The sequence below is a fragment of the Tiliqua scincoides genome, chromosome 9 (assembly GCF_035046505.1).
Source record: "Tiliqua scincoides isolate rTilSci1 chromosome 9, rTilSci1.hap2, whole genome shotgun sequence".
In the NCBI taxonomy this organism is placed as follows: Eukaryota; Metazoa; Chordata; class Lepidosauria; order Squamata; family Scincidae; genus Tiliqua; species Tiliqua scincoides.
Window position 1 is genome coordinate 10,200,374 of NC_089829.1, and position 71,227 is coordinate 10,271,600.

A 71,227-nucleotide genomic window follows, 5' to 3' on the forward strand; every position below is an offset into this window, starting at 1 on the left:
AGAAATAGAATAGAAAAATAGAATTGATTTTCATTGGGAAAAATGGGGCAGAGGAAATGGCAGGGGTGGCAGTGTCAGACACTGGCCAAGGACCCAACCGGCCAGGCCAACCCCTGACCCCTCAGTGCCAGTGGAAGTACCAATGGAAGGCCTGGGGCCCCTAGCAACCTAGAATAGGGTTAATCCCTGATTCACCTGGGCCTTGACCCTAAGTGCCCTTCCTGTAGCTGCTCTTAAGTTAAAAAAAAAAAAATCTTGGAGATTTGACTGCAGCTCTCCCACTATCGCCTTGAGTGTGGGGCCCTTTAGTCGGCCCTGGTGGTATGTGGCTTTCTGCGATTGCCACTTTCATTCCTTCATCTCAGTGGGGAACATTTGCTCCACCATAAACTCCCTTAGCGAGGAACACTAAATCCCTGATTTATGATCATGCAGGAAGAGCAGAGCTTGGATAAATCACTTTTTGCTCTCCCTCCCGATCTCCCAGAGAGGACATTGAGCCATAAACAACCCTGAAGATGAACTGAAGAGACGATGACGACCGAGAAACAGCTGACAAATGGCTTCCGGTGTGTCATTGTGGCTGTCCATGTTTCCCTTTTTGTTTCTTTGTTTTGACTTTTCGAAAGCCAGCCTGTCTGAAGGGCTTCAGGAAGGTAACAACATTTAGAAACAAGAAACCCAAACATTTAATGAATGACGTTAATAAGACTATATCAGCAATTCCTAATTTTAACTCCTACACAATCCACCTTGTCCTCCACGATGGATTGCAACACTCCTGATGGCACTGGGGAGGCCTCTTGGTCAAGCTGGACCTGCAACCCACCCTACTGGCCACTGTGGGCCTCAGAATGGCTTGCAGAAGCCTCTAAAAGCCACTTGTGGTTTTTGGAGGCAAACCACAGAAAAACCATCTTTGAAAAACAGAAGTGGTTTTCAGAGGCTTCTGAGGTCTTCAGAGGCCGGTAGAGTGGGTTGTTGGCCCAGTATGACTGGGAAGAAGCCTCTGGGGTCATCCAATGCTTCTGGAATGGCTTCAACTTAGAGCCATTTGGATGCAAGGGTGGTTGAGAAGGCGCAGCCCATGACCCACCGAACATGGGCTCATGACCCATCAGTGGGTCATGGCCCATGCTTAGGGAAAGGCTGTAATAAATATTAATAATAGAATTGAAGATAAAGAACATGAGAAGATCCCAAGATATCGAGACCTAAGAGTAGAACTTGGGCATCTCTGGGAGAAGGTCAATATTGGACCAATTGTCATTGGAGCCCTTGGAGGAGTACCTAAAAATCTGAAGAAACATCCTGATATTCTTGGCTTGGAGCAAATTAGACCAGCTCAGCTCCAGAAAACATCCCTCTCCCCATCTCCCCATCAGTTATTGCTGCTGAAGCCTGTTTCAGTTCTACGCTGGCCTGTCAAGGAATCACCTTGTTTGGATTTGCTTGGATGCTTGCAGGATGCAGGCTGCTTTCAAGTGCTTGAGCACTGGCCATTGTTTCCCATAGCAACCTTGCTTCCAGTTGTGCTTCTGCTGACATCATTCCAGCTGTTCCAGTTTGCCAGGATCTGTGGAGGGTTACAGCTACCTTGGCTGCACATCTTTGACACAAATCTTGGCCGATGCATAGAGCCTACAGCTGTCCCCTTCCAGACGACATTGCACTAATAACAGCACAATCCTAAACACATTTACTCAAAAGTAAGCCTGACTATATTCGTGGGGCTTACTCCCAGGTAAGTGTATGTAGGATTCCAGGCTGAGACAGTTTGCATCTCCAAAGAATTAATCTGGAATAATTTTTTACTCTAGCAGAGGTCAGCTAAATATTTCTGAAAAGTCCATGAACTGATGAATAGTTTAAAAAGTCTTGATGACTTATAGAGTTGACTTCAATGGGTGTTTAAGATGTTGAGAAGGACGCCTCCGAGGCAAGTCTTGGGTTTGATTCCTAGTTGTCCTGGAACATCTTTTTCAGCTCCAGCAAACTACAAGATGCCTGGGCTCATCAACAGGACCAGCAATGCTGCCCTCCCCCTCACGGCTTCGGAGGTCACCTCCTGTGTCAGTGGGTATGCCTTTGGAATGACAGCCTCTCTCACCTATGGCAACTCTGAGAACCAGCCTTTTGAAGGTAAGGGGCAGAGGGATCTTGCACTAACCCAGATAGATAGATAGATAGATAGATAGATAGATAGATAGATAGATAGATAGATAGATAGATAGATAGAAACAAACAAACAAACAAACAAACAAACAAACAAACCTTTATTGGCATACAAGCAGTCATATTAAAGAGAGACAGTGAATTAAAATTATCATAATAATGCAGACACTATGACCCTCTAGCATTGCAATCCTAAAAAGGACACTGAATCAGCATAGCAGCATAAGGCAGAACTAGTACACTAGTGTGATGGGTGGATAACTTACATATATGGTGACCATTCAGGAAGTATTTTGGTTATTACAAGGTTGCTACATCCATGTGAACATATACATCCAATTAGCCACCATTTACAACAGGGTTATGTAACAGATAAACATCACAGTAAAAGAGATCTGTAAATCTCAAGCACTAACCCCTGTACCTGATTAATTAGTGTTCACATGAGATGGGACGTCTCTTGGCCACAGAGGCTTCCTCCCATCCTAGGGCAAACAATACATTTAAGTACAGTTTTCATTCAATAGGCATTGTGATGCCAGTACATTGACGGTCTGCCAATGGTTTGACTATGGGCAAATGTCCTTGTGGCAGCCTCTGTTGCATAGTGGGGCAGGAGGGAGGATCCCTTGCTTCTCAGGAGTCAGTACACCCTCCTCTCACTTGCTTCAAAAAGTCTCTTCTCTCCCAATTAAGTTCCAAATTAAGGATCTAGATGTCTTACAGACCTCAGTCTTTTAAAAATTGGGTGCTGACAGGTCACTGCAGCAGACTGGTGGTGTTCTGCTTTACAATGCCCATGGTAGCACTGGAGGCCACCAGCCCCATTGCTGGTGGCCTCCAGGTTGAGAATCTCTCTAGTCTACTGTCTCAACCAGGCCTCCAAGATGGTGCCACTGGGTTTCTGCTAGTGAGGTCCTTCAGAGATCTAGGTCCAAGAACTGCTCAACCCTCCTGGCCTTTGACACCAGTCATGCATTTGGGTGCCAGCCTGATGTCCCTTGGCTATCCTGAAAAGATGCTTCCTTTCCACAGGCCTCTTTGTCTACCCGCTGGACGAATACACGACTGTGGTTGGCTTTGAAGCGCTGATCGCCAAGAGGGTCGTGACTGTCCAGATCAAAGACAAGGCCAGGATAGATGACTGCTACGTTGACTGCTGCAGCCTCCCTGATGGAAGAGCTTCAGAAGAAGGTGGTGAGAGAGAGTGAGAGAGAGAGCTTTGTGAGAACCACCCAAGATGAGAGTAAGGTGGACTGCCAAGTCTTGAGGTGGTAGACTGACCCAGGTGCCCCCCCATCTGGTGGAGCCCCAGATAGACATTCCCTCTCAGACAGAGGGATGATGACCCTGCTACTGAACGCTTTCCTGTTTGAAGAAGTAGAATAGCAGAGTCTTATTTGTTCGCAGCCTATAATAGAAAATGAAAATGAGATTGCATTTGGCTTGTCATGGCCAATATCCACTGACAGCCCTCCCATCCTTGTCCCTGTTCCCTCCCTCTTTTGCCTAACCCCTCCCTCTTTTGTCTGGCCCCTTCCTCTTTAAAGCTACCCCACTGTATGACTATCAGTTCCATCAATTAATTGGATGGTGTAAGACAACGTTGTCTCAGCCCATTGTCTCAGCCCTCTCTTGAAGTTCTGCATGTTTCCCCGTCTTCACAGTTTTGTTGGCCTTTAGTCTTGGAGTCAGAAATTGTGCCTACCATGTTTCAAGTTCATCAGATTGCTTGTAGTTCCAAATGCACTCTGTGCTTTGCAAACAAACCCTCCTGTTTTATGTAGGGTTTTCCATGTTTGTCCATGGTCTCCAAGGTTACCTTGCGGATGCATTCAGATACCTATGATTTTGGAGGTTGGGCCTGATGACGAGGGCACTGGGGCTTGGTTGGAGGCCTGGTGATGTCACAGGTTGGAGGCCTGGTGATGTCACAAGACCACTGACTCTTTAAAAAGGGGAGGGCAGGATCTAGTACTGGAACAGGGTGCAGGGATAAAAGAGTGGAACTTGGAGGTCAAGGGTCAAAGACAGCCTCAGATTGGCCTCCTGAGAAGAAAGCCAAAAGCCAGCAACATGGTCATTTGGGGCAAACTGGGAGCCCTAGAGAGCCCTAGGAAGCCAGGGTTGCTCATATGTAGATCCTGGTTCATGCCGGGAATCAGTCCTGCAGAACCTGCCTGTCTCTCATGGCTCTTTGTTACAGATAAGAAGACCCTTCCAGGAGGGCATGTTTTGTGTTGGTGTCTGACCAGAGTGGACCTCTTTTTAAACAGGCCGGATTATCCTGGATGAAGATTTGGAGCGAATCGTCTTTGTGGCCAACGTGGGCTTGGTGCCTCCACAGGAAAGTGTCTCCATTTGCATCAGCACCTCATCGGAGCTGCAGACCCTCTCCAGCGGTGCCGTGAGGGTCCTCCTTCCTGCTGTCTGCGTCCCCAAGGTCCCCCAGAAATGTGCAGATGCTGCTGCCAGCCTTTCCGGACATCATCTTCGATTGTAAGATACCAGTATGAGGTTGCTCCACTGGGTTTTTGGGTGCAGGAGCAGGGGAGCCTATAGGACAGAATCCTTGCTTCATGGGATTGGAAAGAACCTTAAGCATCAAGTCCAACTCCCTACTCAAGGCAAGATTAATTACACCCCACATAATGGTGAACTTGCAACACATAATAGCAAGGCACAGCATAGCACAAAACCTTGGGGCAGTCAAAAAAACCACTCTGCTCCTGTTTCCAGGATTCGAACAGGAGAGGAAGTGTGAAGAAGAGTCTCTGATTATGGTCCTCTCCTCCACACTTCCTTCTCCACTGTCTTCCATCTTCCTTTTTGAATTCAGGAACCAGGAGGAAGAGTGGCAGCAGTAACTGGGACATGAGTGGGTAAGGGGAGTGGACTTTCACCATGTAGCTTCAGACTTTGGGTGGTCTTGAGCCAGCCCTGATCCCTATATCTGTTGGGATATAGTTGGGATATAGGTTGGGACCCACGAGGTGGGTTGTGAGCCAATTTCAGGTGGGTTGCGTAGCACCCAGCTTAGCCATCATTGAAAATACAGAGCTGAAAATACAGGGTACAGAGCTGCCAGGCAGGGCAGGGGAAGCTCCTGGTGGGAGAGAGGCATGGTGCTTTGCCCTGAGTAGGCAGAAAGATGGGACACTGGCAAGGGGGGGAGGGCTGCGTAGCTGGAGAAGGACCCAAGTCTGCATTCTGTTTTCACTTCTGAGCTGGAATGTTTGAATTCCGAGCTATGCAAATTAACAGCACAAGCACGCAATGTCATGGGACCTTGAGCTAATCATGGGTTGGGTTTGAAGCCTAAATTGATCATGTCACTTCTGGCCATGACATCACTTCCAGGTTAATGACATCGCTTCTGGTGGGTCCCAACGTAATGTTCTTCTAAAATGTGGGTCCCAGTGCTAAGAAGTTTGAGAACCACTGCCTAGCTGGTAGGTTTGGTAGTTGCACGTTGGAAACTGGAAAGACCTCTTGACACCCTGTCTTCTTCTTAGCAGAGACAGACATTATTGTGGTGCTGCTACTCCAGACCAGGCCAGTAAATTCTGTATGGCCCGACTTTTGGAAACCGAGGCAACCAATCCCACAGAATATGAGTTCAGCTTCTACCTGGAAATCAGGGGGCCATGCTTGCTTGCAGGTAAACTGGTACTGGGTGAAGAAGAGATGACCAAAGTGATTACGGGGTTGGGGCACCTCCCATATGAGGAAAGACTGCAATGTTTTGGACTTTTTTTTATCTAGAAAGAAGGCACCTGAAAGGGGACAAGATTGTGTCATATAAAGATGCGGGGAATGGAGAGAGTGAATAGAGGGATGTTCTTTGCCCTCTCTTACAACCCCAGAACCAGGGGACATCCACTCAGATTGAATGGTGGTAGAGTCAGAACAGACAAAAGGAAGTATTTCTTCACCAAGTTCATAACTAATCTGTGGAACTCCTTGCTCCAGAATGTCGTGATGGCACCTGCCTTTAAAAGGGAATTAGACTTATGGAAGAAAAGTCCACTGCAGGTTACAAACCATGATGACTATATGCAACCTCTGGATTTTAGAGTTCACCTATCTCCCAGGTGCAAGGGAGTGGCAACAAGATATAAGGATCTTCTTGTCCTGTGTGCTCCCAGAGGCATCCTGTGGGCCACTGTGAGATACAGGAAGCTGGACTAGATGGCCTCTTGGCCTGATCCAGCAGGGCTCTTCTTATGTTCCTGTGCCAAAGAGTAGGAGACGGGGTGATGGCAAAGTTGCATCTCTCTTTGGATTTGTAAATGTCGCCTCAGCACCTTGTGAGTTGCTTTGCCTCCCACTTTTTCACAAGTCCTGCCTTATTTTCCCACTGGCTTCCCCAAACAGGAGTTGAGAGCCCAACACACGAGATCCGTGCAGACGCCGACCCTTCAGCCAGATCCGCCAAGAGCATCGCCATCACTCTAGCCAACAAGCATACTTTTGACCGACCTGTGGAGATCTTAATCCATCAAAGCGGTAGGTGGGCTGTGATCTCTCCCTCTTCAGGCAGTGAAAGGTGTGGGCTGCCTGGACTCAAAAAAAGGAAGCGAATGTATGAATAAGAGTGCTGGGCTAGACTGGTGGAGACAGGGCTGTAGCTAGATGGGACCTCTCTCCAACATTCCAGGTTGCTTGACTGCATTCTCAGGGTTATTAAAAAATTTTTTTTTAAAAACCCACAAATTTCTAGCCCCTATGATTACAGATATACAAGACAAAATACGGAGGCAATATTCTACTCTACTTTTTTGTGTTCTGGCTAACATGTGCATGGAAGGCTTGATTGACATGCTTATGGACATGAATTACATGACGAGCGCAAAATCACACTGACGCATGATTGTTGCCTCCCCCCCACATGTGCATGCTACTTGTGGCTTAAAAAGCACTGTGGATAACAGCCCTAATCTTTGAGGTGCAGTGATGACATCAGGAGTTGGGCACTGCCTGAAAACCCAGAGGGCCCCCCTTGTCAAGACTGCCCTCTGAACCCTCAGTGACAGCATAAAGTGTGCCATCAGGGGACAGATACACAGAAGGCAGCATGGGGATATCAATTCAGGCCTTTGTCCCAGGAGCCCTGGCATTGCACCACTGAGGGGCAGTGAGGAGGAGGACACATGCACATTGCATGCATTTCTCATGCGCCTGCAGGCAAATGCGTGCACTTGAGCCTGCTTGTGGCATCGGTCAGGAGACTTCCCACCCTGCAGCAGCTGAATCTATTTTGAACTGTTGATTCTGGTATCTCTTTAATCCAATGAACAAGCACTTCTTTGGCTTTCAGATTGTGTGCTGTGTGCTTGTGTGCTGTGGAGGAGATGGGCTCAGAGCCTCTGGAAGAAAAATGGAAGGGGAAAAAAAAAAGCAATGGTTTTTGAGACACCTGGGCAAGGCCTATTTCTAAACCCAGTTTAATTGTTCTGTTTCAAATGGATCCACCTGCACCCGTAATTCAATGTGTTTCTCAGAAATTAAAGCTTGCCATTTGCTTTCCTTTCCTTTCCTGTCTTCATATCTACATAGCTAGCTGCTCGATTGCTCTACCTAGCTTAGTATTAAGAGTAATGATTAGCAACCTCCCTTCAGGGGTTTGAGCAGGGATCTTTCCCAGCCCTACCTTGACAGGCTGCCAAAGATGATCAACCCAATCCTATTGTTGCCGGGTGCTGGTGCAACGAGTGCTACACCACTGCTGGGTGTCACAAATGTGCCATAAAGCACGTTTGTGGCACCACACAAGTAAGCCGCGCTAGCGGTAAGGCTTGTGCCATCCTGCTAGCACTGAATCTGGACCTATGGCCACTGGAGCAAGTAAGAGCTGCTCTGTGTGGCTCAGGGGCAGGGGGAGGGCAGAAAGGAGGTGGGAAGGGAGTGTTTTGGGTTGGGGGAGGGTGGGGAGAGGGTGGTCCAAGTCCAGAAGGGGGCAGGGTCAATGGAGGAGGTCTCCACTGTATCCTAACTCCCGTCCCAGACATGAAAGCCCAGTATGGAGCTACTCAGATTTGTGCCAGCAATTTAGCTGGTGCAGATCTGAGTAGCTCTGGGCAGGCTGGGGTTCAACATGGGGTAAGGGATCTAATGTGCCCAAATGTTCCCTTACTCCAAGGAGACCTCCGACCTTCCCAGTTTTGGTGCTGGATATAGCTTGGGCCACGTGATCTCACTGGGCCAGTGCTGAATAGGATTGGGCTGTAAACCTGTGGCCTTCTTAAGCAGAATACATGCCCTACCATTGAGCTGCAGCTTCTGCTCCACAGAGGGTGTGTCCCTGCAAAAGAGGAATGGTCCAGCTGTCCCTATGAAAGTGCCTCCTTCACCTGAAACTATTGGTCTGTGTGTGCTCAGCATTGTCTGGTTACTCTGTGCTGTGCTTCACCACTGAGCATGCTCCACGATCTGCCACTACCAGATCTCTGTTTCTTCTCTGCCCACCCCTCCAGAACCTCACATGCCTCACATCTTAATGGAAGAGGGAGACCTGTCCTCAGTCGAGTATGAGCAACACCTGAAGGGGCGCAACGATTTCATTAAGGGAACAAAGAAAGACCCCAGCTCTGAAAAAAAGGTGAGGAGGTGGCAGCCTTGAGGATCAGTGAAGGCAGCTCTGAAACAGGCCCTGGGCCATGGCTAGAGAGGATGAGTAGCCTTTCTTCACCCCGTTCCTTTCTTTGCAGTCCGCTCCTCCTGGATTACAGTACTACGTAATGAGGACAATGTCTCCAGTTCATTCCAGAATTGAGGCATGCGGGTACAGCCCAAGATGTTTCCTGGCACTTAAGTTGGCATGCCAAACCCCTTTTACCCAGTTGGTGCCAGCCTTGCCCTATCTCTCTCTCTGGATTGGAAAATGAGTGGGGTGGAGCAGAAGAGGAAACATGGAGAAGAGTCTCCAACACTCTAGCCCAGTCATTTTCAACCACTGTGCCATGGCACACTGGTGTGCCGCGAGTGGTCCACAGGTGTGCCAGTTGAATTCAGGGGAAGGTCATTTATTAGTAGAGCCCTCCACTGGTAGCATGGTGTGCCTTGTCAATTGTAAAAAACCTGATGGTGTGCCTTGACCATTTTAGTGGCCTTGTCAGTGTGCCATGAGATGAAAAAGGTTGAAAATCACCGCTCTAGCCCATCACTCTCTTCTCTTCCACACTTCCTCTTGTTCTCTGTCTCCATCTTCCTTTTCCAATCCAGGGAGGAGGAAGGTTAAGGGGACATTTGTCCGCAAGTCCTGGAGTAAGCTCCAGCAGCTACAGTGGGCCAACTCAAACCTGTGCCAGTGGTATCATTCTGCCAGCACAGGCCATCCTTGGAATTGGGCTGCAAGTGAAGGGCATCGGCTGGTAAATTTGACTTGGCTCATGGAGAAGTTCCCCACCTGTCATAAGAATATAAGAAAAGCCCTGTTCAGATTTGGATCAGCCCATCTAGTCCAGCCTCCTGTATCTCACAGTGGCCCACCAGATGTCTCAGGGAGCCCACAAGCCAACAGGAGACCTGCATCCTGGTGCCCTCCCTTGCATCTGGTATTCTGAGGTAGCCTACTTCTAAAATCAGGAGGTTGCACATACCCATCATGGCTTGTAACCTGTGTAATTGTCCTTCTCATCTCTGATGAGAATAATCTGGGGGTTATCAATTTATTATTTGTACATAGGCAGAGAAACAGTGACATGCAGAAGGCCACCGGGGTGAATGAATGAAGCTACCAGTTCCCCAATATTGCCAAGGCAATTCCCAGCCCTGTGACCTGAGATTCCTTTTAATTAGGATTTAGAATTAGGGTTGTCTATGTGAAAAGCATGAGCTCAGGACCTTCCCACCTTCTAAGTAAAGGGAAAGAATGAGATCTGAGTGTGCCTTTTCCTCTCCAGAGCTGAACTAAGGGTGAAAAGGCTTCTGTATGGTTGTAGCAAAACCTGGTACAAATAGTGTCAGTGGGCTAGTGCCAGTTACATCATCACCCCCCTTCCAGCCTTGCCTGATGCATTTTTGCAAGTGCTTTAAAAACGTGTCCTTTTTCTGAAGGTGGGGAAAGAATGTATAAACACATTCTAAAATGTATAAATATGTACATGTGGCATTTCAAATTTAAAACAACAACAACGTGTTGAGCATGAGGAAGGGGTAAGACTGCTGGCTGACCCAACATTGCGCTTGACAGCCTGCACATAAGTCTGAGCTCATGTAGTCGACGTAGAACCTTCCGTGACTTCCCTTTCCATGATACATCTGTTTTCACCCTGAAAGTCTTGGCAAATTCATGACTAAATATTTGTTCTGAGCTTTTCTTTCTGCTCCCCCCTCCTTTTTTTTTTTTCCTGGGAAATGGCAGATTTCCAAAGCATTTGTGTTAATCCCTTCCCATTGTGTCTGAAGACAACTTGACAACCGCTTGCTTGCTTGTTACCACTGCAAAAGGGCTGGAACTGCGTCAAGATGACACTTTTGGTGCGACAGCTAATTGCATCTCAAAGATCAGCAGGTATAATGCTGCTTTGCTCTCAGTCAGCATGCTGATAATTAATGGAGGGCTGCTCTCAGGTGGCCTGAGTGGCGTAATCGCTGCTGTAGCTTGGCTGGGGATTTAATAATAATAATAATAATAATAATAATAATAATAATAATAATAATAATAATAATAATAATAATAAACAGCTTTATTTCTATCCCACCCTTCTCCCTAAAAGGGACCCAGGGTGGCTTACAACATGTTAAAAACAGATTAAAAACATAATTTAACCAACAGATAAAAAACATATTAAAAACACATTAACAGATACCATAAAAACAGTAGTCAGATAAAAAGAGCATAAAGCAGCAGATCATAGAGGAATCAGGCCTGTAAAAAATACTAAAAGATGTTAAAAAGGCCATGAACTCAGAAGGCTTGTTTAAACAGAAGGGTCTTCAGGCCTCGCTGAAAAGTCTCAAGGGAGGGAGCCATTCTCAAGTAAAGGGGAAGGGAGTTCCATAACGTTGGTGCCACTACTGAGAAGGCCCTATTTCTTGCCGCCGCCCCACGTACCTCCTTAGGCGGCAGCACTTGTAAAAAGGCCTTCTCTGATGATCTAAGAGGACGAGCCGGATTGTGCGGAAGTAGGCGGTCTCTAAGATACCCTGGCCCAGAGCAGTAAAGGGCTTTAAAGGTCAAAACCAGCACCTTGAATTGGGCCCGGAAACGAACGGGCAGCCAATGTAGCCCCCGGAGAAGCGAGCTGACAGAGTCAAACTGCCTAGCTCCAGTGACCACACGGGCCGCCGCATTCTGCACTAATTGCAGTTTCCGGACTGTCTTCAGGGGCAGCCCCACATAAAGCACGTTACAATAATCTAACCTCGATGTCACCTTAGCATGGATCACCGTGGCCAGGTCTGCACAATCCAAGTACGGCCGCAGCTGGCGCATTAGCCGAAACTGAGCGAAGGCCCCCCTAGCCACAACTGCCACCTGGGAATCCAGGAGCAGCTGCGAGTCCAGGTTTTTTTTATTGCACTTATGTCTTGCTTTTCTTCCTTGATGGCATTTGAGGTGGCCTGTTTGAGGTTCCCAGGTGGTTTCCCAGTCAGGCACTGGCTGGAAATCTGTCGTTCCCCAGGGTCATGAAATTGCCTGCTTAGTTTCAGCAAAGTGGTTGCATCAGATGTCTACAGCTCATGCCTCTGGAACTTCCTTGGAGGTCATATCAGAAGCCCTGGAAATCATCATCATCATCATCATCCATCATCATCATCATCAATAATATTTAACTGCTTTTCAACAAAAAGTAGTTCGCAAGGTGGTTTACGTAGCTTAACAAATTAATAAATGTTTCCCTATCCCTGAAGGACTCACCAACTAAAAAGGAGGCAGAAGAGATACCAGCAAAAGTCAGTGGAAAGGATGGAGTGAAAAGGGAGAGTTGCTCTGTCCCTGCTTAGTATAAGAGGACACCACTTTAAAAGGTGCCTCTTAGCAGGGGTGGCGGAGCTTCTCTGGAGACTAAGACAATGCTGGTTGTGTGCACTTCATGGAATACACTCGGCTTTGAGGATTCAGAGATCTGTGCTAAATCCCCACAGCTGGCTCAGAACTTCCCAGTGCCTGAGATGGCCACCATATGCTTCCCCGTCTTATCTGATGGTAAGCCAGTCACCACCCTCACTGCTTCTCCTCCTCCTTTGAATTCAAAATGGAAGACGGAACAGAGAATAAGAAGACTTGCAGAGGAGAAGAGAGGTGGACTAGAGTGCCAGAAACTTACCTGTCCTCAAAGATGCTCTAACCCACCACTTTCCTTTCCTCTGTGCTTCCTCTACTGCTCTGTTCCCTCTTTCTTTTCGCATTTAGGGAGCTGGAGGAGGAGAAACAGTAGCAGGTAGAGTGGTGGGGTAAGGTGATGGCATTTGACACATCCACCCATTCCATGCTGGGTGGAAGGGGAGCGTATTTAGACTCATACGAGTCTATCAAATCTCTACGGAAGAGATATCTCGTATGTATCTCTACGGAAGATTCTAGACTCGTCCTGGAAATGGACAAATGAATTCCTTTCCACTGACAAATGCCGTTTCTGCAAGAACTTTGGCTGCTGAGTCGCTCTCTCGCTTAAGCTGAGTAAGCCAAGGAGTGCTGGTAAGCAGTGGTAATTAATTTCCTGTCTTCGACATGTTATGCAAACGCTCATTAGCTAGCGCGATTACGTGGGACAAGCATCCCTGGGAATCAGTGGGCTGCAAATGAGCATTTATTTGTTGATGCCGTAATTGGATAATGGGGAAGGGGGGGGACACAACACACACCACACCACATGCTTCCTCCACTTCAGTAGCACAGGGCCTTTCCAGATGATTCAAGAGACTTGCATTTCCTTTGGAGCGTAGCAGGTGCATGAGCGATCTCCAACCCAGCAACAGCTGGGCCAGCCAGGTGATGCCTGGGGACAAGAGCGCAGTCTCCACCTGTCCTGATTACCTAGGGCAGCCACTCTTTTCTAGAGCCTGTCCTTGGCCAAAGAGGATCCCAATTGTGCCATTGGGTGAAATATTTAAGACGCTTTTTCAAACTGTTCTCGGGCACAGAGGAGATCTCCCAGATCTCCCAGTGCTTCAGCAGCATGCCAAATCTCACCCTGCCTTAGCAACCAGCACATCTGCCACTCTTCCTCCTGCTCCCTGGTTTTGAAAAGGCAGAGGGCAACAGCGAGAGGAAGTGAGGAGGAGTGGAGAGTAACAGGCTAGAGCAGTGGTTCTCAAACTTTTAGCACTGGGACCCACTTTTTTAGAATGAGAATCTTCCATGACCACTGGAAGTGATGTCATGACTGGAAATGACATCATCAAGCAGGTAAATTTGTAACAATCCTAGAGTGCAGTCCTACCCACACTTACCCAGGAGTAAGTCCCATTTGCTATCATTGTTAAAAACACATACATAGTAGCCTGTTAAAAGTACAGATCTGTAACATGTCCCCAAATGCAGTCACATACCATGGTAGCATCAAGTCTAATGAATTAAAAATAAAATATTGAAATGAATGGGGTCCCACCTGAAATTGGCTCATAACCCATCTAGTGGGTCCTGACCCACAGTTTGAGAAACTCTGGGCTAGATTGTCTCTGACACTCTCTCCCCTAAACATTCTCTCCCACCCCATTCCCCTCTTCCTTTCCAATCCAGGGAGAGCAAGAGGAGGAGGAGCTGTTGCAGGCACACTGCTGGTTCAAGGGAGCTGCATTTGACTTTTCAGCCTTCCCAGGCACCGCAGGGTCTTGAACCAACCCTGCAACCAGCCTTCTTTCCTTTCCTTCCCCCGTAACGAGCTATCCAAATGGTAAACGTTGCCAAATACGTTTGAGTCTCAGTGAGCCTGTAACGAGTACAACCAAATCTATGGCCAGATGAAACATCCTCCTAAGCAAGCTTCTGTAGGGTGTAGACAAATGGGATGCAAATAAATGTGACGTGTGTGTGTTTGAATGAAAAGGAATAACCACCTTGCTGTTTTTCTCATTGGTTGTTGCAGATAGAAATTATCCGGAAGCGTCTCCACAAGGACCTCCCTCACCACCCTGTGGTCATGGTGAACTTCTGCCCTGACCTGAGGACTGCCAATCAGGCCAACCTTCGGAAAACCCAAGGAGAATTCATCTTCCTTGTGGACCGCAGTGGGAGCATGAGTGGCGTGAACATCAGCCGTGTCAAGGTATAATCATCTGACTGTGAACTGCATCTCTTGCTTTGGGTGGAGAGAATGCTCTGTTCTTCCCATTCTCTGGATTAGAAAAGGAAGAGGGGGACAGAGCAAAGGAGGAATTGAGGAGGAGAGTGGTGGGCTAGATTGTCTCTGATGAAGGTAAGTCTCTGGCACTCTAGGCCACCACTCTCCTCTCCTCTGCTTCCTCTTCTGCTCCATCCTCCTCTTCCTTTTCTAATCTAAGAAGGAGCAGCAGAGGTGAATGGATGGATGGAGATGAGCATGGCTAGGCAGTTTGGTGCCTCAAGGCCCAATCCTATCCCATTTTCCAGTGCCGGTGCAGCCATGCCAATGGGGCGTGTGCTGCATCCTTTGGTGGGAAAGCAGTCACCGAGACCTCCTCAAGGTATGGGATCATTTGTTCCCTTACCTCGGGGCTGCACCGGTGCTGGAAAGCTGGATAGGATTGGGCCCTCAAGCAACTGCCATAGCCAGCCTCATGGATGGGCCAACCCTGGGAGTGCACTTCGTTTCTTTTATTGTATTGTTTCTTTAATTATGGTATTTGTTGTTGTATTTTATGTTTGTTGTAAGCCACCTCGGCTGCTCTGTTATGGGGAGCAAAGCAGGATAAACATTCTTTAAATAAATACTGTCTGGGACCACAATGCGCAACTGGATTGAAAGGGTAGTGATTCCAGCACCACCGCTGCCTTCCCTCACCTGACTCCTCTTAGCAAATGTGAGTGTCTCTGTTGGATGCTGGTAGGAGAAGGCAGGAGGGGTCTGCTGTTGCCTTCTTCTCCCCTCCCCTTGGCAAAATGGCTTCCTTCTGAGTCCCCTGTGATGATGCAGGGAGGAAGACCCATTGGCAACAGCAGTCCCTCCTTCTTCCACCCTTGGAGAAGGAGGAGAAGCTGCTGCCATCGCCTCCCCATCGCACTTCCCCCATTTGCCCAGGGGGTGGGTGGGAGAAGCTGCCAGCCACCCCTGTTGTGATGTCTCGCTCCCTTCTTCCCTCCCCATGGGTGAAGCACCAAGGGAACTCACTGTAGGGCTCCTGCAGACTTAGCCCAGCCCAATCCCGCTGATTGCCATCTTGTGCCTCTGAGACCCAAATAAAGGCAGAGTGGGGTGCGGAGGGAGTGCATAATTATTATGACACTTTGGAAAGAGCTGCCTATATTAGCTGAAGCAAACTGAATCAGAGCACTTAATGCATAAATTTGCAAGTGCCTATGGGAGGGTTTACAGCACAGAAGGGAACACTTAAGCTTTTGGCAACCCCAGCACAGGTTATTGGAATAATCCAGGACCGCGTGAAAATGTTGGCCAAGAGGTTTTGAACGTTGTCTAAGAATAGAATGTTGTGGGAACATCTCTCTGTTTTCCAGAATATAAAGAAACAGGTTCAATAAGGCAGGAGGATTTTGGAGTAGATATAGCATCTTTTGTACTTGCCTGTGGACTGGCCAGCTTGCCCAGGTGGCCAACCAAGGTAGTTTTCTCAGGTGGTGGATAGATATCCATGGAAAATAGATTGGTAGACCCCTAAAGCAGCTCCCAGCAGACATTCTAGGCCTCCATCACCATTCTCTTCTCTGGTACGTGTCTCCAGGCGGTATGACCCTGAATACCGGTTTCGGAAGAGTAATGTCAGGGATGGGATGTTGTGTTCGTGCCCCAATTCAAGCCACTGCTGGACTTGCAGGAAGGCTCCAGGCACCAAGACCAAGGGTCTTCAAACACTTTATATTCAGCCCACCCACACATTTTGACTAGCAACTGAGGGCCCAATCCTATCCAATTTTCCAGCACCGGTGCAGCTCCAATGCAGCCCCAATGTAAGGGAACAAATGTTCCCATATCTTAAGGAGGCCTCTGTGATTGTTGCCCCACCACAAGATACAGTGCATGTCCCATTGGCACAACTGCAACGGCACTGGAAAATTGGATAGGATTGAACCCTGAGTCCAGTAGCATTGTAATTAAGCATGAACCCCCCTTTCTTCTTCTCCCCCCCCCCACCCCCTGCCACTTCCTTAATTGTGCTGAATGAAGTGACTCCTGGACAGGGTTGCTCTTATTGAAGGCTCAGCTGAAGGGGGGTGAAAGGGGAGAAAGAGAGGAAGCAAATATTTGCAGATATTTGCAAATATTTTTCTCTAAGAACCTTCTTAGAGTTATGTGCAAAATGTATGTGCTATTTTCTAAAATGGACCCCTTCTGCCCACTGCCCCCCCCCAAAGCAAGACTCAGGTGCCACAGCCCTGGCAATTGAAATTTTCGGGACCCCCGTGCTCTAACCCAAGGGAATCATCTCCCACTCAGCATCACTACCAGGGGTTACTAATAAAGAGAACTGCACGAAAACGGTTTCCAATGAGAACATGTTCCAATCTTTCTCACCAGTCCTGTTTGCCAATGTGCAGAGTCAGTGCACGTAATCTTTTGAAGCCTCTGCTGTCCTCTCAAGGTTTCTCATGCACTCATGGCTAGAACCACGTGTGCCTTGGGCGAGAATCTGGAGAGCGCCAATAGGACCTCCAAGGTCAATATGTTGTTTGGATTTTTCACACATTCCTGTTCTATCTCCAAATATATCCCGCTGCTCTTGGGGAGAGAAAAGAGGTTTTTATTAGGCCTTATACGTCAGCCGACACCCTCCCCTGGAGTGAATTGATCAGACTGATCTGCTTTGACACAAAAGGGGGGGAAAGGAAGTAATAAGACAGCAAAAGGGGTTTTATTTGAAACTGTGCTGGGTTTCAATAATGAGAATGCCTTTGCGCTGTTGAACCTCCAGGCTGTGAATGAAGATAAATGACAAATCCAGTAGAATGATCTTCTGGAATCAGAAGGGAACAGACAGAGTTCCTCGACTGAACTTTAGTTTTTTCTTTTTCTTTAATTTGTTCTTGAGCTTTTCAGAGCACCATCTCTGCTGCTTCTCCTGCCCCCTGGACATGAATATGGCTACTAGCCCAAAATATGCTTTTCAACATATACCTCTTTTACTACAATTGTATTATCTCAGAACAACCACTTTTAACCTAGTTAACTGTTGCACTGTGGCACATGCAGCAAACAGCATGCCCCTGCTGTGCGCACTCTTCGATGAGCCATCCCCTTCTGTGGAATCACAGAATGTGAGATTTGGATGGGACCTTAGAGGCCAGCTAGTCCAACCCCCAGCTCAGTGCAGGCCACAGCTACAGCAATTCATCTTATATATTTATTCCAGATTTATTCCAGTCTCATTTTTCCATGTTTATGCATTTGTTATAAAATGTTTGCAACTCAATCCAGGGGTTCAGGATGAAATGAGAGAGATGGTTCCATGAAGTATCATGTTTGAAAGTAGGAAGGAACGGCAGCACCTGGTAGGAGGGAGTGAAAAAAAGACTCTCATGAAGACATCAGAGTTGATTTCTGTTGCTGGATAGTCTCAGTGGAGAGTGGCTATGTGGATATCATGGCGAGCTTCTGAATGTCACCATTTACCTTGTAACATTTACCTTGTAACATCTGAGCATTTATGTTCAAAGCTGATACCTGCTCCACCTCTGAGATAGTTTACAGGTACATTCCCCACCAATTTTCATGTTTGTATGGAACATTCCTGGTATACACTAGTACCTGTGGTCTTCTTTCATTTGGGGGGGCCTTTTGGAAAATGAAGGCAAATAAGCAGAACAGATTGCGGCTCTGCCTCTGAATTTGTCCACTATCTGTTGAGAAACATCTCCCTGGTGTTGATGTTTTGCATCATAAAAGGGATGATTCTTATATCCTCGCTCCAGAAGGAGATGAAATTGAAGTGACGGAGTAATCTAGCTGACAGCTCTGGATGATAGATTAGCATAGGAAGATAGTACTTAAAGAGAGATAATTGCTTTCTGTCCTTCGAAAGCCACCCAGACAGAATTCAGTGATGGCAGATTTGCTAATTAATTCTTGCTTAATAGCCTCATGCTGAATTCTCTCTTTGAATTTTATTGTTGAAGTCTAGTGATTAAGGGTGCTGTAGTCCTTGCTCCTTGTAGTCTTGGATGGGGTTATTTTGCATCCTTATGTCAAATTATTTTGCGGTGTTAGATCTTGGCTAAATGGGGCAATTTGTACCCAGGCCCAGGGTCAAAAGGGGGGCCCAGGAGCCAAAGGAGGAGGCCCAGAAATTTCCTGGGATCTGACATTTTCCTATCTACTCAGACTTGTTGCTCATACGGGATGCTGGGGACACTACTGATGCCTCATGGGTGGGTAAACCTGGGCTCCACAGACTTTTCCAGCTGTCTCTACCTCCCCTCCCCATACTTTGACCCTTCCTGCCCCTATTCTGCTCGCCCGTCATCACCCTCTCCTGCTCTGTTTCAACCCTCCCCCTTTGCAAAGGGGTCCAAAAGAAACTTTGTGCCCCCTGATAAAATTCCTCTCAGAGGCCCTGAGGATAGGTGCAAGGTACTGGAGCACATGGATGTGGATCAGAAGGGCCTGGGACAGAGATGTAGATCAAAAGGCCAGAAATTGAAGGCCTGATTAAGGATGATCAGTGGCAAGGTGTATATGTGTGGCTCCTCAGTATGATGAATTGAGTCAAACTGGTGAGCCAGATTTTTTAGAGTTCTCATATAGAATCCACAGGGCACCTATTGACTTCCCAGTTCACCTGCTTCCTCTTGGACTGGGTAACTGCAGTTTCCCCTCCTGCCACCGTCAGGGGTGGTGCTGTAGAGCAGAATGCCAGAGGGTAAACTGTGGGACTGTGGATAGTAACTGGGCATCTGCTAAGAAAGTGTGGCAACTTGTTTTCCAAGTTATTGTGCAATTAGGCCTGTTGTGCATAGAATGCACAGCAATGGCTTGGGCCTGTATTTTACTGCTTAGGACTGGGTTGTGGATTATGGAGTGACACACAGATCTGCACCCCTGAATGGGGAATGATGTACAGTTATGTCAGGTCTGCATCCCTGAATGGGGAGCAAGGTGCAGTTAAGAACATAAGAAGAGATCCACTGAATAGGACCAAAGACCCATCTGGTCCAGCTTCCTATATCTCACAGTGGCCCACCAGATGACCCAGGGAGCACAAGACAACAAGGCACCTGCATCCTGTTGCATCTGGCATTCAGAGAGAGCCTACCTCCAAAACCAGGAGCTGCATATATTCATCATGTCTTGCAATCTGTGATGGACTTTTCCTCCATAAATCTGTCCAATCTCCCTTTAAAGGCATGTAGGCCAGGTGCTACCACCATATCCTGTGGCAAGGAGTTCCACAGTTTAATCATATGCCAGGTAAAGAAAAATTTTCTTTTGTCTGTTCTAACTCTCCTGACACTCAATTTTAGTGGATGTCTCCTGGTTCTGGTGTTGTGTGAGAGGGAAAAGAAGATCCCTCTATTCATCCCCTGCATAATTTTGTATTTTTCAATCATGCCCCCCTCCCCCGTTGCCTTCTTTCTAGACTGAAAAGCCCCAAACCTTTCCCCATAAGGGAGGTGCCCCAGCCCACTAAACATTTTGATCACTCTCTTCTGTCCCTTTTCCATTTCCACTATACCTTTTTTGAGATGTAGTTACCAGAACTGGACACAATACTTCCGTTTAACCAGCTTAGTGCCCCTGAATGGGGAATGATGTGCATTTAAGTCAGGCCTGTGCTCTTGCATGGGGAATGATGTGCAGTTAAGCCACATCTGCACCACTGAATGGTGAACGATGTGCAGTTAAGCCATGTCTGCATGATGCACAACTGTGCGCACCAGGGATGCACAGCGATTTTCTCAGAAAAATCCCTGATGAGCATACGTTGCAACATCTCTTTTGAGGAATGGCCTTGTGTATGTGGGGCGAGTACTGAGGAAGGCAGAAGTGCCCACCGAAATGGAAAGGCTCAAGTCCTATTGTCAGTCCATTTCTGTTTCTCCCTCTGCCTGTTTCTGGAGGACCTTGATGCAAAGCACGGCTGCCACTTCCTCTCTTACAAAGAGGCTACTCATTGATCTTCAAAACAAGGATGATGAGCCTCCTGCTTGTCACTCCTGCAGCAAAGGGCCTCCTTGCCTTGTGCTTCAGAAATGCTGTTGTGGCTTTCAAACAAAGGCAGCTGCCTAATGTTGCTTAATTAATGTGCTCTTCAGGCGACGGTCGCCACGCGGTGAGCTCTCGGTATCTCTTGTGCGCAGAGCAAAGTCAAGCTGGGCAAGAGAACTTGAGCTGCAGCAAGTATTAGCTTGGCAGATGCTTTGAACAAGGCATAGCAGGCACCCTCCTGCAGGGCCCAGCGGGGCAATGGCTTGACATCGCGCATGGTTTTGGTTTGGACCCGATCCAACTTTTTCCTTCCTCAAAGCAGAAGAAGTCGAGATCAGTCCCAGCCAATATGGCACTTGGCAAGCGTCCTCCCTCCTCCCTGTGCCAGCCTTTCATCCCCCCAATCTGGAGTAGCTGGAGTAGGAAGCTAGCTAGCTAACTGGAGTAGGAAGGGGGGGGGTCCATTGCAGGCTGTGCAACGTAGTGTGTCAGGGGGCGTGCTTATTTTCCTCTACTTTCACTGTTCCGTTGGCAGCACTGACTTGCAGCAAGGAAGTTAGGCAGGCTGTGTGTTGTAGTCTTTGTTAGGAAGCCCTTGGAGAAACTACAGCTCCCAGCAAACTCCACACCTTTCTTCCCAGTTAGCATCAGGATGGAGGGATGCAAAGAGGAAGGACCATCCTTGCAAAGTCTGGAGTGTTCCAAGCCTTCTCATCTGGGGACGTTCTTGATATCTGGACTGAATGCTGACTCATGATATTTTCCTGCCTGAAGCAGAGCGCCAGATAACTTCTTTCCCCTTTCTCTCTCCCCCCCACCCGTTAACCCTTCCTCCTTCCATTTCAAACTCTCCTCTTCATTCTTTTCTGTTAGTAAGAGGATGGTGAACATCAGCATGGTACCATTTTGCCATTCTTCCTTGGTGGATCAGCCGTGGTGGGTGTTGCTTGGTGGGCCGCTGTGTCACCTTTATGAACTGGCCCGAAACATCCTGCTCCACCCTGCTCCATGGAAGGACCAGCCCTAGCTGGATCACTTGGAAGTGTGGGGAGACTGCACAAGCAATGGCAAGGCTTCCAAAGTGAGATGATTCTGGGAACTAGCCAAGAATCTAAAACTGTGACCGGGAGCAGTGGCGTAGCTAAGGGGGTGCAGGGGGTAGCACTTGCACCGGGCAACAAGCTTTAGGGGGGGGCAGCAAGCTGAGCTTGACACTAGTGGCCAAAATTGTGAAAAGAATTGGTATGTACGATTAATACCATCACGTTATATATCATTGGAAAGGTAATTTAATGTAGAATGCAATGAAGAAAACCACACTGGAACATCTGTATTCTATCAAACGTTATGGCCAATTAACCAGAAAATTAAAGAACAACTGCCTTATGGAACAGAAAGTGGATTTCCTTAACTCAAAACTGACCTATGAGACTGAGGGCACAATCCTAACCCCTTATGTCAGTGCTTTCCAGCACTGGCATAGCAGTGCCAATGGGGCATGTGCTGCGTCCTGCAGTTGGGTGTCACTCACGGAGGCCTCCTCAAAGCAAGGAAATGCTTGTTCCCTTACCTTGGAACTGCATTGCCCTTATCTCAGTGCTGAAAAGCACTGACATAAGGGCTTAGGATTGGGCCCTGATTGTTCTGATAACCAATGAGATGTTGCTATGATACAGCATATGCATCCGCTCTCATTTCCATGCCACTGATCGGGAGCCCAGGGAGGAACCACGTTCCCCAGTTCCCTTCAACCCTCATTCCTCTGCTTTGCTCCTGCTCCTCCTGCATCCTGGTCTAACTAGGGAATTCTACAATTATCTAATTACTTTTGCACAATCTGGTTCGGCTTTCGCAAATATCTTCTCCGAAGACCTGCCCCTGATATCCTGCGCCCGAGGGGGTGCACCAAATGCTGCCTCCCTTACTCAATGATGTGCCAGCCTCTGCTCTTTCCACTTTCCAATGCACGAGCCCAGCACTCTCCTCCCTTCTGCATTTCCTCTTCCTCTTCGTCCCCCTCTTCCTTTCCAGTCCAGGGAGTGGAAGGAAGAACAGTGGAGGCAAGTAGCTGAGCAGAGATGGACATGCCCCAACAATATGTTTCCTGAGGCAACTGCATGGATGGGCCAGCCCTCTCACCTCCTGCCCTTCATCTCCCACCTGTAGGCTTTAGTTGATACACCAAAGCCAGTCATCTCCCTTCATCCCACTGTAACAGTCAAAGGATGCTGAATTATGACTTCTTCCTAGTATATGTTTCTCCCTTGGCCCAAATCTAGGGCCAGTTCTGGCATGTGGGAGATGCAGACAGGAACCTGGGGCCCATACCCAGGACTGTGGGGACTCCATGTTCCATGCCAGCATGAGGCTTGTGGAGGGATGGATGAGAGTGGCAAAGCAAGCGCATTGGCTGTTGCTAAGCGACGACTGATCTGTAAAATGGAAGAGAGAGGTAAGGCTCTCTCCAGAGTCCTGCCTGTTGAGCAAAGGTGAATGTGGACGTAGCAGCGATCTCTCTTTCAAACAGCTTTTGACTGGCTGAGAACGCAACTGCCTGTCTCCAGCTCAGGGGAGCCATTTGTACTCTCAAGCATCTTATCTCCTTAGATGACCTTTAAAAATAGGCAATGAAATGAATTCCCAGGGAGCTCAGTGCTCACTTCATAATCCTTTGATATTGGATTCAGTTGAGTTGGAGAGAGGACCTTCCAGGACCAGTCCAAGAGCTCTCAGCTCTTGAGAAAGCAACCTTGAATGCTGCTGAACCTCTGGGGGCAAGTCTCTGCTTTGTGCAAGAAGGTCCCAGGTTCAATTCCTGGCATCACCAGGCAGAATGGAGATAATTTCCTGCCTGAAACCCTGGAGAGCTTCTGTCCTGAGCAAGATGTACTCAGCCTGACTGGTTATAAAGCAAAGCCCTGTGTGCTGTTCCCATGTGCTTGATTTGAAGAAGAAGAGGGGGATGGGACTTGGGGAAGTAAAGAAAGTCGTGGGCTAGAGTGTCAGAAACGCTCTAGCCCAAGGGTACCCAAACCCTGGCCCGGGGGCCACTTGCAGCCCTTGGGAACTCCCAATCCGTCCCACAGGGAGCCCCCACTCTCCAATGAGCCTTTGGCTCTCTGAAGAGTTGCTGGAACCCAGGCTGGCCCAACACAACTGCTCTCTGTGTGAGGGCGACTGTTTGACCTCTCGCAAGAGCTGTGGGATGAGGGCTGCTCCACTGCTTGCTGTTTCATGTCTGTGATGCAGCAGCGGCAGTGAAGGAAAGGCCGGCCTGGCTTTGTGCAAGGTCTTTTATAGACTTTGAGCTATTGCAAGATCCTCATTCATTCATATGTTCCATCTCTACTATATTTATGTATGTAAATTTATGTACATTTATTCAAATTTGAAACGTGAATTTATTTTTTTCCTGGCCCCTGACACAGAGTCAGAGAGATGATGTGTCCCTCCTGCCAAAAAGTGTGGACACCCCTGCTCTAGCCCATTGCTTTCCTCTCCACCTCTTCTACTCCATTTCCTTCTTCTAAGTGAATGGAAGGAGGACAGGGGGAGAAGCTGCAGAAGTGGGCAGGTGGGGGGGCAAGTGCTCTCTGCCAATTCACTACCTTAGGAAACAGTCTCAGGGAGCCTCATGGTTGGACCAGCCCTGGATTTTTCCAAAATTCTCCCTATCTGAGTTTCTTTCAAATTTTGGAGTTCTGAGTTAGATTGTCTTGTGTCCAAAGTGGAGCTGATGCATTTGTAATCATTATTACATTTTCTGTTGCTCGGTTTTTTAATTTCTGAAATGCAAAAAAAAAAAAAAATGGTTGGCAACCTTCAGTCTCAAAAGACTATGGTATAAGCCTACAGCACCTGGTATTCCCAGGCAGTCTCCCATCCAGGTACTAACCAGGCCTGACCCTGCGTAGCTTCCAAGATCAGACAAGATCAGGCATGTGCAGGGTAACAGTTGCTGTATAAAGAGTGTGTATTGGAATCTTGGAAGATATCACCGAGGAGATAGGGTGTGGTGTCCACAGTGCCCCTTGCTCTAAGTAAATGCAGGGTTAAAGCCCAGGTGGTAGCTGGCGGTGTGCTGCACAGCTGCAGCCACTTGAGGCTAAAGTGAACCTGGGAGCATATAAACAGCACCTGGAGGAACTAGTGGTGTGGGTTGTAGGAGGAGTCTGACCTTGGACTGGGACTTGCCATATTGACTTTGACTTGGATACCCTAACTGATTTGACTTACTTACCTGGAACCTGACCTCAGACTGTAACTTTGCTTATTGGCTCTGGACTCTGATTTGGCAACTCTCATTGATTGGACTGGTTTACTTGGAATCTGTGGAATGGAACTGGACTCTGACTTTTGCTTGCTGCACTGGTGAGTTTTGCAAGGGAACCTAATCAGCCTTAAGTGGGCATGAGGCCCAGTGGATTGGGATTTGGCAGAACAGAGTGCTGTACATGTACAGCTCTCAGCAGGCCTGGCACAAGTTGGTGGCACATGTAGTGGCACCCAAATTTCCCCTCCCCCATTTTTGCAGAGGCAAACAACCTGACAGTTGAGCAGTTCAGCTGGTAGATTGGCAGGCAGGGGCAGACTTCATCTACAAGCTGATTTGCATTTGTTATTTGTTTGGTCTGTACATTTGAGCGATCAGACTTGGCTGGGCTTGAAAGGATAAGTTGAGTCCTTCTCCTCTTTGAATTCAGTGGAGCTTCTCTCTGTAGCCCTGATGAGCAGGCTGGATCATGTGGTCCCTCTCTGTGCATGAATGAATGATTGAATGAAAGGCTCAGTATATCAAAGAGGAGAGTTGGTGCTTATTCATTTCCTGCAGCTGGGCCTCTTCTTCTTCTTCGAGTCCACATGGCTGCTATTTCCAGAACATTTTTGAAAATATTTTGGAATGCCAGGAAGTAAACTTAGGCCCAGCGCAGATGTCATGAGCTGATCCTCCGCATCACAGCGCAAGGGAGGATCAACTTAATCAAACTGGAAGTGTAGCACGGGTGTGGCAGAAATAATGCTTCCTTTCAAGGAGGGGCGGTAAGGGAATCTGAGCTGCTGAACAGTTCTGGGGCCATATCTCCCTGAACTGAGCGATCGGTCCATGGATACTGGGGCTGAAACGGCATGGGGAGCGTGGGTGGAAATCTCGCCAAAATTCTTCAGTGTCAATTTTGCCTGATAACGGCAAACCTCTTCGTCTCCAAATTTGATTCCAGACTCTGAAGCACAGAAAGAGTCGAGGGGTGTTTCGGCAGGACGATCAGTCTTTTGACAAGGTGCTGCGTTAGTACTGCCCAGACATTTTTCCTTCTGCCGCTGGCTCAGGGTCAACATGAAACATGTAGCTCTGAAATGGTGCTTGCGTGCAATGCAGAGGATGAAGTTCTGGGGTCTGAGCGTGAGATCACTGCCACCAGAGCTGGATGCTGTGCCCAGGAGTGGGAGGATTGCCCCAAAGAGATCACTCTTCACTGTCTTCCTCCATGTCTCTTTGGAAGGGTCTGGTAGCTGTATGGCCACGTCTTGCCTACTAGTGTGCTAACACCTCCAGGCCATCTCCACGTTTATCAGAGTTGGACTTGGGGGGGGGGGGCAGACGTGCAACGTGGTCGCTTGCCATGCTGTGAAGTATTTCTGACAGGAGAGCACTTGTGTCGGTCACTCCTCTCCCCTCTCCTCCTCTCCTCCTCTCTTCCACCCTTCCTCTTCTGTTCCATTTTACCTTTTCAAACACAGTGCATGTGAGAGGAGGAGCGGAAGTGGTTTGTCATGCGCTGCCATCAAGCCAGGGTATGGCAACTTAAGATGAGGGGGGTGTATGGCTAAAGGAGGCCGTGGTGGATGGGAGGTGTCAGCTCAGGATTTCTCACCGTGGGGATCAACCTATGGTAGGAAGAAAATGGTAAGCATTGGCTATGGAGAGTGGGGTGCTGGAAGTAAGCGGTGCAAGTAAGTGGAAGTAAGATATTGCCCTCATTTGCACTTCCCAAATTGCAAGTGGGCTTCCCAGCTTGGGCAGAGTTGGGCAGGCCCCATCTGAGGCTCCATTTTGTTTTTCACCTGGCTACTCCTCTGAAACTCATTGCTGGACACTTCCAGTGCGCAGGACTGGCTCAACCCACTGCTCCTGAGTTCCCACACCCTGCTACCTGATGGTAAGCCAGCCTCTGATTCCTTCCAGCCCCTGAATTGGAAAAAGAAGAGGGGGGTGTAGCAGAAGAGGCAGTGTGGAGGAAGGGAGAACCTCTGACTCTCTAGCCCACCACTCTCTTCTCCTCCAGACTTCCTCTTCATCCAATCCAGAGAATGAAAGGAGCAGCAGCAGCAGAGGAGGTGAGTGGGTAGACAGAGGTAGGCCCCCCTTACCAGTCTGCTGCCTGAGGTGACTGACTCACTTGGCATCCTGGATGGGCCAGCCCTGCCAGCACTTTCCCATTCAAAGGAAGTTCAATTCATAAGCACTGTCCCTGGGACGTCTTGGCGCTTGGTGGAGTGGGGAGTGTATCACAGTGAACTTTGCAGGATAGGCACCCGTCCTTCCTTGAGTTCTGATGTTTCCTGTCCTTTGCAGGATGCCCTGCTGGTTGTTCTGAAAAGCCTCATGCCGACATGCCTGTTCAACATCATTGGATTTGGGTCTACCTTCAAGGCATTGTTTCCTTCCAGCCAGACCTACTGTGAGGTGAGGGAAGCCACCTGAACCTGCTGGAGCATCCCTTCTTTGTGCATTTCAGGTCCCACTCAAGCCTGTCCTCTGCTGTTGAGGACTGGATTCAGGTGTGGCAACCCACACCCTGGTCCCTGATGTGCAGGAGTAGCCCCACCACAAGGCCCACCAAGTGGTGAATGAGGAGAGAGCATCCTGGGCCAACCTAACAACTGCCTGGTCACACCACCTGGTCACTGTCCCATCCTTTTTTCCGCTCATTGTCTTGGGAAAGCAAGCAGGGAGGCGGGACTCACCTTCTCTGCTGATACTGCTGCTGAGGGTTGATGTGGTGGAGCTAGAGGAGAACTTGGGCTCTTAGTAGAGAACATCCACCTTTACTTGCAACACATGCATCTCTTCAGGTGGGAGGTGCCAACATCCCTTTGAGTCAGTCGAAATGGTTTTTAATTGATTACCTGGAAACAATTCTTGTGCTCCCTCTATAGGAGAACTTGGTCATTGCGTGCGAGAGCATCAAGAAGATCCGGGCCGACATGGGTGGCACCAATGTCTTATCGCCTCTGAAATGGGTCATCCGGCAGCCAATTCACCGAGGCCACCCGCGGCTTCTTTTCCTGCTGACCGATGGGGCCGTTAGCAACACTGGGAAGGTCATAGAACTTGTTCGGAATCAGTCCTCCACCAGGTACAGGCACCTCGGAGCTTGTCCCTCAAATGGCCAGATCCTTAAGTAGGCAGGAGACAAATATGGACATAATTATCTGAAGGATTTTGAGGAATGCTGCAGGAGTTCTGCTCAGGCCACTGATATTGCTCAGGAGGGGTTTATATGTGCCTATGGAGGTAGTATCATCTAATGGTTAGAGATCAGCCTTTTTTATCTCATGGCACACTGACAAGGCACTAAAATTGTCAAGGCACACCATCAGGTTTTTGACAATTGACAAGGTGCAGCAGGCTGCTGGTGGGGAGGTTCATATCTCCCAATGGCCCTATTAATAAATGATATTTATTTAATAAATCGCCAAACTCCCACAGCACACCCGTGGACCACTTGCAGCACACCAGTGTGCCACAGCACACTGGTTGAAAATCGCTAGATTAGAGTATCAAATAGGGACTAAGGACATCTCACTGTATTCCACCATAAAGCTCATTGGGTGACCTTGGACCAGTCAGTATCTCTCACCCTCCTCAGAGCATTGCTGTGAGGATATGAACATAGTAGACCCTCATTCTGCTCCTTGGAGGAAGAGTGGAATCAGTGGCATGCTACAGGGGATGCAAAGCACTACATTTTGCAGGGATCCTCACCATGGCAAACAAGTGGCCCCTTCCCTTTGGAGCCTTTCCAGGCATGGGAGTAGTATGGAGGTGTACACCCGGAATGGCTCCAAAGGGAAGAGGGAGGGGCCACTTGCATGCTGGGGTACGGCTCCCTGCAAAACTTAATGCTTTGAACCCCCTCCAGCTACACCACTGAGTAGAACAAAAAATAAAGTATTAATTTTTGAAAGCATATGAGCCATTCAGTTCAATCGCTAGCCCATTTGATTTTGTAAAGGAAGGGCTGGGGAAGAGGGCACATATGCACGATTGTGACGCAATTGTGGCATCCGTACAACAAACCAATAAAAATTGCTTTTTTTGCAGCCTTAATTCACGCATGCATCACTGACATAGAAGGGGGCGGGAAGACGCAAGTGTACTGTAAGATTTGAAAGCTGTGGCAATCTGCCCATGTTCCAATTTTAGAAATTCTCTTCATTAAATCAAAATTCAGGAGTGAAGCACAGAGAAGAGTGAACCTGTATACGACAATGGGAAAGAATGGCGAGTGGGAGAGGGTTTAATTAAAGCAAATGTGACATGATAATAGAAAAAAGCGCCCCAGCTTTTGATTTCTTTGCTTCATTCGGTCTGTGCATTTCCCCCCTCTGTGTTATTGATGTATGTGGGTACATTGATAAAACACTGCAAAAAGGCAAACTGAATGTACGATTGTTTCAGGGTTCTTTTTGAGCTGAGTTTTACCAATGAGTGCATGCAGAGCCTCTGAAAGGCATTTTATCGGGGGTTACAAAGTTTCTTCTGGGCTCCTTCCCAAAGAGAGAGGGGGGTGAAACAGAGTAGGGAGGTGGCAATGGGGGTAGACAGAACGGGGGCAAAACAGGCAGGGGGAAAGTATCAACAGCTGGAAATTGAGCCCAGGTCTACCAGTCTTCCCAATGCAGAACTCAGGTCAACCTGCTTGCCTGGCGTTGTCAGCTAGATACAGTAATACAGAGAACCAAACGCACCAAATCAAGTCTCTCTAAAACCTTTCAAATATAGAAAATCATTGCAGGAGATTAGTATCATTTTATTTAGGCTCACACTAGAGTGGAAAGTGTCCTGTGTACACACAAACTGACTTCTACAGCAGCTCCAAGTCCCGCGTCTCTGTTGCTGAGCTCCTCTACATTCCTTCATGGTAAAGGAATGGATCCTTCATAGATTCTTCCTTTGGATCCACAAACCAAAGAAATAGAGGTGACCTTTGTGGTTCATACTGTAGCAGATCAGTTTCTTCCAAGATGCGACACCGTTGAACCATTTTTGCCCAGCCCGCAGGTGTACACATTTGGTCCCTGTTGCTTATTTGCAACATTGGGCAGAAAGGGCTTAAGGAATGTATGCATTGCTGGGCCTGGTGTGCATAGCTTGTGGCAGTAGTCACCACCATGTGCCCCCGGTCATGCCCCCGGCATCCCACGTGGCCTGTCAGTCTGGGTGATATTGGAAAATGGAAGATCCCAGGAAATTTCTGGGCCCTTGTCTTTGGCTCCTGGACCCCCTTTCTGACCCTGCGCCCAGGAACAAATTACCCCCTTTACCTCCCTCTCCTAGGCCCTGTGTGGATCTGTAAAACGCTCCACAAAAAGACTGTTGATACAACTATATATGTTCACATCAAGACTGACTTATTTTTGCAGTGGCAAAGGCTGGATAGTGATGATCAAATTCTAATCTCTCTTCTTTCCCTATTTCCCCCCAATGGAGGATTGGGGGTATATATTGGAAGACACAATATATATCAGCTGTCTTCCCTCCTCCAATCCCCAAACCATGTTTTTGTCCCGTTCCTGTCTTTTTCAATCTGTGCCTTTCTTCTGGGCAGCTGCTCCCTCCCTCCCTGTGTTGACAAATCTGTGGGTCCCATGACCTGTGCTCCAAGCTGACCGGAAGGCACAGATTAGCCCGAGACAATGACCTTCCCAGACTGCTTGTTCAGCTTTATGGCTTCACGGATTCTGACAACTCTGCATTTTCACTCCTCCGTTCTCGATACTGCTTCATTATTGTGCACTCCCTACACTTATATTGGGGGGGGGGAGGGGAAATCAAAGAGAAATAGAGGTGACCTTTGTGGTTCATAAGCGGTAGACTATCATCTCCAGAAATCTCCCTACAGTCAATGGATGGAGAGGACTGGGATGCTGCTGGGTGGTCCTGCCCCCAACCATTTGGGGGCCTCTTCCAGGACCGGGAACTGTATGACATGATCCTGGTCCCTGCTAGTGTGTACCAGACCTGCATGTGTGCAGTTCTGTGCAGGTAGGGCCTGTTCTTGGGTTGCAAATACCCAAACAAACCTGTACTGGATGAGGAACCCAACCAGTGTTTAGCATGGCCTGATCCAGCGGGGCTGCTCTTATGTTCTTATATTGGTTCTTCCTCACTCTCCCCACTATTCCCACTAGCCAAACACCTGTCTGATGTTTCATCTTTGCCTGAATCCATCTCCTAGTCTTTGCCATTGACATTAGTCATGGCCATTGAGAGCAAGATGTGGGGACAAGTCCCACATCTCTAAACTCTGCAGAGAAGGAAAAGAGCTCTTGGCTAGATGATACTTGGAGTCGTCCTGTCTGTCTGGACATGTGCAGGATTACACTGTCAGACTTTACAAGTTGGGGAGGTTAGTTCCTCTCAGCAAATTGTCCAAGGACACAGTCCTAACCAACTTTCCAGCACCAAGGTAAGGACAATGCAACTCCGACGTAAGGGAACAAACATTGCCTGACCTTGAGGAGGCCTCCGTGACTGCCCTGCAACTGCAGGATGCCAGCACACGCCCCATTGGCATAGCTATGCCAGTGCTGGGAAGTTGGTTAGGATGGCGTCCCGAATCATCTTCGCTCTCCTTAGCAAGTGAAACGAAAGGAGTTGAACGAGTCCCAGCAAGGGTTCCTCCTCTACCGTTTTGCGGAGAACAAAATGGTGGCACCATGAGACCACCGCTAGAGGTTTTGTTGCTGCCCGCTACTGGGTCCCAACCCAGCTGCTGAAGACCTCTGTTCCACTATAAGCTCTTGAACCGATACCCTTCCATCATCACTGGATCAATGTGCATCTGTGGTTTTTTTCCTCCCCCCCCCCCCGCATGTGCAGGTGCTATACTTTTGGCATTGGGCAGAATGCCTGTCGGAGGCTGCTGAATGGGCTTGCTGCTGTGTCTAAAGGAAGTGCAGAGTTCTTGGTCGAGGGGGAGAGGCTGCAGCCGAAGGTAAGGCTTCTCTCTGTCCGTGAGGAATAACCGTGGGCTTGCCGTGACTCGGTGGTGAGGCTTATGCTTTGCAATCAGAAGGCTGCAGTGTCAATCCCCAGCATCGCCCGCATAAAATGAGTCCTAGTTCTTAAGAATAGGAAAGACTTTGTCAGACAACATCAAACTAGGTGGCCTAGTGGTTTGGCACAGACTAAGAACCAGACCAAACAGGCAACTTTTCCTTGGGAAAATACACCCTTGAGTCCCATCTGTGAGTTTCAACTCCTGTGGGATCTGGGAGCCTTGCAATCCAGGCTTTCTTTTAAGGTTAACGCTGTGCTAGTCCCTCCTCCCGTGCTGCCAATACCCTCTTGGCAGACACCAAGCCATTGGCCACACACATTTCTGGGAGTAAACCCCATTGAACACAGTGAGACTTAGGGCCTGATCCAGAGCCCTGCATGCTGGCTTACCGCCATAAGACACATTTGCAAGCCCTTACCACAGGCCCAGCACCGGAGCTAGGCCAGCGTGAGCATGCGCTGGGCCAGCTCTGGCTCTGGGCCTGCGTTCCACCCAGACTGCCTGGTGGTTGCCTGGTGGTGGAGAGGTCAGTGAGGGTGTGGGGCGAGGCAGGGAGTAAGTGTTCCAGGGAGGGGGAGGCGTGGGAAGTCGGGCAGAGGGAGGGGAGGTGGCATGGCGGGGGAGGGAGCAGGGCGGGAGAAAAGTGGTCCTGGTGGAGCTTGGTTCCACCAGATCCTGAGTCCTGCGTGGGTCTGCACAGTCCAACACCGAACTCTCCAATTCTCCAGCAGCTCCGGAGCTGCCCCATTGTGGGGCTGCTTTCCTTACCTGGGGGAAGGGGACGAAAGTTGCCTGGTTGCGTGCTGGATACTGCAGCAGCCATTTTACTGCTGGGCAGCTCAGGATTGTCTGTAAGCATGGAGAGGAGCTATACTGAAGAAGGGTTCTGCCCGCAACCAATCTAGCACATTGTGTCGCCATCCAATCTCGCAGTTATCAAGAACCACGTGAGTTTTGCAACCACACATGCAAAAACCCATGTGGTAGAATCCAAACTTGTGGGTAGGGAGAGTGATGAATGGAAAAATAGATACATGGATATTCTGTGGCACAAAACTCACAGGATAAGGAAACCCACATGAGTTTTGCATCCTCCTGTGTGCTTATTCTGTGGAAAATGCCTGTGAATGCAAGGATTTCTGCTTTGAGCCTGAGGCTACTGCAAAATCTCAAAACCTGACCCACCCAAGGAAATTGCTTTAAGGACCTAAGCTCCATCTGACTCTAAAATTCAGTGCTGCTTCTGTTAGTCATGGGAAAGGATAAAGGGAGCCTGTGCAGACCTTCTTGTAAGTGCAGACTGCCCAGTCCATCCGCACAACATTAAGGACTAGAAACTTAAAAAGAAGAAATAAATGCTGAGCCCCCCAGCACTGATGGAATTCTGTCCTCACTACCAATTGCTGCGTGTCTGTGGAGCAGCCACCACCTTGGCTCCAGAAGCACCTGGAGCAGCGGTTTCCGTAATCAAAGGAATTAGGCTGCAGTCGGTTTGCAGAGCAAACAGGAAGTTGGTACTGATGAGTCCAATTTGTGTTTGGTGAACCAATCACCAAGAAGTACGGGGTGAAGGCAGAATGAGTAATTGGGGTCAGTCCGTTTGGGAACCAAGACGTTTTTTGAGCAAAGCTTCTCGGAAGAGTTTGTGCCAGCTGTATGTCAGGGCTGTTGATTAAGAGGGCAACAAGAAAGTGCACCCAGGTTAAATACTCCTGTATTTCAATGAGTTGATGGTGTCTTTCAGTGGTTGTTACACACATGAGGAGAGAAATCAAAAGCATCACTTTCATGCTGCAGTCGTGGCTTGCTTGCCCATGTTGCTGTGATGGTCACCTCAGGCCAGTAGCATAGTTGGCCCTTCTGGCCAGGGGCCTCACTAGGGAGGTGTGGGGTGTGCGGGCACACAACCGTTCTGAGTGCCCTGGCTTGCCACCACCTCAAGGTGTGGCACCTGGGGCCTTGTACTCCCCTGGCTCCACTTTAACTACACCACTGCCTCAGACAGGTGCATCCTTCCATTTTCCCACTGCTCCTCCCTGGCTTGGAAAAGGAAGAGGAAGTGTTGGGAAGCAGAGAAGGGTGGGCTAGCATCAACATCTCATTTGGCCTGTACTCACTCCTGAGCCCACCAGAAAAAATCCCGGCTAGTTCTTTCCTTCCAGCTTCTTCTGACATTTTTCTAGGACTTTGGTGCTTTAATGGCCAACACAGTGTCAGTTTTTTTGGCTGAGTAAACTTCTGATCATTTAATGACTCTCTCCCCCCCCCACTCCACCCCAGAAGGGCTGCGGGGGCGGCTGCAACTTGACAGCTGCATGGCTCTCTGCTTTTTGACGCCCACGCAGTGAGTGGGCCCGATGTCATTGAAGAGCCCCCGCGGAACGGTCACCCGAGAGATGCTATTTACCCTTTTGTGTTCAGAGCAAGCAGATTGGGGTGTGCACGTACATGCACATGGGGTGGGGAGGGGAAGTGCTTAGAAGAGAAGAGCCTGGCTGAAGAAAGTTGATTCCTTTCATAGCAAGATGCAGATCAAAGCAGGGAAACCAAAATCAGATTGCTGGTTCTTTCCCCTGGCAGAGATCCCCCCCACCCCCAGCTCCTGATCTCAGAATTGCATGTGCGCAAAGCCAGAAGGGACAAGAAAGAACCTGCAGGCAATGGTTTTGAGTGTGTGGCATCTAAGCATCTTTTGATGTCAGGCCCCGCTTTCACATCAGCACGTGGTCTTTGTAGCCTGGTTAATTGCTCCACCGAACCCCAAAGGCAGTCTTCAGTAGTGACAATCACCAATCCCTTAGCAGCCATCTCTCCAGGGCCAGCCCATCCATGTGGTCTGCTGAGGTGGTCACCTAAGGGAACAGATTGGTGGAAGGCACCCATCTCCACCTGCCCAGTCACTTCCCCTACTCCCCCTGCTCTGTGGATTGGAAAAGGAAAAGTGGAGTGGAGTGGAAGAGGAAATGTGGACAAGAGGAGAGTCTCTGACACTCTAGCACAGTACTCTGCTCCTCCACACATAGTGTTCTTTTTCTGAACCAGAGAGTGGCAGAGGCTGGAGCATCACCAGCTTGGGGGGGGGGCAGCATTTGGCATGCTGTCTCAGGTGCCAGAAGGGGACCAACACTATGTTCAGGTCTCCACACCCCTCTCTCCAATCTGGCTTCTGCAAAATTTTGCTGCCTCCCAAGTTTTGTGAAACCTTGCACGTTATTGTCACTGGCAACAAAGAGGGATGGACAGGAAAATGGCAGTACATTCTCAGTAGCTCTGTGGTTCATGGTCAGTATCCGTGAGACAGACATTTTATGTTGTGAATTTACCCCACAGATCATTTGAAGGTAGCACGGTGTCCGCTACCCAGCAAGGGACATATTTACAAGCCTCATATAAAATACCCTTCTCTGTCTGGCCACATAATTTATGAACAGCTCATGCTCTCTCGCCTTTGAAAATGGTTCCTGCATCACAACTCAGAATGGAGGGGCAAAGGATTCTGGGAATTGGAAAGCCAGAGTCTCTCTTTGTGTGTGTGTAGACAAGCTGTAGCTGTATGCTCCTCAAATATTGAAACATACTAAGGAAAGAAGCAGTACTGAAATGAATTCAACATAACAGAAGCAGCATGATGTCTCATGTACTTCTTTGGCATAAGCTGTCACAGGCCAAGTAGATTCTCTAGCGCCATTCCTTTGCCCAGCTTTACTCCCCCACAAGATACGTGTGACGCAGATCTTGGAAGACAGCAGTCAAGTGGAGAATGGCTGCAGGTAGCCTGCGAAGCAGCCTGTCAAAGCCTTCCCCTTCTGGCCTGCCCAATGGTGGCCCTGCCAATCATGCATGGGGAGGAACCATGCAAAGAAGCCTCTTTCCACAGTCATGGACAGAGTGCCATTCTTGTTCTCCTGATCTGCTCTCTTCCTGAATTCCAGTTTCAGTGGGATAATCCCAAAAATTAATTCTGGAATTGGAGCATGCCCAGTTTGCTGTGGTGATCAGTTCCCTTTGTTCACTTGCTTCTTTCCCCCTTCTCTGAGTTTACAGAAGCACAGCCAAAAAGCAGCCTTGCTAGGCATTGTGCATCAAATTGTATCCAGATTCTTTTGGTGCAGTGTTTTACCAGTGTGGACTCATCAGTGAAACACTGCACAAAGAGTTTTAACACAACATTTTTATAATGCTTTTCCCAGTGTTTTATCAATGTGCACAGCCACATCAGTACTGAGGAAACCAAAAGCTATGGCAAATTGTGTAGTGGCCATTTCAGAATGAATGGCAGTGGATATGAATGGGCATCAAGAGAACTCCCAAATTCCTCTTGCATTCATTCATTCATTCATTTTAACATTAAAGTACATTGCAGTTGTCTCACCTGGATGCTATTGGGGCATGGATAACTGGCCAGGTCTCAGTGCAGATGCTTGAAATCTATGTTGGCAGTCTTTTTTCTTGGTGTGTGTGTGCAGATGATAAAATCTCTGAAGAAGGCCATGGCTCCCGTGGTCAGCGATGTCACAGTGGAATGGGTCTTCCCTGAAACGACAGAAGTCCTCATCTCGCCAGTCAGCGCCAGCTGCCTTTTCCCCGGTGACCGGCTGGTTGGCTACAGTATTGTCTGTGACACATCCTTGTATGTTTCTAACCCCAGGCTGGTGAGTCACCACCGCAGCAGAACTTCTGCTTAGCTTGGAGCTGTTGGTGGGATGCTGTCAGGATCCCAGCAGCAGTAAGACTTGTAAACTCAGATCCTGGAGTCCTTCAGAGTTCTCTGGGAGGTCCAATTTGGCTTCTGGTTCAAGCCTTGGCTCCCAGTATCCCAGAATGCGTTGTAAGCTGGAACAAACAGTCAGGAAGTTTCATATGTTCATGGCTCCAAGACCATCTAGCCAGCCTTATCTCTTAAGCTGCACAGCTAGAGTAACACAGTTTTTCTCTCAGCACTCTGGAGCTCAGTGATGATGATGTCATCACTGAGTGTTCCACAGCCAACCCTGCGCAGCCACAGTAGGGCTCCTCGCACTCCACTCAAGTTAGAAGCAGCATTGCTTCTAGCACTGAGACTGTACACCAAGGGTGCAATCCTAACCAACTTTCCAGCAACAAGGTAAGGGCAATGCAGCTCTGAAGTAAGAGAACAAACATTGTCTTACCTTGAGGAGGTCTCCATGACTGCCACCCAAATGCAGGATGCAGCGCATGCCCCATTGGCACAGCTGTGTTATTGCAGGAAAGTTGATTAGGATTTGGGCCTAAGTGCCGTCACCCTTCCTTACACTGAAACTTGCCCCACCGAACACATGTATCTGAAACTGGCTCTGCAGCAGTAGCAGTGCTCTCACCTGCCGCTGCTCCTTCCCCTCACTGTCCCTGAATATGAAAAGGAAGAGAGGAGGAGTTTGGAGGAGAAGAGAACAATGGGCTAGAGTGTCCCCACAGTGCTCTCGCTCACCACTGTCTTCTCCTCCACACCTCCTCTTCTGCTCCCTCTTCCTTTTCAAATTCAGGGAAACAAGGAACACTAAAGTTGGGCAGACTGACAGAGGAAGCTGCCACCCCCTCCATTTAGCCTCCTGAGGCGACTGCCTCAGTCAGCCTCATGGATGAGCCAATTTCTAAAACCAGAACCTAAAAGCTGGGCTGTGAGAAGAAACCAAATATTTCATCTGACCAGATTTCCTGCCTCCTTTTCTTCCTCCCCCCAGGACAAGAGACGCCGTTACAGCATGCTGCATTCCCAGGAGTCAGGCAGCTCCGTCTTCTTCCACTCACAGGAGGAGGGAGGTGCTGCAGACCCTTGGGGCTACGGCAAGGATTCAGAAAGCGGGTTCCCATCAGAGCAGACTCCTGAACTCCTAGACGTTGGCGGGGATCTGGGAAGTGAGTCCGACCTGGAGTCTGGTGAGTTCCCTCAGCTCTTTGGGCATGTTCACTTGCTGCTAGAGGTCAGCACGCATCTCCCATTGTGATCCTCAATTATTCCCGCGACTCGCTCTGACTTCCATTCCACTCCTCCAGAATTCCTCCATAATTCAGAGAATTTCTAGAACCTGCTGCAGAAAATCCTGCAGAGATACATCAGGCAGACTCCTTAAGGCACGGAGCATTCTTCTGTGTCTGGAATGGAAATGACTGAGTGCTCCAGTAATGCCCAGAGAAAAGGGCACAATTGCCCTGCTCCCACCAGAGGCTGAATAAAAGGAGGCAACACCAAAGCAATGAATCAAGCAGAGACACTGTGGTCAACCTCCTATGTGGGTGGCTCCTTCGGGCTCCCTAAATTATTTCATTGGTCTATTTCTCATGGTACACAAAGTGAAAGTGACTGCCTTTGGGGAAGCCATGACTGTTGAACCAATACTCCTATGTCACTTGGTGTGATATTTTCTTAGGGACAGATGTGAACGTGTCCTCACAGCGGAGGGCGTATAGCACCAGTCAGATTGCTGACCGTGAACCATTCCGGAAGGTCCCCACCGCCAGCGACCCCAGCTCGGCCCTGATCAAGAACCCCCTTCGGAAGGCCCAGTTGCAGGATCTTAGCCAGCTGAGCCCCGAACCGCAGCCCTGGCAGGGCGACTTTCAGGTCAGTCTCCTTTGTGTCCCTGTCTTTGAAGGCAAAGCAAAGGCAAAAAGGGTTGAAGCTGAGACGGAAGCCTGACAAGTCAGTGCAGCCGTGGGAAGAAGCAGGACAGGTCTCCCCTTAAACAACCTTTCCCTTTTATGCCTGGAATTGCCTCCCAAAAACTTCAGTGGTACCACCATGTTGATTTCCTTTACATCCCTCCTCAGGATCCACCTTTTGCCCAATCCCTTCATCCCACCCTGCTATACTGCAATGGTTCATGCTCAGTTTTGAAGTGCAGGAGCTCATCAGGATACTCCACCACAGCTATGCCCCCTTGAGGCTGCACAGCAAAAAAGCAACATTTTCATTTCTTCATTATAGTTCGATCTTATTGTTGACATCCTTCAGTCTCAGAAGACTATGGTGTCACGCTCTGAATGGTGGTTCTGGAACAGAGTGTCCTCTCCAGTGCGCGAAGCCTGGGTAAAGTAGATATGGAGGACAGACTGTTACCCTTGCAGCAAATCCCCCCTCTCCATGTTGCTGAAATGGTCCAATGGAAAGGCAGAGGCCAATACGGTTGGTTCCAGTGGCGTCGCAGGAGTTGCCAGAATGTGACTGTGTTCAGCCATGAACTGCCGCAGGGACTCCGGCTCCGGATTTTGCCTCGAGGTTGACTCCTGAAACCTTTTTCATAACTGGATGTAGCCACAAGGCAATGGAGGTTTGGGATCAGAGTTTTCCTTCTCTCAGATGAGCTGCCTTCCCAGGCTATTGAGTTCCATCTACCTGGTGGTTGTTTAGTCGCCTCTTACGACAAGTGCAGCCAAACTGAGGGCCTATTCTTATCCCCAGCCCCCAGGGGAGATCGGTTCGATCAGTTTGCAACATTTGACACATGTTTTAAAGATCCAGCTCTTTTCATATGGAACTCTTGGGTTGCAACTGTTTAAAAAATATATGAAAATTGAACAACAGGGCTTGAAAAATATTTCAGATAAATCAAAAAATATATTAGAATGTTAGCTTATGCCCGCGCCCGGCCAGCGTAAGTCCCTTGCGCTGGCCTGGGAGGGCCATAAAGCATGTTTGCACCTTCATGTGAGTACACTGAGCCAGCGCAGGGATGCATGCTGGCCTGCGGAGGCCGGATCCAGCCTCTGTGCCAACCAAAACTGATAAGTTAGTGCTGATCAAGCTTGGCTGGCGAAGGAGTCAGGGGGGAGCTTGGGGAGGGTGAGGAGGAAGCGAGGAAGAGGTGTTTTGGGGTGGGGGAGGGTGGGCAACAGGGGGGCCCATGGGCGAGCCAGGATCAGGCACTTATGCTGGATCCTCGCCCCATTCCTGGGCAGCATGGAGCGAATCTCTTCAAGTGACACAGATTTGAGTAGACCCATTGGGGCCATTGAGGCTCTTCCCGGAGTAAGGGGAATTTTTTCCCTTTGCCTCAGGCCGAGCTTCAGCCAACCTGAAATTTGCATTGGATACAGCGCAGCCCCCCCCCCCAGCTTGCTTGCTTGTTCCAACTCAAGTTAGGATTGCACTGACTGTCTCTCAGGAAGTCCTTGGGACACTAATGGATGCTCCTAGACCAATTTCTCAGTTTGCGTCCTGCTGAGTCTGATGTTTCTTTTCTTGGATAAGGTCCTTTGAAAAAGGTTTCAAAAGCACCACCTGAGCACTCTTGCTCAGGATGATGTCACCCTCCTGCTGACTTCAAAGGCAGCCCCAGGTAGAGCACATTGCAGCAATCTAATCACTAAGGAATGGATGATCATGGCTCAGGTATGGTCATAACCAGCACACTAGCCAAAGCCGAGCGAAAGCTATTCTGGTCACCGTCGCCACCAGCAACTGTGAATCCAGTTAAAACTGGAAATGAGGAGGAATAAAATATAGGGCAGAGAAAATCAAAAGGAATGGAACAAGAGAAATCCTCTTGGCCCTACTTGGGATTCTGATCATTGACTACAAAAGCCATTTTGTTTTTAAATGCTATCTTGTTGCCTGGCGTCTCTTGTACCAAGTAGCGTTTGGGGGATTCCTAGGGCTGCTTATCTAAGTGACATTTTGAAGAAGCGGAGGCGTCAGAGTTCATTTTCTCCATCTCTGAAAGGTCAGCACATCAGGTGGGCGTCTTAAGCAATCTCACACAGCTTTGGACTCCCGGGAGAAAGGGAGTGTGTGTGTATTGGGGGGGGGGTGCGGATTCACCAGGACACCTGAAGACAAAGGAGCGGGGACAAAGGAGCGAATAAGCAGCCCATCCTGGGGCATTCCGTGTATAAATGCTTTTATGCGAATGCCCGAAGTCTACGAGCAAAGGTGGGAGAACTGGAATGTCTGGTGACAAGGGAAAATATTGACATAGTGGGCATAACGGAAACCTGGTGGAATGCGGAGAATCAGTGGGATACCGCAATCCTGGGCTATAAACTCTACAGGAGGGACAGGCAGGGGCGTGTTGGAGGTGGGGTGGCCCTTTATGTTAAGGAAGGGATAGAATCCAGCAAAGTAGAGATTGAAGGTGGGTCCGACTCCACCGTAGAATCTCTGTGGGTTAAATTACCAGGCTTGAGCAGCGATGTAATACTGGGGGTGTGCTATCGTCCTCCAGACCAGAAATCTGATGGGGACCTTGAAATGAGGAAACAGATCAGGGAGGTGACAAGGAAGGACAGGGTTGTAATCATGGGGGACTTCAATTATCCTCATATTGACTGGGTCAATTTGTGTTCTGGTCACGATAAGGAAACCGGATTTCTTGACGTGCTAAATGACTGTGGCTTAGATCAGCTAGTCACGGAGCCCACCAGAGGACAGGTGACTCTGGATTTAATTTTGTGCGGTACGCAGGACCTGGTTAGAGATGTAAACGTTACTGATTCATTGGGGAACAGTGATCATGCTGCGATCCGTTTTGACATGCACGTTGGGGGAAGAATACCAGGCAAATCTCTAACAAAAACCCTTGACTTCCGACGGGCGGACTTCCCTCAAATGAGGAGGCTGGTTAGAAGGAGGTTGAAAGGAAGGGTAAAAAGAGTCCAGTCTCTCCAGAGTGCATGGAGGCTGCTTAAAACAACAGTAATAGAGGCCCAGCAGAAGTGTATACCGCAAATAAAGAAGGGTTCCACTAAATCCAGGAGAGTGCCCGCATTGCTAACCAGCCAAGTTAGAGAGGCTGTGAAGGGCAAGGAAGCTTCCTTCCGTAAATGGAAGTCTTGCCCTAATGAAGAGAATAAAAAGGAACATAAACTGTGGCAAAAGAAATGTAAGAAGGTGATAGGGGAGGCCAAGCGAGACTATGAGGAACGCATGGCCAGCAACATTAAGGGGAATAATAAAAGCTTCTTCAAATATGTTAGAAGCAGGAAACCCGCCAGAGAAGCGGTTGGCCCTCTGGATGGTGAGGGAGGGAAAGGGGAGATAAAAGGAGACTTAGAGATGGCAGAGAAATTAAATGAGTTCTTTGCATCTGTCTTCACGGCAGAAGACCTCGGGCAGATACCGCTGCCCGAACGGCCCCTCCTGACCGAGGAGTTAAGTCAGATAGAGGTTAAAAGAGAAGATGTTTCAGACCTCATTGATAAATTAAAGATCAATAAGTCACCGGGCCCTGATGGCATACACCCAAGGGTTATTAAGGAATTGAAGAATGAAGTTGCAGATCTCTTGACTAAGGTATGCAACTTGTCCCTCAAAACGGCCACGGTACCAGAAGATTGGAGGATGGCAAATGTCACGCCTATTTTTAAAAAGGGAAAGAGGGGGGACCCGGGAAACTATAGGCCGGTCAGCCTAACATCTATACCGGGTAAGATGGTGGAATGCCTCATCAAAGATAGGATCTCAAAACACATAGACAAACAGGCCTTGCTGAGGGAGAGTCAGCATGGCTTCTGTAAGGGTAAGTCTTGCCTCACAAACCTTATAGAATTCTTTGAAAAGGTCAACAGGCATGTGGATGCGGGAGAACCCGTGGACATTATATATCTGGACTTTCAGAAGGCGTTTGACACGGTCCCTCACCAAAGGCTACTGAAAAAACTCCACAGTCAGGGAATTAGAGGACAGGTCCTCTTGTGGATTGAGAACTGGTTGGAGGCCAGGAAGCAGAGAGTGGGTGTCAATGGGCAATTTTCACAATGGAGAGAGGTGAAAAGCGGTGTGCCCCAAGGATCTGTCCTGGGACCGGTGCTTTTCAACCTCTTCATAAATGACCTGGAGACAGGGTTGAGCAGTGAAGTGGCTAAGTTTGCAGACGACACCAAACTTTTCCGAGTGGTAAAGACCGGAAGTGATTGTGAGGAGCTCCAGAAGGATCTCTCCAGACTGGCAGAATGGGCAGCAAAATGGCAGATGCGCTTCATTGTCAGTAAGTGTAAAGTCATGCACATTGGGGCAAAAAATCAAAACTTTAGATATAGGCTGATGGGTTCTGAGCTGTCTGTGACAGATCAGGAGAGAGATCTTGGGGTGGTGGTGGACAGGTCGATGAAAGTGTCGACCCAATGTGCGGTGGCAGTGAAGAAGGCCAATTCTATGCTTGGGATCATTAGGAAGGGTATTGAGAACAAAACGGTTAGTATTATAATGCCGTTGTACAAATCTATGGTAAGGCCACACCTGGAGTATTGTGTCCAGTTCTGGTCACCGCATCTCAAAAAAGACATAGTGGAAATGGAAAAGGTGCAAAAGAGAGCGACTAAGATGATTACGGGGCTGGGGCACCTTCCTTATGAGGAAAGGCTACGGCGTTTGGGCCTCTTCAGCCTAGAAAAGAGACGCTTGAGGGGGGACATGATTGAGATATACAAAATTATGCAGGGGATGGACAGAGTGGATAGGGAGATGCTCTTTACACTCTCACATAATACCAGAACCAGGGGACATCCACTAAAATTGAGTGTTGGGCGGGTTAGGACAGACAAAAGAAAATATTTCTTTACTCAGCGCGTGGTTGGTCTGTGGAACTCCTTGCCACAGGATGTGGTGCTGGCGTCTAGCCTAGATGCCTTTAAAAGGGGATTGGACGAGTTTCTGGAGGAAAAATCCATTATGGGGTACAAGCCATGATGTGTATGCGCAACCTCCTGATTTTAGGAATGGGTTAAGTCAGAATGCCAGATGTAGGGGAGGGCACCAGGATGAGGTCTCTTGTTATCTGGTGTGCTCCCTGGGGCATTTGGTGGGCCGCTGTGAGATACAGGAAGCTGGACTAGATGGGCCTATGGCCTGATCCAGTGGGGCTGTTCTTATGTTCTTATGTTCTTAAGACATATTCCCGCAACTCAAAAATGTATTTTTGTGGAATCTAGATAGATTCATATCCCCCAGCTGGGGACCAAATGGGGTCCAAGGAAATCAGATCTGCTCAGAATGAATCGATTTATTGGTTGGAAACAGCTCAGCTTATTTCTAGGCATTCCCAAATCAACCCTGGGAGATGTGTCCATCACAAATTATAACAGTTTGCAGATGAAGTGACTTCAGTGTGCAGAATTTGGGTGATGGTGTGCAAAGATAAGAGAAAGAGGAAGTGCCCTGACCAGAAAAGAAAAAGAGGTGGCCAACTTCAAAAAGTGTGTATGTATGTCTTTATATCTTACAGCCCAATCCTAGGCTTGTCTACTCAAAAGTAAAACCCTTTGAGTTTAATAGGGCATACTCCCAGGTAAATGTGGATAAGATTGCAGCTCTAGAGCCCAATCCTACCCCCCACCAAAGCAAAGATAGCAATGCCGTCAATGGAACATGTGCGACATGCTATGGTGGGGGGAGGGGCAACCAGGTAGCCAGAAAGGTATGTAAAAATCTTTCTGATATCCAACAGGGATCTCTTCTCTTGCAACTTAAGCTCATTAGAAATAAATCAATTTATTTCTACTGTCTGAGGCATTAGAGAATGAATATTCGCCCTGTTCCATATGACAACACTTCAGGTCTTGGAAAAGTGCCATCATGTCTCCCCTCAACCCCATAGTGGAGCTGTAAGTGCCACACAACACCAAAACATGCAATGTAAGCTGCCCCTCACTCTCAGAGCCTGTCTGGGGATGAAAGCATCACAGAGGACACTTTATCCTCACTGATAAAGATGTTGATGAATGTGAGCCGGGTGAGAACTCTTAAAAAAAAAAAAAAAAGACAAGCTTTTTCAGAATTCGCACTAAGAAAACATGTAAATACAAGCTGATTCTGAAACTGAGCTGAGGGGAGTTTCCCCATTGCTAAATCAGGGTGTGCCCTGGCTGAGACGATCATGGCAAGCGGGCACCAAAGAGTCAAGTCATGGCAAGTGGGTGCCAAAGAGGCAAGTCATCATGGCAGAGGACAGAGAAGAGGACCAAAGCTTTCCTCTGCTGCCCCAGTGGGTGGAATTAGATCTTATGGCAGGAGCCACCAAACTATCTCCTATATGCTACCTCCAGCCCACCACCAACACATTTTGACAAGCCCACTGAACTCAGTGGTATTAAAATTGCATGTACTTTTCCCCTTCTCTCCCTTCCCCCCCCCCCACCTACCAGTAGGCACCAGACATTTTTGTCCTGCTGGATAAAGCAACTGCTGGGCTGGGTCACTGTTGCTGAGAACCCAACTGGGAGAGAGAGGCAGAGTACAGCTCTGCAGCACTGATACTTTGCCAATATTTTTCCTCTGTATTGAAAATTCCACAACAAAGTATCTATATCACCTTTTTTCAGTGTTTGTCCCTGACAGACCAGGGACAGACTGCACTTGCTCCCGGTGTGGAAGGGATTGTCACTCCCGAATTGGCCTTTTCAGCCACACTAGATGCTGTTCCAGAACCACCATTCAGAGCGCGATACCAGAGTCTCTCGAGACTGAAGGTTGCCAACAGCCCCTGCTGTACCACCTTGCATGGTCCATTTGTTGTAAATACCACCAGAAGTAACTGATGAGGATGTCAGCACCAGTTCCTTCCAAATCAGAAGGCCAAACGCAGTGTAACAAACACCAGTAAGAGGCTCAGGGCAGATGGGAGGGCTTTTTTGAGTTTACAAAAAGCACATTGCAGGCACTCTGCCCACCGAGCTGAGCCTTGTTTATTGCATTGCTGGTCTCGCTAACAAGTGGTGGGGTCTGGGGGTCCTGTGTGTGTCACCAGACACCACCTCAAGTACTACTGCTAGTACAAGTACCACTGATTGAAAAACACTGATCTATATTATTTTCTGTCATTGATCTGCTCCAGCCGATCCCAAGAACAAACCTTATGTTGTGGCCCTGGCAGCTTGGGAATGCCTATCTTTTGGGCATAAGCTACAGCAGGGGAGATTTCCAATGAATGTTAGGAAAATCCCCCTAAGGGCAGTTCAACAAGGGAACCAGTTACCTTGGGAAACAACATCTCTCCCTTCCTAGAGGTCTTCAAGCAGAGGCTGGACAGCCATGTCTTTGGAATGCTTTTGGTCAATACATCCTGCATGGAATGGAGGGATAGGACCAGGTGGCCTACAAGCTCCACACGAGGATTTGATGGGAGGGATCATCACCAGGTCACTACCCACTGCCAAATATTTCCAGCAGCTCATGGATCGTTTTAGCAAGGCCTGCCAAGATTTTGGACTGACAATCAGCCTGAAGAAAACACAGTTCATGGTTCAGGATGTGGACTCACCTCCCTGCATTACAATCTCTGCGCATGAACTGGAGGTTGTCCATGACTTTGTGTACCTTGGCTCAACGATCTCCGACACTCTTTCTCTCGATACCGAGCTAAACAAACACATCGGTAAAGCAGCTACCACATTTTCCAGACTCACAAAGAAAGTCTGGTCCAACAAGAAGCTGACGGAACATACCAAGATCCAGGTCTACAGAGCTTGCATCCTGAGTACACTTCTGTACTGCAGCGAGTCATGGACTCTTCACTCACAACAGGAGAGGAAACTGAACGCTTTCCACATGCGCTGCCTCCGACGCATTCTCAGCATCACCTGGCAGGACAAAGTTCCAAACAACACAGTCTTGGAACGTGCTGGAGTCCCTAGCATGTATGCACTGCTGAAATAGAGGCGCCTGCATTGGCTCGGTCATGTTGTGAGAATGGATGATGGCCGGATCCCAAAGGATCTCCTTTATGGAGAACTCGTGCAAGGAAAGCGTCCTACAGGTAGACCACAGCTGTGATACAAGGACATCTGCAAGAGGGATCTGAAGGCCTTAGGAGTGGACCTCAACAAGTGGGAAACCCTGGCCTCTGAGCGGCCCGCTTGGAGGCAGGCTGTGCAGCATGGCCTTTCCCAGTTTGAAGAGACACTTGGCCAACAGTCTGAGGCAAAGAGGCAAAGAAGGAAGGCCCATAGCCAGGGAGACAGACCAGGGACAGACTGCACTTGCTCCCGGTGTGGAAGGGACTGTCACTCCCGAATCGGCCTTTTCAGCCACACTAGACGCTGTGCCAGAACCACCTTTCAGAGCGCGATACCAGAGTCTTTCGAGACTGAAGGTTACCAACATGGTCTGCATTTAAGGGGACCAAAAGGGGGGGGGTTGGAGATTTTATGTGATTCATACACTACCTATTGCAGTGCTGGATGAAACACACACACACACACACACACACACTTTAATCCTTTGATGTCTTCCTAAAAAAATGTCTTCTAAAAAACATCGAGGACCCAGAAAGTCATTGCCTGGTTCTGACTTGGTTACCAAGCAACAGAGCCCTGGCATCTTGCATTACATCTTTTCCTCTGTAATTAGAACAGTTGCCTGCATGAAGTTCTTGTGTTTTGCTTTTATCTTCATCCTGGGAAAACAAAGCAAAATGCCAGAAACAAAGGACTCATCTAGTCCAACTTCCTGGATCTCACAGTGGCCCAATAGATGTCTCAGGGAGCACACAAGACAACAAGACCCCTGTACCCTGTTGCCACCCCCTTGCACCTGGCATTCTGAGGTAGCCTACTTCTAAAATGAAGGGGTTGCATGTAGTCCTCTTGGTTAGTAACCTGTGATGAACCTTTCCTCTATCGATCTGTCCAATTCCCTTTTAATGGGATCTAGGCCATGTGGGGTTGTGTGCCATTTCCTGTAGAGCAGTGGTTCCCAAACTTTTTTTGCATCAGGACCCACTTTTTAAAATGACACCCTCTCGGGACCCACCTAGCTTTATGAGACCAAAAAAAGCCAGTTTTACTTTACCTGGCCTGGAGGGCCAGCGCAGCGCTGACTAGCTCAAGCCTCTGTTTTATCCTTTTTACTCTGATGGGACGAGCACATTCTGGAGCATCTGTTGAACTCCGTGTGCATCGGATTGGGACCATTCTGGTGATCTTGCATTTCCCTTCGCCTGACTTCTGATAGAAGTTGCCTGCTCATGAGTAAACACACACGTGTGGTTCAATTGCACTTTCCATGGGCCTCAATACATTTTCCTTGTCAGGCATCGGCTTATCAGTTTCACGACCCACCAACAATCAGGTTGCGACCCACTGGTGGGTCCCAACCCACACTTTGAGGAACACCGCTGAAGAGGTTTACCAGGGACAGGGACCAAAAAGGAGGGGCTGCCCCAGTTAAACAGGCTTGGCTGGACTTTGCATTCCTTTACTGAGCTGATGGAGACCCTACTGCCATGGGATATGAGATGCACTGCCAACACTCTATCAATAACATGTTTTAAAGCTGTATCTCCAAAACAGCTGGTGTGTTTTTGCTAACTAAGGCCCAATCCTAAAGATTGCTGGCTGGCTCACTGCCGGCGCACGTTGTCGCAAACATGCCATAAGGCACATTTGCGAGCCCTAGCACCGGTGCTAGCCCAGCGCTGGCCAGTGCTGATCTAGTAGCGGTGGAGCACTGGAACTCCGGTGGTCACATGGATTGCTGGGCAGCGGAGAGGTAGGTGGGGGTGTGGGGGAAGGCAGGGAGACAGCATTCCGGGGCTGCGAGAAGGAGGGTGGGGAGGTGGCATGCCGGGGGGAGGGAGCAGGGCAGGAGAGAGGCAGGACTAGTGGGCCAAAGGAGGAGGCCACACCTCTCCTCCCGCTTCACCACCCTTTGCCCTTTCTGTCTTCTCAGTCTTTCACCACCGGGCCCCACATCTCAACCACAAGAATACGGGGAGTCGGTGCGAGGCGGCCATCCTTGCTTCAGCAGAATCGCCTCTCACTGTGCCATGACCTGGATCCGCCACAGCTGCATCTCAGCATCGTGCCAACAGTAACAGGGAAGAGCTCTGGCTACCTTGAGGCCAGTTCTCCCCTCCTGGGATCCTATGCAGAGAGCCGAAGTCCTGGAGATCTAGGTGAGGCATCCTTTTCCAACACAATCACTTCCACCTAAGGATCTAAGTAGATCTGCCGGTCTCACTTGGGGAATTCCTTCATGCCACCAAAATTAGTTGCAGCTGGTGAAGCCAGTCCTTTTGCTTGGGCCGACGATCCAAGGATGGGCAATTAAGAGCAGCTCGGTCTGAGCAGCCAACCAGGAGTGAATAGGACCAGGCAGAACGCTATTGGCCTGTCACCTGGTGAGATGGTGGCTACAACCTCCTTCTGTCCATTAACCATGTTGTTGCAGAACAGCAGCGAGCAGCGCCATCTTTGGCGACCACATTGTGGCATCAGGACATCCCTGCATGAGTTCCTGCCTGGTGACCCTTTACACCTTGGCTAGCCTGTGATAAAATTTACTTGTTTCATGTGGGAATTTTGGGTTCTGCATAAGTGTTCCATTTGGAGATGGAATAATTTCAGCTTGTGGAGAGGATGTGCATTTGTCTGTTCTTAAATTCTGCTGGCTACCCATGAGTTTCGTCCCTCAGTCAAAAGTTGGGTGACCAACAGCCCCATGAGCAGGTAAAGAAAACAAGGAGATGAAGCAAACACACAAAACTAGAACCCCAAAAGTAGAACTTGGAGTTGTGGAAAGGAAGAGTGGAGGAAAGAAGAGTGGTGGCACCACCTCCCTCACTTCCACTTGCGCCTCTTTTTCTCTGGGCGCAATCCAGAGAATGCTTTACCCATCCAGAGAATGGGAGGAGTGCTAGCAGTGGAGGAAAGTGGGTGGGTGGAGATGGGTGCCTCCCCCACCTAATCCCTGAGATGACTGCTTCCATTGTCCTCATGGATGGGCCAGCCCTGTGTAAGGCTTTGAGCTTTTGATGTGCTGTGCTTATAATAATCCTCATTGTGTGTATTGTACTTATATAAACATTTTAGAGCCCAGTCCTAAGCATGTCTACTCAGAAGTAAGTCCCATTGCAGTCAATGGGGCTTACCTCCAGGAAAGTGTGAATAGGATTGGGCTGTTAGTTGTCCTCATATTGTGCAGATAAGCAAATTCATTGCTCTGAATAAGGTTAGACAAGTTCTGAGCTAGCTGAACAAACGGCTGGACTTTAAGGCCACCTCATGTTCACTGCTTGCTGCTCCCTCTTCTGCAGATCCTGCTCAACTCCCTTCCTTCACCTTTGAGACATCAGATTGGGACCCCCACAGCCTGGATGGTCAATCAGCTGCGAGTAGCTTGCAGCGCTCCCCAAGGTCCATCTGCAAGGCTGTGGTGAAAGGGTTACAGGGCAACGAGCCTGTCCAGTGGGAGGTCACCTTCGACATGGGACCACTTTTCCGGGGGGGAGAGACCAAGGAAAGCGACGAAGTGGATCTCTGGAACGAAACCTTCCACCACCTGGCTGCCAGGTCCATTGTCCGGGATTTTGAACAACTTGCCGAGAGAGAATGTGAAATAGAGCACGGTAATTTGTACATCTTTCTTAACAACTCTGCTTTGGGGCTGGCCCATGAGGAAGACTGAGGTGGTTGCTTTTGGTGGGAGAAGCCCCTGGCCTCCAAGGCTCATAGATTGGAAGAGGAAGTGGGGAATAGAGAGAGGAAGTTTAGAGGAGCAGAAGACATCTCTGACACTCTAGCCAACACTCTCTTCTCCTCCACACTTCCACTTCTTCACTACCCAATTTATTTCCAATCCAGGAAGCAGGGAGCATCAGATACTAGAACACCACCAGGAAATGTTGGGGAGGAGGACTTGATTGTGAAGTCCTGGGTTGGCCCTGACTGTCTTTATGGGGAATTAGAGGGAGAGAAAAATGGGCTTCCCTAAGCAAGTCCAGCTATGAGGTGGCATCATGATGATTTTACCAACTTGATTTTTACCATATCATGTTGTATGGTGAACCTTTTGTGAGATGCCCTCCCATGTTGAGAGTGGGTGGTGATCAAATCAGGAGAAAATCTTGGGACTGGAATCTGAACATGAGTGACAGAGGGGTGCCAGCAACCTCAGGAGGGCTGCCAGTGGCCTGCTGTGTCATTTCCCTGGTTTAAATCAGCTCTCCGGGACTGCTCTTTGTCCTGCAGGAGGGAGTGCAAAATTATATTAATCTATATACAAATAGACCTTGGTATGAATTTGATGCATTCTGGGGTGACCCTGGGAGGAGCCAGGAACCTCTGCGCCACCCAGAAGTGGGTCTTTAAGCCTAAAAATAGTACTGGATGCTGGGCTATCCACAGTGAATTAAATCAGTGAATGCTGGACTCGCAGATACTGAGGTTGCATTGTATATTATTAAGAATAGTTATAACCCCTAGTTTAACCTCTGCTAACTGAGTAAGAGGCACTTTTTCAAGTGGGTGCTCCTCTTTTTTTTAGCAGGGGGAGAGTAACTGGTCCTCCTCACCCCAGCAGTGTCTTTTCTAGTGACTCCCTGCCTTCTTCTGCATCTTTTTAGATTGTGAGCCCTTTTGGGACAGGGAGCCATTAGTTATTTGATTTTTCTCTGTAAACCGCTTTGTGACCTTTTTGTTCAAAAATAAAAGCGGTATATAAATACTGTTAATAATAATAATAATAATAATAATAATAATATAACCCCCCTTTCAACAAATATGCATGTTTGTATATAGTGGTTCATTGTCTTTAAAACTTGGGACAGCCAGAAATGGTTCCAAACCTCCTAGCGTCAGAGGTGGCATGCCAAATGTCAATACCCCCTTACTTGATGTCATGGCCATCACTGCTCCTCCTCCTCTTCCCCCTCAGTTTCTGGATTGAAGAAGGAAGAGGGAGACAGAGCAGAAAGGTGGAGGGGAGGGGAGGTGATGACTATAGTGACACCGCTCTCCTCTCCTCTCCTCCACACATCCTTTCTGTTCCCTTCTTCCTTTTTCAATCCATGGAGTGGAAGAAGAAATGGCGGAGGCAGGCCTCCCTCTAACCAACCCACCACCTAAGGCAACCAGCCATCTCCTCAGTTGGCCTCATGGATGAGCCGGCTCTGGGAACAACAAAGCAGTGTGCAGAAATATGGTAGCCGCTCTTAGCCCTATTCAAGAGTGACTCTTTCCCCCCAATCTAACAGCCTCTTTCTGTTCACCTCCAGGATCTGGGCGGCGGTACCAGGCCAATGCCATGCACACCAGCAAGGCCTGCAATGTCATCAGCAAGTACACAGCCTTCCTCCCAGTAGACCTGAGCAGCAACAACTACTTGCCAACGGTTGTTGAATATCCCAATTCAGGTAGAGGAGCTTGGCTGGTACTCAGCTAAGGCGGACAATGGCACCTCTTCCTTAGAATCATAGAATGTTAGAATTGGAAGGGCCCTTTGAGGTCATCCAGTCCAACCTCCTGCTCCTACTGCAGCAGGCAACTGCTTTGTTATCCCTGACAGATGGACATCCAGCCTCTGTTTGAAAACTTCCAATGAGGGGGAGCCCGCACCTGCACAAGGCAGATGTTCCAGTGGTGGACGGACCATTAGGAAATTCTTCCTCATATGTAAACTCAGTCCATCCTTCCTTTCGTATAGTTTTTCTGTATCCAAAGTTCTCTGATGGTTCACAGTTGACAAACAAAGAACTGTAAACTTTTCCCATGTTTCCCCATTCTAGAAATCAATGAGTAGAGGTGTTTGTTTCCATTGAGTAAGTAGGATTACAGCCTAAGTCTTACTGAACACAATGGGCTTACTTCTGAGTAAAATAAATAACACTGTTTTGAAACACCTTTATCAATAAGAGCAAAATCCTATGCATGTTTACGCAGAAGTAAGTCCTCATGTGCAGTGGAGCTTACTCCCAGGAAAGTGTGTACAGGATTGTAGCCCTACTTTCTTTTCCTAGATTGGCTTGTTGGTGCTGTCGGGCAGCCCAATCCTGAGCTGCCCAGAGCTCCCAGCTCCAGGGCTGCCGCCAGATCCTACACCTCCCGAGCCACTGTGGGAGGCTCCTCAGGAGAAGGGGATGTTCGTCCCCTTCCCCTAAGTAAGGGAAGCAGCCCCGCAATGGGGCCACTCACTTTAGAGGCAACCAAAGGTCGCCGCTAAAGTAAAGGCGCTCATGTAGGGCAAGCAGCCCTGCATGAGCACCTAGGATCCTGTGGAGCTGTGCTCCATGGATCCGCCTCTCCCCCGCTCCCCGACACACCTCCGCCATGCCCCCAGCCACGCCTTCCCCCACGCCCCGGCCACACTCCGCCTCCTATTCCGCAGCCCGGTGGTCCAGGGGCTCGGTTGGGAGCCCGGCGGTAAGCCCCGCAAACGTTCCTTACGGCACTTTTGTGACTGAGGTCTGCAGCGCGGAGTCGTGCCGCAGACCTCAGGATTGGGCTCTGAGTCAGCACACACAAATGCAGACCAAGATGAAAATCTACCCCAAATCAAAACATTAACTCAAAATTTAAAACAAAAACTCAGACTTTAGATTCTGAAGTATGGGTGTTACACACCTTTAGTTAAAAAAGATGGCTGGTCTGCTAAGAGAAAGAGGTCTATAGAGTCCTGTGGCCAAAACAGCCAATCCCAGAATAGGAAGGGGGGCCATTGTCCTAACTTGACCACCATTAAAGTAACCAGCTTCCTAATTGGGCCATATTGCCCCGTAACGCCAAGAATTCCTTTTTGTTTGTGTCAAGGTCCACTGCTGAAACCAGGCAGCCAGCGGAGCTTAAGTGCCGAGGGAAGGAGACACCGGACGCTCTCCTCTGGGTTGGGACGCAGCCAGTCAACCTGTGGTCAAGACGGAGCAGAGGATGGACTCTATCGTAGGGATGAGCTACTACTTAGTCTTTTTTCTGGGTGCCTCCAATATTTCCCCTTACCTAAGATGTTGGACTTCCAAGTTCCTGATCTTGCTTTTGGTGGAATTGATGCATTAGGAAACTATGTTTCATTTCCAAAATGTGTATGATGAGCACACAAAATTTGGGGAATTTAGGAGAATCCCTTATCCTGGTCAGCTCCTCTCCGTGGATTGAGACAGAAAAAGGTCTTTTCCAGCCGTACCTGGTGATGCCGCCAAGGGTCAATGCTGGAACCTTCTGCATGCAAAATAGGGGCTCTGCCACTGAGTTGTAGCCCTTCCCCACAACCTTGTTGCTCCTTCCAGTAATTTCAATGCATTTCTGACTTTCTCCCTGCTCTCCTTACTCAATATACATGTACACATTGATAAAACACAGCAAAAAAAGCAATCCCAGTGCAACTGTATGCATGATTGCAGGAAGAGAGTTTTGTGCATTGTTTTACTGTGTGTGCCTCTTCAATTTTATTGGCTTTGTTTCCCAAGTAGTATTGATGCAGGGTCTTCCACTGTTCTGTTCTTGGAACATTTCTGAATGGTGTGCTGAATGCTGTGCACCCAACGTTCCTTCGGCGCATTTGTGTCTTTTCCCTGCTGTACATTAACGATGTGCCACGTCCAGGTTGATAAAACACAGCAAAAAAAAGCAATCTTGATGGGACCAGTGCATCAAAATTATTTTGGGGTGGTGTTTTAATAACACGCAGGAGAGCATATGTGCAGGTATAAAACACTTTGCATCAGGAAATTTGATTCCACAGTGCAGTCACACCTATATTGCTTTTTTTGCAGAGTTCTGGCAATGCACACATTGGGAAGCATTGCAGAGTTTCCCAATGCATTGGGAACGTAAAGGAAAAAAAATATGCAAATGAACCAAAGGGACTAAAAGTGGCAGTAAACTTTACGCTGCAGACTTAATTTTAGAAATTTTAATTTAACTAGAATTCACCAGGCGTGGAACACAACGAAAAGCTAATCCACAAGACAATTGAATGCAGTGGGGGAAGTCTATCTATTCCTAGTGGTTTAATCTCTTTGCTCTCAGAGCTGATCAGTCAGCCATTTGAAATGGCTTTGCGGATAACACAATTGCCGGTGATTGCACTTAGAGGCCAAATTCCTGCTGTGGCATGAAAGAGGATAAACCTGGTGTGCTTTGTGTCTTTTTGCCCCTACAGACACTGAAGAGAACAGCTTGTCTCCTTGCAGTACACCTTCCTCCTCAGGCTGGGAGCGCTACACTTTCCCAGATGGTAAGGAAAGGCTTGTAAAAGAGCCAGGAGTGGGGAGGAGGAAGGTCAAAGTCACAAGCTTGCCCAGTGGTTAGGAAAGCTGTTGTCATCCCGGAAGTCCCAGTGACCTCCAAACAACTCTGCCATCTGCTCCTGTGGGCCAATCTCTTCTAGCCTCCCAATCTGCAGTGGGGCAATGGTGGTCCAACCAACACTGGCCAGTATGTTCTATGTGTCGGGAGTACTTCAGAGCCGTCTGTTGACCCCTTGGCTTTCTGTTTACAACTTCTCTCTCTGACTGGCTGAGTTGTTGATGGACATATATATTTGGGACCCATGGTCCAATTTTGTAGACCCCAATGAACCTGTCTGATATGGGTTAAACTGCAGCAGACAGAAACCCAGTCTGTATAAGCAAACAAGTAAATCAATTCATCTGGATCCTTTTTCCCGATTGGCTTGCTTCCAAGGGAGCTCTCTGGCCTGAAACATTTCCAGTGTCTCAGTTTCAGTTCAGGCTGATTGAAAGCCAGATGCAGTGATAGCTTCAGGAGAAAATTGGGGTTTGGGCGGTGCCCTTGCCTTATCTCTGCTCCTCCTCCCATATTCTAGATTCAAAAACGAAAAGGGGAATGGAATGAAAGGGAAAGTGTGCAGAAGAGGAGAGTGGTGGGCTAGAGTGTCTTCAAAGCTCTAGTCCACCACTCTCCTCTCCTCCACACCTTTTCTTTCTCTCCACACCCTTCTTCCTTTTTGAATCTCAGGAGCAGCAAGATCAAGAGCACTGAAACGCTGCCGGATGAGGAGGGCCGCATTTGGTGCCCCACCTTGGACACTAGGAAGATTTGGGCCAGCCTGGAGGAACTGAAAATATGCAGAAAGATTGATGATCCTCCTTTGGCCTCCAATACCCTCTTTCACATTTACTTCTCTGCCTCTTGCCAGTACCACTTCGCAGTCCATCGGTTTCCTCGCAGAAGTCCATCGAGAGCCTTTTTACAGCCAGGTAAGTCTGGTCTTTGACCGGCCTTGATTCTTAGTTTCAAGACAGAGGGTGTGGGGTGGGGGAAATCCTGATGAACATCCAGGCCAGCCTTCATAACTCACTCCCCAAGACTCCAGGCCTTTTCTTAAAAAGAAAAAAAAAATACCCACAGGTGATACAAAGGTCCAAGATGGATGTATCAGAGTTCTCTGTAGAGAAATATGGAATAAGCAGTTCCTTAGTGGCTTTATTGCCCCAGTGCCCCAAGAGTTGGAAGGGACCATCTTTTAATCCCAACACTGCCAATGCAGGCTGTCCACAGCTACAACATCCCTGGGAGGTGGGTATCCAACCTCTGCTTCAAGGATGGAGGAGCTACTATTTTCTGAGGTGAACTGTCCCACAGCCTAAGAATTTGTCCCAGCAGGAAGTTCTTTATGTTTAATCAAAATCTCCCTTATTGTGGTTTAAACCTTTTGTTCTGGTCCTAGGCTCTGGAGCTACTGAGAGCTCCCTCTTCCACATGACACCCCCTCATATTTACAATTATCTCAACCCTTAACTGGCTCTCCTTCAAACTAAACATAAGCAATTCCTTCAACCTGTTATAACAGGGCATGGTCTTCAGCCCCCTCATCGTCCTAGCCACTCTCCTCTAGACCCACTCTGTAGACTGGAGTACCTCAGCTTTGATAATAGAATCTACTTCTTGGTTCTGATCCTGCCCTCAGGAACCACAGGGAGCAAGTCCTCCCCTTCTTCTGAATTACAGTCCTTAAGATGCTTGAGGACAGCTTTCATAACTACTCCTGTTGAAAAGCAGAAGAATCATCATCATCATCCCTTCCAAAATTAATCAAAATTAAGACATAGGGATTAGTTTTGGCTGTCCAAGAACAGTCACTAAGAACGATTGTATATACAGCCAAAATTCAGAAAGCATCTCTGGACAGCAAATGTCACCTGTGTAAAGGTGCTGATGACGCTCTGGATCACCTGGTCAGCTACTGCAAGAAGATCATGCAGTCTGACTATAAAGAAAGGCATGACAAAATCGCAACAATAATTCACTGGACCTTGTGTAAGAAGTAACTGCCTGCAAGTAACAACTGGTGGAACCACCAAATTGAAAAAAGTAGTAGAGAATAAGGAAGTCAAAGTACTCTGGGATTTTAGAATATAGGCATGCCCCCATATCCACAGGGGGGGGGGGGCGGTTCCGTTCCGGAATCCCCTGTGGATGGATATGAGGGGACAAAAAAACCAGAAGTGATATTTGTTCGCCTCTAAGACTCAGTCTGAGCCCAGCAGTGGCTGCAGACAGATGTCCATGGCCTCTGCTGGGCTCAGAGAACTCTCCAGAGGTGAGGGGAGCAGAGCGGACTCAATCTGCAGATATGGGATTCATGGATACGGCCCCCCCCCCCTACAAACTGACAAGCATCTGCCACACAACACACCAGACAACCATCCTTGACAAGAAGGATGAGAAAGTCATTGCAATACCTGGGGACAGTAGAGTAGAAATTAAAGAACTGGAGAAGATCGCCAAGTATAAAGACCTGCAAATAGAAGTTGAAAGTCTAGGGCGCAAGAAAGCAAAAGTAATACCAATTGTCATGGGAGCCTATCCCGAAACACCTGGAAAAGCACTTGTACACCATCGGGATGAGCTCAAGCGCCATCAGTCAATTTCAAAAGGCCGTCTTTCTAGAAACAGCATACATTTTACAGTGATAATTGTAACACAACAACATACAAACAAAAAATAGCTGCCTATCCTAGGTCCTTGGGAAGGACTCGATAGGTGGATGTATACAAAATCCATTCAAAAACAACATGGCTGGGACAATTGATGATGATGATGATGATGATGATGATGATGATATCTCCCATTAAGTCTTCTCCAAATTTTTGCAACCTTTCCTTGCTGGACTTGGTTTCCAGTTGCCCTTCTCTGGGCAAGATGGTTACCTCCCCATTACGATGACTTCTCGTGATCTGCCCTCCATGCCTCTGTTGATTTAGCACCAGTATTTCCTGGTGTGATAACTTCAACTCTTGGAAAAAAAGATCTTTCTTCATTTGGACAGAAGCAACCGGGCTCTTCAGGGCAGTGTGTAACTGGTTCCTCTTCTCTGTCCCTCTCTTGTTAGGCTGACCTTTAACAAAACAAGGCTGCTAACTCGAGCTGCCAAAGGTTTCATGGGCAAATCTCCCACCCGGACCAGCGAGTCAAGCTTGGAGAGCGACAGTGAAAACATTGACTACCTGTCACTTGTAAGTATCTCACAGGGGTCACATGCAGTCTCGTTCCCAGATGTGTTGGAGTCCATGTAGGGCTTCACGTTGCAGTTATTCCTGGAGATTTCCCCCCCCCCCCCAATATGATGCACTGCTGAAAATTCCTGGGAGTCCTGTTAAAATCTCCAGGATTGCTTTCAAAAATCACCTGGAGATGGATGCTGATTCTTAGAAGCTCTAGCCCAGCTGTGGAGCTTTGGCAGTCCTGAGCCATTGTGGTCGTCAGTCTGAGGGGCCAGAGGCTGACGCTGTGGTCTGAAATAAGCAAGATGTCAAGTTCTAGATGTAGCAACCTAAACTGTAAAGCCAGCACAGAGCCATCATGATGCATAGCTATGGATGGACCTCCTCCTTACGTTTTCCAAATCTCCTTTTACAGCCGTCCGTCTGGTGACCATTTCCACATCTTGTGGTTATGAGTTCCATGGTAAATTCTGCATAGTGCAGAGAAGGCATTCCTCCTGACTGTCCTAAATCTTTCACCATTTCACTGAAGAGCCCTGGTTTTAGTGCTGCTAATGGCGATGGGGGGGGGGCTTCTTTTTCTCTACTCTCTCCTCAGCAGGCATTGGTTTATCAATCTTGCTCATGTCCCACATTAATCACCGGTTTTCCAAGCTAAAACATTATAGCATTTCCTCAGGAGAAGTGTTGCACTTTTCTCCTTATTTTGGCTGCCCACTTCTGCGGTGTTTCCAACATATGGTGCCTCTGATATCCAACATGTGGTGCCCTTTCTCCCCAGGTGTCCCTTCAGCTGGCCTGTGGCTCCTTCCTCTTGAACAAGGCATTCTGTGAGGCCATCAACATCCCCTTGGAGAAGCTCAAGTGGACATCCCCTTTCACCTGCCACCGGATGGCGCTCAGCCCCTCCACCAGCTCACACAACTCTAGGAATTCAGGCATGTCAGGGGAGGTCAAGAGCATTGGGTGCAACCAGCAGATGGATAATGTTTCAGAAGAAAACCTAAATTCTTCCAAGAGCGAGGTGAGCCGGGCCCGTCACTTCTCGGGCACCACAGCCGAAAACCTCTCCAGAGCCTTGAAGGCTGAGAACAAACTCTCTCCTCCGGCCATCACCATCCGGCGCTTCTCCTCCCCGGAAAACACTCCATCGCCTCAGGAGTCACAGACGGACAGTGGGAGGGGATCTGAGTCAGACAACTCTGAACTGCAGGCGTGGCTCTTTGACATTGAGCTCCAGCAGCAGACGGAGCCGGAGGGGATGCTGTGGGCCACGGCGGTTGCCCTGGCCTGGCTGGAGCACAGCTCGGCCTCCTCTTTTATCGAGTGGGAGCTGCTGGCAGCCAAAGCCAGCCTGTGGCTAAGCGAGCAAGAATTCCCAGAAGGCCGAACCCTCCTGACCGTGAAGGCAGCTGCTCAACAGCTCTTTGTGTTGCTCAGACACTGGGATGAAAACCTGGAGTTTAACCTACTTTGTTACAATCCTAAAAACGTATAAGGAAGGAAGGAGGAGGAATTCAGGTAGTGAGATGTGGGGGGGGGGGCGAATCAGACAAAGGGACACCACCCCTCCTTTTATTACACACACTGGTTATGTGCCAAGTACATCCAGAAACGTTCTTTTGTGTTGGCTAAGGGCACAATCCTAACCTGGTCTACTCAGAAGTAAGTCCTATTTTGTTCAATGGGGCTTACTCTCAGGAAAGTGTGGTTAGGATTGCAGCCTATGACGGTCGATGCTGCTTTCAGAGGTCGCTTTTACCTCACGACCTTCCCCCCCCCACCCATTCCAGTGACAACCTCGTCGTTTCTATGGGGCTGTTGCTCAGGTGTCCTTTAAATATGGCAGTCGTCGTGTCTCCTTTCCTTTTGCATTCTGGGTGTGCCAGGTGTTTTGTGAACGCTGCTTCCTGCAACAGCCCTGTGGCGGTAAGGATCAGCCCATTGCTGGATGCAGTTATGTTTCTGTTGGACCAAGTGTCAGCTGGATCTGTGGTTTGTGGAGTCTCTGGTGTTTGGAACGGGGTTCCAGCCTCAAGGCAATTTAAGCCCATTGCAGGGCCAGCCCACCCATGAAGCAGGTTGAAGTGCCTGCTTCAAGCTGTGGGCTGGAGGAGATGGCAAACAGGTGGAGGAGGTACTCCAGACCTTGTGACTGCCCAGTGCCCTCCCCCAATCTGCTGTCTGCCTGAACAAGGGAAGGATGGGGGGGTTGCAGCTTTCCTCTTCTTCCAGTGCCGCTACTGAAAATCGTGGCAGCAGCATTGAACCACTGCAGTCCTGACACAATGGCTCATCTGGAAAGAAGATCACTGCTTCCTTACCTCCTCCAGCTCTTCTTCCAAACAGGATGCTGTAGAGGATTCTAGGAATCCCAAGATCCTCCCTGCCCAGGGAGTTTTGACAAAGTGTTGGGTGGAATGGAATGGTTGGCAACCTTCAGTCTCGAAAGACTATGGTATAAGCCTACAGCACCCGGTATTCCCAGGCGGTCTCCCATCCAAGTACTAACCAGGCCTGACCCTGCTTAGCTTCCAAGATTAGAGGAGATCAGGCATCTGCAGGGTCAGTTTAAGTGTTGGGTGATGGTGGAGATAAAGAGGCAACATGGGGCATTAGAGGGACCTTCACTGGCACAGCCACTTCCAGCTCTCTACCTCATCCACTGCCTGTTTCTTCTCCAAAACTGATCGTGAGCATTTACACCTTTAACCCAGCCTGTCTTGAAGAAGCACCAGGTGGTGGAGAAGGAAGTAGGGAACGGACACAGCAGCAGCAGTGGACGGGATAGGATGTGTGCCAAAAAGGGGAAGGGTGGTGGACTGTCAGTGCTGCTTCTAGCACAAGACCAGCTTTGGCTAGGCCTGGCCTCTTGAAACACTGCATGGCAACCATTTGCTCCTGCCCGATGCTGGTCAGACACAACTTGCCCAGTGCCGTCTCCTCCTACTGGTCACAGATCCCAAGCAGAGGTCTTTCCAGACTGAGGTACCAAAATCCATTTTGGCTGGAGCTGCTGCAAATTGAAACTGAGGCTTCCTGCATGCCACGCATGTGCTTGTGCCCTGAGCAATGGACCTCTTTGCGAAGTAAGCAGTCCTTGCTAGCGGGGTAGACAGGCTCCCCGGTTTGCACATCCCGTCCAATCTCAATTGGCTAAAGCTTTAAAAATGCACAGGAAACGGTCATCTCCAACAAGACAGGAAACACTTGTGTAGCTTGCTTTGTGGACTTTGCATGCAGAGATCAGTGACTGCTGAAGGAATGGCAAACTTGGCCCTGGAGCTGTGTGTTTGTGGCTGACAGCAATTTAGTTCCAATACTGACTTGATCTATCTGTGTGTCCCATACGTGACAAACCCAGGTGGCATGTTCTTTGTACATTGTGTGTGCATATGTCTGTTCGGTATCTCTAGCTGCATGAACCAAAGAACAGTTTTGGTGCTTCCAAACCCTGCAGCAGCTCAGACTTAGAAGATGGGCACTAGTCCCCTGCTGGCTGATGGGGTTCAGCACAGAGAACCGCAACAGGCTGTGTCCAAGGATGAGGTTTCCTTCATCCTAGCCTGCTGTTATTCCTCTGGCTTTGCATTCCACTTCTCCAGAATTCTGATATAACTAGAAGAATTTCTAAAATTAATCCTGGAATTGGAGCATGTGCAGAGTTTGCCTTGGATCATTTCCCTCTCAACACAGAGCAATGAGTGGGAACCCCCTGCCAGTTTGCTGCCTCATGGATGGGCCAGCCCCGCCTCTCCATTACGTGCGTATGTGTTAACAGAACACTGCAAAGATTTCATCCGTGTTCTTTCATGTAGTGTTTTACCGATTTGCACATGTGTTCCATAGAAAACGCTGCACAAAAAGCATCTTGGTACAAGTGTATGTATGACCACATATGACTGCTTTTTTTGTAGTGTTTTATCTAGACATATCTAGATAATTCAGAGGAGGAAAAGATATGAATGAGCTGACAACTGCAGTGAATGTCACACGCACAATGCTCTGTACAAAATTCGGGGGGGGGGGAATGGAATGATGGAAGATTCCACATCAGAAACAAACACAGATAATCTGGGGAGAAATTTAAATACAGAGAATTTCAGCTGTGTAATGAACTTAGCCAGTTTCCATTAGGAAGCACATGAGAGGCATCAGCCGAAAAGATACCTGGCATTCCTCTGGGACATCTGCTACTGTTGTAACAGCTGACCAGGACAGATGTGCATTGCAGTTTGACAATGCAGAGGACAGCATGTGTGCTGTGATGACACAGGAATGCAAAACCTGGCACTGAGCCCAGAGATCACTGTTTGGGAGGCTCTGATCTGTTTTACAAATTTTAATTCTGTCCCATTATGTAGAATGGATTACATGCAAACAGTGGGGTTGTTTGGTATGTGTTGATCATCCTGTCCCCAATGTGCTCACAATCTAAAAGCAATGTTGTCACTGGGGGGGGGGGGGGAGGGAGGGGAGTTTAGATGACCTCAAAGTGACATTATAAACCCAACACCTGTTTCAGAAGGAAAATAGAAAGATTTCAGTCTTTAGCAGGTTTGATCATGTTGTGACTGACTGAGGGTTCCTGCCTATCAGAAGGACCAACTGGTCAGGCCGATTCCTAAACGTTCAGTACTGGTGACAGTGGTAGCACCCAATGTATGTTCAGGGGACACATGGGGTGCTGTAGAGATCCAGTGTGAGTCTTGGCCAATAGGGCCCCAAGGAACCAGGTGGCAGAATTGGTCGAAGGTGCGATAGTGACACCACACAGATGTGCGGGGTGCCCAGAGAGGTGACTGGATCAGATCTCCAGTGTTTGAAGACAGGTCTCCAGCACTCCCCCAGTGACTAGGAGATCCGACACTTTCAGTCTTCTCCAAAAACTGGAAGGGATGCTTTTAGGCCTTCCAGAGGCTTCAGAAGAACTACTGGGGACCTGGGAGGCCGCATGTTGCCTCTCCAGCCCTCAGAAGTCCTAAAAACATCAAGCAGAAGTGACATTTTAGGACTCCAGGCCACATGGGGAGAGCATTTTATGATCCTGGCACTGGATGGGCCAGCCCTGGTGGGCACCCCCCACCTACCAAACTCAGTTGGCCTCACAGAGAGACTGGCCATGTGGTGGCCAATTGAAACCTGGGTGCTGTAAAAAGCAAAGCTGTTAACTCCATCTAAGAGTTGGCATTTTCTCTTGTACCATGTAGCTTGGCAGAATCAGTGTCAGATCAGTGAAATGTTAGCCCCCCCCCCCATTATATCGCTCACTTGTCTTCTGATCTTTGCCCCAGACTGTTCCATCTGGAGACAAGCTGGAGCAGCTAATCTGCTGGTAGCCTGAACAGCTAACCTGATTTCAGCCCCTTCCCCTTCCAGACAGCTCAGCTAAGGTTTCAGCACCATGTTGCTCCGGGCAACTCTCCTCAGGTCCTCTGGACAGCATTCTCAAGTCTCTGAAGCTTTGTGGCAGAGGAACAAAGATGCCCCATGGCTCAATCTGTGAGTGACAACAGTGGGATGTTCATCCTGCTGTTGTACAAGACCCTGCAATGATGTTTGGTGCACACCGCCGTGCCAGTGGACAGTGGCCCAAGTTATGCTGGAGCGGACCATGCTATGGCACGTATGTTGATAAGGAGGCATCATGAAACACCAAAGAACCTTGATGCAATCAGGCATGTGACCCCATCAAGAATGCTGGTTTTGCAGTGTTTTATCAAGCTGCAAATATGTGCAGCGGTAACACAGAAGGGTTAAAAGATCCCACCAAACTATGGAGGTATGGAAAGCATGGACAGATGCATGTGCAAAATTTGGGAGTTTAAAAAAAGAGTAAAAAGAGGATTTCCAAAACATTGGTTTGGAAACCACACCAGGTAATTTGGGACCTCCAGAATCAGAGGAGAAACTCAAGTCACAGAGAATTTCCGAATCGTCCACTTCTTGATCCTCTAGCTCTGATCCAGGGAAACGTCTGGTCTGTACCCGTGTCAAGCTGGCCTTCCATAGATCTGTGCTTGTGCTTCTGGAAAAGTGCTAATGGCTTCATTTAGCTGTCTTAGTCCACCAGGTGGTTTTGTGCATCTCTTACTGCTCTGAATGTGATTATGTCATTCTCCCAATTCTGAAGTGCCTACGGGATATGATCCCACCCGCCGCATAGCTGGCTCTTAACTGTGGTGCCTGTGATTTTGAGCTCCCCCTTTCCCCCTTTGCTTTTGTAAGAAAAATGAAGCCCTCCTTTGCCTCTCATTCATTCTCTAGCTGTACAGCGACATATCTTTGCTTTGTCTGGTCAGTCGGTGAAAAAATATTTGTGCCAAACCTTCCGCTTGCGCAGGGTTTGCTAGAGTTCAGGATCAGACCCTGCCGCCAACCTCCGATAGTTGAAACTGCAGCTCTCTCCCACCCTGCCCCCATCACCTTCTGCTCCCACTTCCTGGATTCAAAAGGAAAAGGGGAATGGAGCAGAAGAGGAAGTGTGGAGGAGAAGTCAGAGGTGGGCTACATCAGCTCTAGGGAGTGGGAACAGGAGGTGTGGTGCAGGTAGACAGGTGGAAGTGGGTGCCCTGTGTTAATCCTCCACCTCAGGCAACTAACCTAGATGAATTGGTCCTAAACATGTCATAGAACATGCTTATGTGCACCCTCCCATTGTGTGTTCTCTTGTTTAAACTGTGCTTGTGTGTTGGAGGAGGGGTTTGTGAGAAGGAGGCAGGCTTGGCATTGTGTTATATCAGCAAAACAAGGCTGCATGGATTTTTTATTTTATTTTTGGTTTGTTACTTGTGCTGGTTTTCTCTTGTGAAAGCTTTAATATACCAATAAACCACATTTGCTGCAAGAAAAGGCTTCTGTATACTTGTGTATCCTACGTGTGTGAATCCACCCCATGCCCAGTCAGACCGCTGAGTTGTCTCAGCGGATATACCGTAGTGTAGTGGACCTAGAAAGTCTGGGTTCACATCCCTTGTCAACCTCAAAGCTTTCTGGGTGACTTTGGACCAGTTGCTGTTTCTCAGCCTAGTCTACCTCACAGGGTTGTTGTGAAATAGGAGGAGTAATAGGAGTCATGCATGCTGCCCTGAGCTCCTTAGAGGAAGGATGACTCTAGAGTGTGTTCTGACCAGTAATGACTCTCCATGGTCTTGAACAATGATTCCTCACTCCCAGCTTATTTGCTTGAAGTCCCTTTACCTGGAGATAGCAGCGACACACAAAGACATACGCTCCACCACTGATTACAGCTCTCAGTAACACTACCTAATTCAGGGCTGAGCCATTAGCAGCTGTCCCAGAGGTTGTGTGCATGTTAAAATGCGTCCAGCCTAATCTGTGTTCCCTGGTCCAGTCACTAGTTCAGGGCTGGCCCAAGACCTCCGGACTCCTGATGTGGTGCATCAAATGCTGCCCCCCTTATCTAGTGATGCACCAGCCTCTCCTCCTCCCATTTTCTGAATTGGAAAAGGAAGAGAGGACAAAGCGGAAGAGGAAGTGTGGAAGAGAGGAGAGTGGTGGGCTGGAGTGGTGAGGATACTGTCTATTCCTTTTCAAATCCCGGGAGGAGGAGAAGCAGTAAAGCCAGAAGCCGCTGTGCAGCTCAGTAGAGGTGGCACTAGGGTTTGCACCACCCGATGCAAGAGCTCATTGCGTCACCCCCATGATGGACCTCCTCCCATACCAGACCATACAGAATAAATTAGAATATCATACGCACAGCCTAAATGCAGTGGCATCACTAGGTTTGCTGTAACCCCCATTAATTAATTAATGGGGTCACCCAACAAATCAATAACCAACATAAAACCAGTGGCCAACTCAATGGCACTCACACCACTGAATAAGAGTTCTAGAATTGGCTCTGATAAATGGAAATGAGAGCTGACTCATATTCACACCTCATTGGTTCTCTGCTGTGTCAAATAGCACCTCATTGGCTCTTGGAACAATCAGTCTCATTGGTCTGTTTTGAGTTAGAGAAATCCACTTTTTGTTACAGAAGGTAGTTGTGTTTTCTTTTTCTGGTTAATTGGCCATAACGTTTGATAGAATACAGATAATTCAACACAATTTGTTGCATTACATTCTGCATATAAGGGCCTTTCCAATGACATATAACATGATGGTATTATGCATAAATACAAATTTTCCAAATGATTTCCAAGATGTTGGCCACTAGTGGTGTCCAAGGGTATCACCTGGTTCAGTCCACACCCCCCTAGTGATACCACTGCTATTCAGTAATGGGGAGGGGACACAAATTTGGCCCAGCAAGGGGGCCACATGGAGGCAACATTTCATGTGCTTCCTCAGGCACCTGGAGCTCCTGGCCCAGCCCTTCAGAGCGATTCCATTCCAGCCCTTGGCTTTGCATATCTCTCTACCTCCTCCCGTCCCCAAATCTTTTTTTGACATTGGCAGAGACCCTGCCTGACTCCTCCCGACTCCACGTTCCGTGCAGCAACAGAGGAGACCGAGGCTGCAGTTGATCTGTGAGACACGTGGACTTTTCAGCAGGGCCTCAGAACTCCTGTGAGCTTCCCGCCACCCACCAAATCCAGCCCAGCAATCCGTGCAACTTCACAGCAAAGCGGAGCTGACAGTGAAATCTGGGGCATCAGAGAGGCGCTTCAGCTCTTCTTGCTTTCCAGCCCACACCTTGGCTGCCTTTGCCTGATAATTGCCGCAATTATTAAGTGCAGGTATATTTATAAAGCAGCCACCTCCGTGTGTTCATTAACGTGCAACCCGCTGCTCCTTGGATTCTAAGGCACCGGCTTGGATGATGCAGGCAGGTTGGCCCAGCTCTTGTCATCCTTCTCCCAACAGACGCTGGTGCAAAAGCAGTCCATGGTTTTGTACGCATGAGTGGCTGACCGCACAATCCGAGGGGCATGCCCAAGGATCCGTTGCAACCCTTACAGCACATACAACAGTGCTCCATCCCAAAGGGTCCCCTTTCGTCCTCGAGATTGTGAGGACGGCACACCATCAAGGCTGCGGGTGATCCCTCAGATCACAACTTGGGCTCTATGCAAAGCCCATTGTTTTCCGTCCTCTCCCCAGCTCTTTGGAGCCCTGCTGGAGGAAAGATACAGGAAAAAGCAATTGTGGGAACTGCTTTTGGACAGGAAACTGGCTGGCAGGGAAAGGGTTAAAAAGACTCCATTTCCATGCTGCTCCCCCCAAGCCACTCTGGTCTTATTGTTCAGTTTCCACCCACAGCAGTTACAATTCAAACAAGAAAAACAGTGGGTGAAAAGAATGATAGATAATATTTTGCTTAGTGAAAACATTACACAATAAAGTTCAGCAATGCTCTGCCCCATTTTAAGGTACCCAACTCTTATTTCCTTGTATTTGCTTCTCCAACTCTACCACTTCAGCCACCCAAGGGCTCCTGGGCTTGTTACGGCATCACCCAATCTCTCCATTGCCTTATATTCCTGAACCCCCTCCAAAAATATTCCCTTATTTTGCCACCACCCGCCTTTCTTTTAAATCACTTCCCAAACCTCACCCTCCCCATAAACATTTTTAGCCCTTAACATCTTGAGTTGGCCGAAGGCTTTCGGCCCCTGATGGATCATTGTCCCCCTTACCCAGCAATGTGCCAACAGCTGGTCCTGCGGCTCCTCCTCCTGCTCCTGACACTCTAGTCTACCACTCTACTCTCCTCCACACTTCCTCTTCAGCTCTATTACCTTCTTCCTTTTCAAATTCAGGGAGTGGGAGGAGGTGGAACAGTGGAAGCAGGTGAGCCGATGGTGGCTAGGACCCCCTCCCTTCATCCACCCACCATCTCAGACAGCCCCTGGCTGATTTGACCTTTCCTTCAGAAATTGCAACAAAATCTGTCAGGTCCCCCCTCCTTGGCCTCTTCTGTCAGCCTGATGGCTGGATAGGCCATGCCAAGGCCACCCACTTTCCCAAGGGATGCCTGAGAGAAAGCATGGTGCTTGTGGTACATTCGGGTTATAGTCCTATGTGCATCTACCTGGAAGTGCAGAGGAGGGAGAATGGTGGGCTAGCAGGGGTGTCCAAACATTTTGGCAGGAGGGCCACATCATCCCTCTGACACTGTGTCAGGGGCCAGGAAAAAATGAATTAATTTACATATAAAATTTGAATAAATTTACATAAATGAATTTATTAGAGATGGAACTTATATGAATGAATGAAGGTCTTGCAGTAGCTCAAGGCCTATAAAAGGTCTTGCATAAAGCAAGGCCAGCCTTTCCTTTGCTGCCATTGCTGCAACACAGACGTGAAACAGCAAGTAGTGGAGGGAGCCCTCATCCCACAGCTCAGATGAGAGGTTGAACAGTCATCCTCACACTGAGAGCAGTTGCGTTGGGCCAGCACGGGCTCCAGCAAGTCTCTGGAGGGCCAGAGGCTCATTGAAGACTGGGGAATCCCCGTGGGCCGGATTGGGAGCCCCTGAGGGCTGCAAGTGGCCCCCGGGCCGGGGTTTGGGCACCCCTGGGCTAGAACATTGGAGACTCTCCTGTGCTCCACACTACTGCTCTGCCCCCACTTTGTTTTCCAATTCAGGGAGTGGAGGAGGAGGAACGGCAGTGGAGGAAAGCGGGTGGATCGGGCACCTCCTGCCAACCTGCTGCCTGAGACAACCACCTCAGTCGGCCTCATGACTGAGCCGACACTGCCATTGGAGTATTCTTTATAGATGGTGCTGTATAAATTGATAGCGAAAGAGACAGTCTGAGCAGAGATGCAGCTCACTGACTGCCCTCCCCATTTGCAGCAGCCGGGTTCAAGGCATGTCAATGGAGCTGCCTTATTTAACTCTTTACAAAGTGGCCTTTTTGGAGCTCCAGCCATTCTCATTCCATGAACAAGGGAGGTGAGATCTCCCCCATTTGCTTTCCAAGGAGTTTCCAGCTGCAGTAGAGCTACGTGTGTGTGTGTGTGTGTGTGTGTGTGTGTGTGTGTGTGTGTGTGTGCGCGCGTGTGCGTGTAAGAGAGAGAGAGAGAGAGAACATACTTCCACTATCTCCTGTGCTTTTTGTGTCCTGTCTCCAGCAAATCACTAGGGGGCACTCTGTTGCCAGACTCAATTCCTGATGAGCTCGAATCAGGTCAGCTGCAGAGGATGCCTTCATATGTTGCTCAGGCAACCACTAAGCCTTGAGAACAGAGTTCTGTGTTGGAGCAGGGATGCTGCACACCCCAACCATCCCTATCTAGCAATGGCAACCTGTATGACCTGGTCCCAATCCCCGGCACATCACTGTCTTTCAGGGACAACTTGTTGAAATGATGTATGAGTGTAAATGACTCGATTGGTTCTGCTTTGGGCTTCAGCTACCTTGCTGGAGCCTTTACAGGTTAAATCTCTGCATAGGGTATGGATGCAGGCTGGTGTCACATAGTACCTTAGGCCATCCTATACATGCTCACCTGGGAGTAAGCCCCATTGTAGAGAATGGGGATTTTTTCTGTGCAAATATATGTAGGACTAAGCTGTAAATCCAGTCATCCTTTGTGTGCATCTTGCCCTGCCATGAACCCGCTTGGTGGCCTTATGCTTGCCACTCCCTTCTCAGCCTCAGTCTTCCTTGTCTGCAGTATGGGAACAATAATAGCAACCTAACAGGCTAGTTGTAAGGAATTCCTCGAGATGATACATAAGAAGCACTTTGTACGCTCAGAAAATGCTATAGAAATGTTTGGGCACTTTGGCACACTAGGATCCAAGGGGTCATTTGCCAGAGGGAAATTTTGGAAGCACCCCAATATTGCGCAGCCAGAACTTCCACACTTCTGATGCACAAAGGGACACTTCTTTGGCTCCTCTTGGGATGCTCTCATTTTGTGCCCTGATGGGACTGAACAAAGCAGCCATTGGCTATGTTTCCTGCCACCTCTGCATCCTGGTCCCTGGCTGCGTCCTCTCCAGCTGGAGGCCATCGGCCTACCTGGCCAACACAACCCAGCTGAGGGGGACATAAATCCCCCTTCCCTGTTCTTCAAGTGGTAGCAATGGCTTGCCCTGGCTTTGCATCACTCCTCCTCCTCCTTGTCTTCCTTCGGCGCTCCCTATTGCAGAGCCTGAGGAAAAGGATGCCTGGATGGCAAAAGCCCAGAGAGTCTCCTGACTGCTGCTCAAAGAAGGGCAAGAAAAAGGAGTGCAATGGGGAGGGGGTCTGTTCACTGCCTCAAGTGTGTGTGGGGTCAGTCAGTGCACGAATCAGAAAGGGATTGTTTAGACCAGATGAGTTAATTTATGCTGATATGTAAAGTAACATGACAACTCTAAAGCAGTCGAGATCCCAAAGGCCTCGACCCAAAGGCACCCCAAAGTTGAGATCCCAAAAGCCTTAATAAGCCAACTCCAAAATCTCATGTGTGTCTCAATGTGTCTTAATGTGTTCAATGCAGCTTACTTCCAGGGCATAAGAAGAACTCTGCTGGATCAGGCCCAGGGCCCATCTAGTCCAGTTTCACTAGGGCACAAGGCAAAGGAGAACGCAGCCCCACAGCCAAAGAAATACGGTGCCCCTTTTCCTTGTGCCTGAAGAGCATGCTGGGACCCACGAGCTGTGGCAGGTCTTTTTCCTCTGCTAGTTACAATTCTCATTATTTAAGGCAGAATATTCAATGCCAGCGGATTTCCGGCAAAGGTTTCTCCCCTGGGTTTTGGTGAGCTGTGCCGGCAATAGCAATTATCACACTGCAGGCTTTTTCATCCTTTCGCTTGCAAAACGGTGCCTTGCAGAAGAGACGAGGGCAATTAGGATAATCAAAGCCGCAGCGGCGGTTCCTAAATCAAAGGCTTCTGGGCTCTCTGACAAGCCATTGGAGTTGTGAGATGGGGAGCCCTTGGGCAGGAAAGCCACAGCCACAGGCAGTGCCAGGTGGGGGGCTGGGAAAGCAGACACTTAAAACCTCTCTTGTTCCTGTGGAGCTAGGGATGAATCTGGGCATGCCAATCTGGAGATGGAAGGGAGTTTTCTTTGCCTTCGCTCTATTTTCTTAAGGTAGCAGAGGCACTCACCTCCTTCTGCCTGCCCACCTCCTCTGCTTCTACTCTTCCCACTCCCTGGATTCAAAAAGGAAGAGGGAAACAGAGAAGAGGAAGTGTGGAGGAAAGGGGAGGAAGTGTGGAACAAAGAAAAAGAGGAAGTGCAGAAGAAAGGGAAGGGGCTCTGATCACTCTCCTCTACACTTCCTCTACAGCTCCATTCCTTCTCTTCCTTTTCGAATCCAGGTGGCAGGAGGAAGAGAGCCAGGATGGTGCAGTGGTCTGGGAACTGGAAGGTCCAGGTTCAAATCCCCCTCCTCAGCCATGAAGCTTCCTTGGTGGTGCTGGGCCAGTGAGGCTCTCTCGGCCTCACCTTCCTTATAGGGTTGTAGTGAGGACAAA

At 48.7% G+C, this 71,227-nt stretch overlaps 1 protein-coding gene across 1 annotated transcript; it reads left to right on the top strand.

Annotated features, from left to right (window-relative positions):
• The first annotated feature begins 2,003 nt into the window (after positions 1–2,003).
• VWA5B1 (von Willebrand factor A domain containing 5B1) lies at positions 2,004–59,335 on the top strand. Its single transcript, XM_066637707.1, has 21 exons — positions 2,004–2,142; positions 3,211–3,369; positions 4,452–4,674; positions 5,691–5,836; positions 6,553–6,684; positions 8,652–8,776; positions 14,211–14,390; positions 26,992–27,102; positions 27,576–27,775; positions 31,525–31,639; positions 36,172–36,357; positions 37,408–37,603; positions 38,095–38,273; positions 48,303–48,552; positions 49,693–50,004; positions 51,652–51,789; positions 53,183–53,311; positions 54,531–54,605; positions 55,530–55,590; positions 57,726–57,849; positions 58,619–59,335. The coding sequence occupies exons 1-21, from the start codon at positions 2,004–2,006 to the stop codon at positions 59,333–59,335; spliced, it is 3,897 nt and encodes a 1,298-aa protein (XP_066493804.1).
• The last annotated feature ends 11,892 nt before the right edge of the window (positions 59,336–71,227 follow it).

Bases quoted from the DNA above. Each gene is read 5' to 3' on its own strand.
- VWA5B1 (XM_066637707.1), top strand. From the start codon at position 2,004: ATGCCTGGGCTCATCAACAGGACCAGCAATGCTGCCCTCCCCCTCACG. The intron at 50,005-51,651 runs GTAATTTGTACA...GTTCACCTCCAG, and splicing joins AGAATGTGAAATAGAGCACG to GATCTGGGCGGCGGTACCAG. The intron at 51,790-53,182 runs GTAGAGGAGCTT...GTTTGTGTCAAG, and splicing joins TGTTGAATATCCCAATTCAG to GTCCACTGCTGAAACCAGGC.